This window comes from Triturus cristatus, chromosome 12, assembly GCF_964204655.1.
Source record: "Triturus cristatus chromosome 12, aTriCri1.1, whole genome shotgun sequence".
In the NCBI taxonomy this organism is placed as follows: domain Eukaryota; kingdom Metazoa; phylum Chordata; class Amphibia; order Caudata; family Salamandridae; genus Triturus; species Triturus cristatus.
In genome coordinates this window covers 353923654-353995742 of record NC_140595.1, presented here as the reverse complement: position 1 = coordinate 353995742, position 72089 = coordinate 353923654, and positions in this window count along the sequence as shown.

Genomic DNA, 72089 nt, shown 5'->3' with positions numbered 1-72089 from the left:
GAGCGTGCGTGTTGTCTGAAGGAATGAGAGTGAACATATATACAGACAGCCAGTACGCCTTTGGCGTGGCTCATAGTTTTGGGCGATTGTGGAAGGAACGTGGGTTCCTGACTTCGCATGGAGCTAAGCTTCAGAATGGCAAGTTGGTGAATGATCTCCTTGAGTCACTGACCCTACCGTTGCAAGTCGCGATTATGAAATGCAGTGCGCACAAGAAAATCACTGATGATGTTGGTCGTGGTAATGCGTTTGCTGATGAAGTCGCGAAAGAAACAGCAAAAGATGTGAGGACTCGAATGTATGTTGCAGGCCCTGCCAGATGGGTTGGTGATGTTGGAATGTGTGAAAACACAATAGAAAGTGTAAAGTCCCTTCAAGCTGAAGCCACAGAGAAAGAGTTAAGCAAGTGGAGAGAAAGTATGGGTAAGTTGGATGAGAATGGTTGTTGGATTGATTTGTCAGAACATAGGCGATGGTTGTTACCTGATGCATATGTGCTTCCAGTGGGTACTATGGCACATGGAATGGCACACATCAGTACGAAAGGAATCTGTAAGTTGTTGGCTCCAGTATGGCAGAATGCTGGAATTCCTAAGTGTGCAGAGAATGTGGTCAAGAATTGTATGGTATGCTTGAAGTACAACCCTGGTAGGGGAACCCCAACTCCAGCTGGTCATTTTGCGCCTCCATCATATCCATTTGAAGTTTTGCAGCTAGATTTTATCCACATGGAAAGATGCAACAACCTGAAATATGTATTGGTGGTTGTTTGCACTTTCTCAAAATGGATAGAGGCCTACCCTCTAAAAGATAACACTGCTCTATCCACAGCCAAAGCCCTTGTGAAGGAATTTTTCCCTAGGTTTGGAATGCCAAGAATGGTGTGGAGTGATAATGGAAGTGAGTTTGTGGGTAAAGTGATGAAGAATGTGTGTGAGGGACTAGGTATAAGGCAGAAGTTTCACGCTGCAAACCACCCCCAATCAGCAGGATTAGTAGAGCGCTACAATGGCGCTCTCAAACTTAAACTGGCCAAAATCCAAGCGAGCTCAGGTCTTAAATGGCCTGACGCTCTGCCTCTAGCACTCCTATCCACCAGAATGACCGTACACTCCCGAGTGGGACTTAGTCCCTACGAGGTCGTTTTTGGCCGCCCGGCCAATGTATGGGGTGTGCCAAGACCGATGAAATTCAGTGAAATCGAGCATCCAGTACTGTTTGATTACTTGCACGAATTGACAGCTAAACTGCGTGTTTTACACCAACAGGTGCATGATACTCTCCCCCCGGCTTCTGAAGCTCCTGGACACCCTATCGAACCAGGCACGTGGATCCTTGTGAAGAATTTTCAGAGGAAAACCAATGAGGGGCCCCGCTGGATTGGCCCTCACCTCGTGCTGCTGTCGACAAGATCAGCTGTTCGAGTGAAGGGGAAGAAAAATTGGATCCACGGCGCCCACCCAGGGGATCCCTTTGCCTCTGCCGTATGACCGGTGGGTCCAGGAGGGTATCGCGGACTCTGAAACAGACACTGTACCTCGTTTTGTGCCGTTCAGTGATGCACGCATAAAAGGCACGACTTCAGTGCAGGAAAGTGAGAGATATTTTGCAAGAAGCTGTGCCACCGTCAATTCGATTGGACACTACAGAGCCTGAACTCTTGTTTCAAGATCAAACAGTGCCTGGCCGTTTTCGTTACAATTTGAGGCCAAGGCCCATGGACAAATAAATATTCTTTTCCTTTACCCTTCTATTTTTTGATAACCAGAGCTCTCCCATCTGAAGGACATTCTTGATTTTTGTTTTTCGAACCACCATCCGGGTTCAGCCGCAGGGTCACGGTGCCAAGACTTTGGGGTACAGGCCGAAGACGTTAGGTCGACGGTTCTGGTTGGTCTAGGGCGTTCCCTGGACTGACAGGCGTACTCCTTAGCAGAAGATACTCACCCGCCGCGAGCGGCACGATTAGAGGATGGAGTTTTGTAAGATGGAGAGACTCACTGAGGAAATGAACTTTAAAACAAGAATGTGTAAAATCATGACACGCAAACGTTTTGTATTATTATGCCTGTTTGTATTATGTAGTATGGTAGTGTTTACTGTAGGATTTGTATTCTTCTCCTCTCAAGAGCCCATTGCACCCACTGTACAGCCTGCACCTCCTCCTACTGTCCCCTCACACTCTTTTCACCCTCTGCCTGAACATGAACAAGCTAGACGATCAGAGTTTGTGAATAACTTGTGTATTCAGCTCCTGCACCAGCACCAACTAGTCATGAATACAACAAATTGTTGGGTGTGTGGTTTAAAGCCACATACCATTAATAAGGGTATTCCCTATCTGGTGCTGCCGTATAGTTACAATGGATCGTCATGGGCATTCCAGACCATGTTTCTCTATGCACTAGACGCCTACTCCCCGCGACAACCGCGTTCCATCAGACCTAGCACCAATAACAAAGCTTTAGTGAAAGGAGTTGCCGACATGAGTAGAGATATCGATGCATACTCATCCATTCCCAAAGAAGAGTTGAGAGCTTATGTAGGGTGGAACGCGACGGGGTATAGTATTAGTCTGGGTGAAAGACAGCGGAAAATCTCATCCCCAATCTGGGTCGTACCCCACATAGGTCGGTTGTGTTTGCAAGGTAATGGTCAGAATCCTAGAGCTCAACTGGGAAGAAGTGACTGTACTGAAACGTACACTTTTCCGTCACAGTTTTCCCCTGCGTTTTTGGCTGCCAAGGGTACATATTTCATCTGCAATGATCGAGCATATACATGGTTGCCCCCTGATTTCTCGGGCACATGTTATATTGCAAATCTGCTACCGCCAACCTTTACTGCCGCCTCTGACTATCACAAGACCAGAATTGTGAGAGGCGTGATTAGTAAGGAGGATACTGCCGGTCAGGAAGCGGGAGACTTCTTTTTGGGTTTCCTGCCGTTTTGGGGACCTATGGTTAATAGTAGGAACCTGAGACAGCTGACTCGTGTGGTTGAATCCACTGTTAATGTTACGGCCGGTGCCCTTGGTAATTTGACAGCTGAGCTCCAAGCGGATCGCCTCATGACTTTGCAGAACCGCATGGTTCTAGACGTCATACTTGCAGACCGTGGTGGGGTATGTAAGGTTATCCAATCCAGTTGTTGCATTTTCATACCAGACAACGCTCCAACAGTTTATCAAGCCATCTCCAAACTGCATAAAATATCTGATTCCATACACGTGGATAAAGGAGATTGGTCACTGGTGGGGTGGTTCTGGGAACTGATATCTGCCTGGGGTTGGAAAGTTCTGATGGTCATTGGAATGATCTTAGCCATCCTTTTCCTGTTCTGTTTGTGCATACAGTGTGCTCCTGTGATATGTGGCCTTTGTGCTACATTATGTGTAAGGAAACCTGTATCGAGGGACGAGCTAAGTAATAGGATGATGCTACAGCAACATCTCCATGACTTCGTGAATATTGACCTAGACTCGGATTGAAATGAGTATAGTTATTGCCTATGTAAGGGCAAAAGGAGGGTCTGTCGTACTTTAGAATTTGGGACCGCGTAGGAGACAGGGCCCTACCCCTGTCTATCTCGGTAATAGTGAACCGCGAATGGTTAATGCGGTATGTACGAGTGCTTTCTGTAACGTTTTAGCTATGAATGCACTGTGTATACGCTATTTCACATCACTACGTGGGTTCCATTTTGTATCGGTGGCCATCTTATGGTTGCCCTCACATAGGCTATATAGCATGAAGCTAAAACGGGACTTTTAGAGCACATGTGCCTTTTCTTGACTTTTCTGTGACCTGGGCAGCTTGGCTCCGCTGCCCCAGGTCAAACTGGTCTCACGAGTTCCCCGTCCTCTGGCCACCTGTGATTAGCATCAGGGCTTGACACACCATAAAGTCTTTTCATCCTACACAAGCCTCCAGCTAATCTCTTTCACACCTGACTGTTCCTGCTTTATGGCTTGTTTCCCAAAACAGGAGATGCTCATGTTTATTGGGGCCTATCGATATCTGATGTGGGATCTGAGCTTTGCTGTGTAAATAATTGCGGGCTGGCTTCACTGGAATGTGGGATGGTCATCATGACTCTGCTTTTTCGTTTGTAATGTATACTTTGAATGACCATGCCATAAACTTAGGAATGTATGCCTGAGGCAGGAAAATCTGTATTTAAGGAGAAGCCCGTTACTGTGATTTGCAGCAGTCTCCTGAGAACATACACGCTGTTGTACTTCTAGGACGCCTGTAATTGGTCTGCAGCCAATAAACTGATCTTTGACTTCACCCAGAAGACTCTGTGTTTCTGTAGGTCTGAAACAGGAAGAACCCCGAAGTCATAGGGTGTGTTCCCCTGAACCGCTGGGCTTAAAATACCCAGTACTTCAAAGCTTGAGGGTTTGCAGATTATTGTTTTATGTATTCAAAGTATAGAATGTAAAGTGAAAAGAGAAAAATGTCACTAATAAAGAGAATTAAGAATTTCTTTCAGAAAGATAAGCCTGTATTGACTAGAGAGGGAATTCCTATACCTCCGCCAAAAACGTCTGCTTCATTTATGATGATGGAGAGAGGATATCATACGTGGGTATGGATGGAGAATTGGATAGAGTATACGAAAGGTGATGGTGTTTTGGCTTTTCCAGAACATGGTACGTTTAATGGGAAAATTCTTCAGAATTTGAGAATGCGGATGAATAATTTAGATCTGAGACCCAGGATGATGCAGTATGAGGCATTAGAAGAATGGGAGACTGAATCATATGAACAAGAGAAAAACAGGAGTGGAAGATACATGGGTCATTTCCCTAGGTATTTGCGTGAGTCACGTGAGGGTCAGATGAAGCAATGGAGAAAAGCAATAGTGTCAGAAGGATTATATCCAGTATTAATGGCTGAAGGACAGTCAGGGGGCAAGTGTAAGGAAAAAACTAAACACATGAAAGTGACAGGTTATGGTGAATCAGTTTATGAATTTATGGAGGACATTTTAACTAAAAACCCTCCTCCGTATCAGGAAGGACCTAGTAGAGTTACTCCGAGTGCACCAGTCCTGGGAACACCCTTAATTCCACCGATTTTACATGATCCATCAGTTAATAGAGTACTTCATGATAAAGAAAAGGAAGCGTTGAATAAAAACAGAAACAAATTAATACAGAAAATAAACCAATTAATTTTAAACCCTGAAGCATTGACAATACCCGTAACTATAGGTCCCGTTGTTCCATTATATGGAGACAAGGTAAATTGTCCAAAACCACAAGCTGTAACGACTCCTTTGAATAATCATAGAAAAGAAATTATAATAACTGATGACCAAGCCAGTGAATCCGATTCAGTAATTTCATTAATGCACGGGTACTCATAGTACGGCCCGGCAAGCCTTCCTTGGCAGCCAGCGGACCTTGCAGACATCATACCTGTGCTTTTTTTTTTTTTTTTAACTGCTTGCGTGCTCATGACGAGCCCAGCTCGTCATGAGGCACAGTGGAGCTGTGCTCATGATGAGCTGGGCTCGTCATAATGTTCGTGGCCCGCCCACGCGCGATTGATTCCCTGCCTGTGCAGAAAAATCAATCAGTGGGCGGGGTCGTGACGAGCTCAGCTCGTCATGAGCACAGCTCCACTGTGCCTCATGACAAGCTGGGCTCGTCACAAGCACCGCGGCGCCACACGCGCCCCCCACGGCGAAGGGTTTAAAGAGTGCCAGCACACACCGCTGGTTGCAGCAGCGCGGACTTGATAGAATCTGCTCTATGAGGCCCGGTGATTCCAGTGATAGTCAAAGTGGAGATGCAGGGGCGCTAATAGGTGAAATACAACAAAGCCTCATTAACAAGTAAATAGTCTTTTAAAAACCTGTGAAGTACTCGGGTGTGGCTGTGTGTTTGCCCCGGAAACTGCCACACATGTGGGGTGGGGTGTAAGAGGACAGCAGGGTGTGAGAGTAGGGTGCCAAAGGGGGGCTTTGATCTGACAGCTCGGGGGTGAGAGTCAGAATTAAATCCAGTGACAGATGTGACCCCAGGACCAGTGGTGGGACACAAACCCTGCAAAACAGCAAATTCGGAGAGAAAACGAGCTGGCTTTTACATTACATAGGGAGAGGGAGGAGTGGGGGGGCTGTCTCTGGGCTGGTGACAGGGACTTGTAGATACAGTATGAGTGCACTGCCCTAGACACAGTACGAGTGCACTGCCCGAGGCACAGAGACATATAGAGACAGAAAGAGACAGATAGAGATAGAGACAGAGAGACGGAGACAGGGACAGACTGACAGATAGAGAGAGAGACAGATAGAGACATATAGAGGCAGAGACAGATAGAGACAGGGGCAGATACAGCTAGATAGAGGCAGGGACAGACTGACTGAGGCAGAGACAGATAGAGGCAGAGACAGATAGAGGTAGAGACAGACAGCGATAGAGACAGAGAGAGAGAGCTAGAGAAAGAGATAGAGGAAGGGATACATAGAGGCAAGGACAGACAGAGACAGATAGAGGCAGGGGCAGACAGACAGAAGCAGAGACAGAGAGATGGAGAGGGAGACAGAGAGAGGGTGACAGAGGGAGAGAGAGGGAGAGATAGAGAAAGAGGGAGACAGAGAGAGAGGGAGACAGAGGGAGGGAGTCAAGAGAGACAGAGGGAGGGAGACAGAGAGAGGGAGACAGAGAGAGGGAGACAGAGGAAGGGAGTCAGGGGAGACAGAGAGAGGGAGACAGACAGAGGGAGACAGAGGGAGGGAAACGGAGGGAGGGAGACAGAGGGAGGGAGACAGAGGGAGGGAGACAGAGAGAGGGAGACAGAGGGAGACAGAGGGAGACAGAGAGAGAGGGAGACAGAGGGAGGGAGTCAGGGGGAGACATACAGATGGAGACAGACAGAGGGAGACAGAGGGAGACAGACAGAGGGAGACAGAGGGCGACAGACAGAGAGAGCGAGACAGGGGGAGACAAACAGAGGGACGGAGACAGAGGGAGGCAGAGGTAGGGAGACAGAGGGAGTCAGATAGAGGGAGGGAGACAGAGAGAAGGAGACATAGGGAGGGAGACATAGGGAGACAGAGACAGACAGAGAGAGAGGGAGAGGGAGACAGGGAGAGAGGGAGACAGAGGGAGGGAGACAGAGGGAGGAAAACAGAGGGAGAGGGACAGAGGGAGACAGAGAGAGGAAGACAGAGGGCGACAGACAGAGAGAGACAGAGGGAGACGAACAGAGGGAGGGAGGGAGACAGAGGGAGACAGACAGAGGGAGGAGGGTGACAGACAGAGGGAGGGAGACAGAGGCAGGGAGACAGATGGAGGGAGACAGAGAGAGCGAGGGAGGGAGACAGAGAGGGGGAGAGAGGGGGATAGAGGGAGAGAGAGAGAGAGAGAGAGAGAGAGGGAGAGAGAGAGAGAGAGAGAGGGAGGGAGAGAGAGAGAGAGAGAGGGGGAGGGAGACAGGGAGAGATAGAGAGAGGGAGAGATAGAGGGAGGGAGGGAGGGAGGGAGGGAGGGAGGGAGGGAGAGAGAGAGAGAGAGAGAGAGAGAGAGAGAGAGAGAGAGAGAGAGAGAGAGAGAGAGAGAGAGAGAGAGAGAGAGAGAGAGAGAGAGAGAGAGAGAGAGATGGAGAGAGAGAGATGGAGAGAGAGAGATGGAGAGAGAGATGTGTGTATGCCGGGTCTGGTGGCTCAGTGGACGAAGGCGTCTGCTGCAGGGGCCTGGGTTCAACCTCATGGTCACAGTTTTTTTTGGTTGCTCTAGCCATGCCCCCTCCCCCACTGACCCCGCCTCCACCAGTGCAGCACTCAGCCACAAACCGCACTGTATATTTGCCCCCGAGAGAAAGTTTGTGAGTACCCATACATTAATGGATCTGCCGATAATGGAATCGGTAAATAAAACCCTGAAAAGAGTTACACCCAGTAGTTCAAAAGAAGGAAGGTCAGTGACATCCTCAGGAGTCAGAAGTGCAACAGCGGTAACTCCAGAAGATCTGGAGAGATGAGCACATGGAATAGAAAAACAAAGCTCACCCCCAAAGATTTTAGATATTTACAAACTGAAAGTGGAATTGGAAGAGATGATAGCTGGAAATGTGGGACTAGATAGAATAAACACCTACAATGAGGAATAGTTGTTGTTTATATGTAGAAGTATAACTAGAAATGCAAGATTATTTCATGAAAAATTGACAGAACTTGCCTCTGAAATGGGGATAGACATAGGGTGATCAAAAGTGCTACAGAAACTATATCGAGTGGAGTTTACTGACAAAGATTTAGAAAATATGAATGTGTCTGGAAAGAAGTTACAGGTAAAGGAGTTGATGAATATTTTGCAAAAATGGGAAGACGTTGACAAGTGGAGAATAAGGTAAACAAAGAAAAAGGAGGAAGCACAGGCAAAAGAAGCGTCTATGGCATATATGTTGAAAGAGGCAGGGAAAGTAGAAAGATTGTGTCCCATGAGAGAGCTACCTGGTGGTAGATATGTACATGTTCCATGGAGTCGACAAGATATTTTGTCATTTACAAATGATTTCCCTAAACTGAGAGAGAAACCAGTTGAATGGTACAAACAGGTTGAAAGGTTTGTGAAAGTTTTGAAGTTTTTGTTGAAAGATTTGGATGGTCTGTTTGACATAGTGGTACCTGCTGATGTATGGACATAATGTAAGATCACAGTTGATTGGCCTAGTGACGAGTATCCAAGAGACTCGAAAACAGGAGCACCCTCAGATGATGTGATGAAGAAATATCACCAAGTAATTACTTTCTTGAAAGGGAAAATTCCTCCTAAAGAAACAGATTGGGTAAACATAGATAGAACAACCAAGGAGCCGAATGAATCTGTTCATGCGTATTATGAACGACTGTTGCAGGTGTTTAAACAGTATAGTGGCTTTGAGAACATTGGAGATAAGGATATGGGTCATTTTGTGTATCTGTTTCTGTACGGTCTAAAACCAGAAATTAGTCAGATGATTCAACAGCATTATGTTGTGATGGCAGGGAAAGCCCATTGATGACATTCTAAAATACGCGAAGCATTGTGGGGACGATATTGAGGCAAGGCATAAAAAGCTAAAAGAGAAAATGATGTGGGCACAAGTGAAATTGGCAGAACAATATGAACTTAAATTGAACAGTCAGATAGACGGTCAGATGAAACAGCAGGGTCAGAGTGATAATGCAGTGAGTGGTGGAAAATCTAGAGGACGAATGAATAGAGAGGATGCAAAGAAAAAGTTTCCTTGTCATGGGGCGGTGTAAGAATATTCAGAATAATAATGGCCCAAACTAAAATTTAAATCCACAGATGAAGAATGCGGTGCTTATGAATCATCCGCCGCAGGTAGTAAATCAACAGTAATTCAAAAAAGAAGCTCAAGAGGGAAGGAATGCCAGAACACCCTCGACTCAATAATTATTTTAACAACAAAGAACTGGCACACATAGGCACCCTTCACTTTGGTCAGGATTGGGAAGAGGAAAGATAATTTTATCAAAAAACCTCCACCACCTATGTAATGTCTTGGTGTAACCCACTCCAGCGTGCCTCATACTCCAAAAAATCAAGAAAACAGATAGAATCAAAGAGTTGACATCAGTAAATTGTTGATATTAGAGATGCGGTGCCAGCAAAAAAGTTGCGTATGCATTTATGTGGGATTAATTTTCCCTGCAGACACTTTTGGTCAGTACATTAGGTTGTGTTGAAGACCAGTTGGGTGCTCGGATGTACGATATGAACACTATAGGAATGAGTGGCGATTAAGTTACATTAGCGCTTGGACGGAACCGATCTGTAGCGTTTTTATTCTGATGCATTTATGTGTTTGGGGAAGGAGGAGATCTCCTGTGACACTGCATTACTTGGGCAGTAGTTAGGACACTAAAGAGGGGTCCGTTTGTAGATCCACCTTGTGATGTGAAAATGAATATATCAGGAAGTCTGATAAATACGGGGCGGGCTGCTGATTATATTTTATGTTTTTTTTCCACAGACGCAAGCATTAGCAACAACAGTGCTTTTGTAAGGGACGAAAATTGTATATGATACACGTCCCTCTGACTTGGTGGGAGCTGGTATGTGGGCCCATAGCTCCCATTAGGTAAATATTGTATGATGAAATCATAGGATTAATGATTAGTTCTTTTCTAAGGAATTGAATTCTAATTATACTGAAGAGAGCCTGTGTGTGGACATTTCCTTTCTGAACTAAACTTCCTTGTTTTCTTTATGTCTGTCAGTCTCTTCTTGATGTTGTTTGTCCAGGGAGGTGATTGTTGACCTCGTTAGCCCTGATGAATTTGCCACAAATAAATTGGCAATGAAACATGTTGGCCGTCATTAAAATGGTATACAACATGCTATGTTTTTAAACGTGGGATAGACTCCCAATCTGGAGGATAGTACCTGCGAGTCTATTCCTTTTTACTTTTATTCTTTGATTTTGAGACCTCTTGGGTACTTTGTTTTTCACGGGGGACACAAGTTTTCTTTTTTAACTTTACTTTCTTCTTCACTGGACACATCACTCTGTTGTGAGAAAGTTATCAATGATGAAACAAACGTGGGCAAGCTGGTGAGAACCTGCCAGTAGCTCCTCTGGTGGTACGCACGTGAGATACTTTCTCTTTTTCTACACATTTTTTACACATATACATTGAAAGTTGGTGGTATGTGTAAAGTAAATTAAGCAAACTTTCTTGAAGTACTCACTGTTCACTCTTTGATTCTATCTATTTTCATGATTTTTTAGAGTATGAGGCATGCTGGAGTGAGTTACACCAAGGTATTACATAGGTGATGGAGGTTTTTTGATAAAATTATCTTTCCTCTTCCCAATCCTGACCAAAGTGAAGGGTGCCTATGTGTGCCAGTTCTTTGTTGTTAAAATAGTAAATCAACAGTGTCAGGTGCCACCTGCCCCTATGCCAAACTTTGTGAACCATTCAAAGCACAGTACAGACGCCGGATTTCCAGGAGTAAGTGGTAAGAAACATTCTGTGATTTCACAATATCTTTTGCAAAATAACAGTATCAGTGAAAATGAACAATGACGGTGCCTGAGGGGGTAGGAAGAGGAGTGCGTACTTGGCGCATCCTTGCTGGTAGATCAGTCAGGTCCATTTATTGATGGGAAAGTGTAAGGTAATGATATCACTTTTATATTGGACACTGGTGCTACCCAGTCTACTGTGAGATCAGCAGACATCCCAAACCTACCCCCTCGGGAGAAGCAAGCCAAGTAGTCGGAGTCTTGAATCAGCAGATTAGAACCACAATTACAGAGCCTATGAAGGTGCACATCAGAAATTTTACAGACATGCACAGATTTGTGGTGTGCGATTCTAGTCCAGTGAATTTACTAGGAAGAGATTTGCTGTGCAAAATGAACTGCACAATTTATTGCACACCGGATGGTGTTGGTCTTCAAATCCCGATGAGGATATTGTATACAAGATAATGCTTGCAAAACAAGGCACATAGTAGATGAAATGTATTCATTAATGTCAAAAGATGACTTACAAGAAGATCTGAAAACAACTGTGAATCCAGAAGTATGGAATTTCACTGGGAAAGAAATAGGGCTAATGGCAAATGTAGACCCAGTGAAAGTGACTGTGAAAGAAGGGGCAGTTTACCCCAACACCGACAAAATAAAATGAGTCCAGAAGTCAAAGCAGGAGTAGCTTCCGCGATTGACCAAATGATTAAACAAGGCATCTTAAAAGAAATAATGAGCATTCCTTGTAATTTACCAATAATAGGTCTTAAAAAGCCTAGTGGAAAGTACCGGATAGTACAGGATTTAAGAAATATTAACAAAATTGTAGTGCCTTGTTGTCCTGTAGTGCCAAATCCAGAAGTGATTCTGTATCAGATACCCTGGAATGCAGGATGGTTTACAGTAATTGATTTGTGTCAAACATTTTTCTCCATTTCTTTACATCCAGACAGCCAGTATCTTTTTTCTTTTAAATTTGAGTATCGTATTTTGGCTTGGAACCGAGTTCCTCAAGGGTATACAGAAAGTCCTTCAATTTTTAATCAGATTTTGAAAAAGTGTCTAAAGAAGTTAGTTATGCCTAGAAATTCAGGCTTAGTGCAGTATATTGATGACTGTGTTACTGATTCAATAGCATTGCTGAATCATTTGGCTGACGGAGGACACAAAGTATCTCCAGAGAAGTTGCAATTTTGCCGGTCAGGAGTTAAATATTTGGGTTACCAGATAGAAAGGGGAGTGAGGAAAGTGACCCCTGAAATAATTAAAACAATAAAGCAAATGCCATTACCACAGACACAAATAGAGATCAGAATATTTCTTGGAGTGGTGGGATTCTGTAGACAGTGGATTGTCGGGTTTTCCTTACTAGCAAAACCATTGATCCAGACGACCTGGAAAAGAGTGAAAGATCCAATAGTTTGGAATGGTGACAGTGTGGAAGCATTTGTAAAGTTGCGAAATTGTTTATGTGAGGCCCCTGCTCTAGATATGCCTGATTATACAAAATAATTTGCACTGTTCTGTTGTGAGAGAGAGGGTTGTTCAGTCTTAACCCAGAGACATGGATTAAGCCGACATCCAGTAGCATATTTCTCTACCCTGGATCCTATGGCTTCAGCATTACCTGGCTGCTTAAAAGCAGTAGCTGCTACCTGTAGGAGTCTGGAGCAAAGTGAGTCAATTGTGATGGGACATCCAGTAAAAGTCTATGTTCCACATTCAGTTGAGATACTGCTAACAAGAACTCGAATGCAGCATCTTACCCCTAGTCGGATGACTAAGTACGAAAGAATAATTTTGGGAGCAGAGAATGTGACAGTGATTAGTTGCACAATGATGAATCCAGCTACCTTATTACCAGATTCACGTTGTGAGGAAGTGAAAAATGAAGTAGATCATGATTGCCTGGATGTGACTGAAATATGTACTAAGCCCCGCCCTGATATACAGGAAGAGCCTCTGAAAGAGTCCGACCATGAACTATTTGTCAATGGCTCTTGTTTAAGGCTTGAGGAAGGAGGACTTAGTGCAGCTCATGCTGTTTTCAAAATATCTGGGGTCATTGAAGCATCCGGTTTACCGGGAGTCAAGTCTGCACAAGTAGCCAAATTGATAGCTTTAATAAAAGCATGCAAAATTGGGAAAAATTGGAAAGTGATAATATTCACTGATAGCCAATATGGTTACGGGATTGTGCATGACTTTGGCCAGCTTTGGATGCAGAGGGGATTTCTGACTTCTTCAGGCTCTCCTATAAGAAATTGGAAATTTGTGAAAGAAATGTTGGAAGCAGTACAATTGCCCAAGGAACTAGCAGTGGTCAAGTGTGCTGCTCACCAGTCAGGAAATGACTATGTAGGGGCTGGTAATCGATACGCTGACCAGATTGCTCAATACTGTGCAAGAAATAATATGGCACTAAACAAAAAGGTTGAAACATGTGGAATAAGCTGCCAACTTATGCTATTCTCAGCTTTTGAAACATGGGATGAAATGAGACAATTGCAGGATGAAGTGGAAGCTAGTGAAAAGGAGAACTGGATAAAGTCAGGTTGTGACAGGAGGGCAGAAGATGATGTGTGGGTATATCCTGATGGTAGACCAGTCATGCCAGATTGCTTGCTCTCACAAATGCCAAAATTTACCATGGAGACACTCATGTAGGCAGGGACGCTATGATCCGAATATTTAGACAACATTGTTATAATCCAAGGTTTAGGGTAGTCGCAGAAAGTCTTTGCCACAGATGTTTGGTTTGTCAACAAATAAATCCAGACAGGAAGACAGTGGTCAGTTGGGGAAAAATCGGAAAGGCAGAAGGACCATAAGATTACAACTTGACTTTATAGCACTACCACCACGCAGGGGAATGAAGTACGTCCTTGTCATAGTGTGTTTATTTTCACGATGGGTGGAGGCATACCCCACTAGCAGAAATGACAGTATAACAGTTGCCAAATTGTTGCTGAGAGAGTTAATTCCACGCTTTGGTTTTCCAGTACACTTTGGAATCAGATAGAGGACCTCATTTTAATAATTAAATAATTTGATTAATCTGTGAAGCATTTAAAATTGAACAGAAACTGCACTGTGCATACTGCCCAGAGGCTTCTGGAGTGGTGGAGCAATTGAATGGCACAATCAAGTCAAGACTGGCAAAGGTGTGTGCATCCACATCACTGAGTTGGCCAGATGCATTGCCTCTTGTATTGATGGGAGTCAGAAGTATTTTTGACAGAAACACAGGACTGAGTCCCCTTGAGATCCTCATGGGAAGAGCAATGAGACAAGCATTTATACCAGGACATAAATTGCTGAATATATCTGATGATTTGATATTAGACTACTGCAAAGGATTTGCTGACCTATTGCGTTCTTTCTCTCACAAGGTTGGATAAGACGCAGTTGCCAGACAGCCGGATCAAGCGCATGATTTGAATCCTGGAGACTGGGTGGTAGTTAAGAAGAACACCAGAGAGTCATGCCTAGCACCCAGGTGGGATAATCCATGGCAGGTCATACTGGTCACTACCACAGCAGTGAAGTGTGCAGGTTTGCCAAATTGGATTAGTGCAAGCCACACAAAGAGGGTTTCAGCCCCTGTTGAAGAGAGACCGCAACTGACCCAAACAGTTGAGGCTGCTGAAGGTTGTGCAGTCGAAGAATCTAGAGTAACAGATTCTGAAGAGGCTGACAAAGAACAACCGAGCACAAGTCAGGAGGACTGGATACCAGTGGTTGACATACCTGAGGTGATTATTCAAACAAGAAGCAGAACCAGATTAGAAAGACAAAAAACTAGAGAGGACCAGATAGGTGAAGAAGAACATGCTCAGGAAAAGGTGAATAAAGCTACTGGAGACCCTGAGCAGGACCGGACAAGGAAAGAAAAACGTACTCAGGCAAGCAAACATACAAAAGAGCCTGAGCAGGGACAGACAGGTATAGAAGAACACGTTCAGGCTGCAGAAGAACAAATTGTAGTAAGACCTGAACAGGACCAGTTAGGAGATGAAGAAAAAGTTCAGGTGGAAGAACAACAATTTGAAATAAGGCCAGAACAGGAACAGATAGAGGAAGAAGAACAAGTTCAGGCAGATGAAGCCACAATAAAAAGACCTGAACAGGGACAGATAGAGAGTGACTCTGAAAGAGAGGAAAATCAGATTGTGCCACAACATAACGAGAATACAAGAGTTCTTGAAAGAGACCAAGAAGGTGAAAGTGGGTGCCGCTCGTAGGCTGTGGTCACTGGTGAATCCCTGGTCCGAACTGTTTTTGCTGCTGTGAACGACACCTGGAGCTGCGGACAACACTCGACCCCACCGGCTGTGCCCTCGCTGCTGTGCTGAATGCAGTGTGGGTGCGGGTGACGCTCTACTCACAAGGGGTGTTTTCATTTCCAGAACTGACTCCCGGGACTGCGAGGTCCAGGCTGCTTTGTGCTCAAGCTATCGCCCGCACCTGGCTCCTCTTCCCGGCCTCGCCCCATCAACTATACAACGCCTCGCGGCCCCCGCTACGCGGGAGCCGCTCGTAGGCTGTGGTCACTGGTGAATCCCTGGTCCGAACTGTTTTTGCTGCTGTGAACGACACCTGGAGCTGCGGACAGCACTCGACCCCACCGGCTGTGCCCTCGCTGCTGTGTTGAATGCAGTGTGGGTGCGGGTGACGCTCTACTCACAAGGGGTGTTTTCATTTCCAGAACTGACTCCCGGGACTGCGAGGTCCAGGCTGCTTTGTGCTCAAGCTATCGTCCGCACCTGGCTTCTCTTCTCGGCCCCGCCCCTTTTGCCGATTTAACACCCCCCCCCCCCCACGCGTTAGCGGGACGCGTGCGGGGCGTTACCCGGGGCGAAGACCGGGCAAAGAGCGGGCCGTTTGAGGCCGTTCGAGACTGTACGAGGCTGGCCTGGACACCCCCCTTGGCAAGTGTGCTCCGTCAAAGGTAACAAGTAATGGCTACTGGTCTATTGAGGCTGGCCCCTAAGGGTTGTAATGTCATAGGGACTCTTGACAATTTTATAACATGGGCTAGTAATGTCCTTGCCTATGAGATCGCTGCTACAGAACGTAGACTATCCCTAGATCCATCGTTAGGGAAGCGATCCTCCTTGGGAGCTATTATGACCATTCCCTCCCCCGATAACTCTGCACTTTCCTTACAAGGTGGCTCTCCAGCTGAGGTTTTGCTAGATGATCCTTCCCCCCCTAACTGTTCCCATTCAACCTAATCCAACTGTTCTTGGGCACAATCAGGATGATCACTCTTTTCCAGCTCCTATATTCACTTGTGCTACAAGATCCATGACGGATCGGTCTGTTAGAAGCAAATGTTCCGGGGTGAACCTCCCAGTTACAAAAGGGAAAAAACGTGAAGGGGGTCCTGTGAGTTGCCCCACTAAAAAGAAACAAAAAAAATTGCCTGTCCCCAACCAAGACAATATTACACCCCTAACAGAAAACGACTTAATTAATATCCCGACTCAACACCCTGTCGCATCGCCCACATCCATTGTTCCATGTTTGGAAGTTCTGGAGGGATTGAGTTCTAGTGCCTTTTGGGATAGAATGGCTGCACTAATCGATGGAAGGCTGTCCCCCTTAGTTGAACGCCTTGCTGCTCTGGAAGGGAAACTAGCATTATTACCAAACCAAACACAGCCAAATACAGTGGCATCAGCCCATCCAGCTCCGAACCCATCCTGCCACCAATCGACTATTTTACCCTGTATTTCGCTCACTGAACAGGTGGCTGTCCATTCTTCCGCTTCTAATTCAGCCCAAACTGGAGGGGAACTAATCTACAATAAGGACTGTAGGCATGTTCGTTCTGCCACATCACGACAGGTTGGTGCACCCTGTGAATCAGGTAGCCTAGTGGGTCCTCCACCCCAAATCCCCCCTCTCCTCTGACCAACTCTGGAACTAATCCCCCCCCGACCTCCAAGATTCTCCCAAGACTCGATCTACTACCAGAATGCAGTCCATATGTTGTGGTCTTAACAGGCGTACCCGAACTTCCACAAGGCAGAGTTGAACCCTATTTGTCTTTGAAGAACAAGACAATACATTGGCTGAATGTAAACAGACCTCTGCCTCCAAATTTGAATGGGGAAATTCTGATGGTCCGAAGAGTATCTTGGGTAGGCCGGGGTGTGAAGAACATCAGGGGTGATTGTATAATTGTGAATTTTAAAGATCCTAGGGTGGTAAAATATGTCGGTGAGGGTGGTTGGAATAATATGGCTGATGGAATCCATTCCCCCCTCCTTTCACATTTCTATCCGCTGGGAGCACCCAAACATAGGAGGAACACACTTATTGCACAACCGACTATAGAGAGACCGTGTATAGGCCACAGTGGAATTCAAGAGACTGACTCACATCTTGCCTATTTTAACATATCTTGCCATAATAGGTTCAGTTCCTTGGATTGCATTGACTGACTGGAGCTAGTCTATGACCCCAGGCCCATAGCCATATTCCAGATAGAGCCAATTGAGAGCTTGGTTCCATTATCACAGTCTCAGGCACTCACGGGCTCAGACATTTCGAAACACCTGGATGTTGGCTACGATCCTAGAACACGGGGAAAATCTACAAATTGGTCTGTAGCGCCCCTCGAATGTCTAAAATCCTTAGACGATAGGAACCCTCTACCACTAGGTATTGACCAGGGCATTCCACCCGCCTTGATTTTGACTCCGTATCCGGGTGGATGCCCCAACACGGGGCTAATGTATCAAATACAATTGAAGACAACGGATACACCATCTCCTGAGCTAATAGAGTCCCGTTCTGACATCCCTTCTGTTAACACTCCCCTTCTTGACCCTCTCACAGAGCTAGGCCTAACACCTACTACTATTAATGGCAACCCAAGTACACCCCCGGTTATAACACCCCTAGGTCTTACTCCGTTTACCCCCCACCTATAAGGCTACGGGGTTGAAAATTTTGTCCTGGAATGTGGCAGGTCTATCACGGCTGTTAGAACTCCCTGATTGGGGGGAATACATTGATGGTCACGATATCTGCCTCTTTCAGGAGACTTGGGCATTGAAGCCCTACCATCGTGTAGGGTTTGCTACTTTCTGGGAATCTGCAGTAAGGCCAAATGGGGGAAGGCCCTCCGGAGGGTTGTCTATTTGGGTAGGGACTCATTTGGAATGTGCACTCAAGAGAATTAATACCGACTCATCGGATATTATGTGTGTAGTTATGTCCGCTTGGGAAAACCAGGTATTGACCCTCATAAACATATATTCTCGTCCTGTGAGGTATGGCCAGGAGTCCACCACTCTGAGTAGTTTGGATGCTTTTTTGAGTTCCACTATTAACACTGATTTTCTTGCAATTGGCGGGGATTTTAACTGTCACTACGAACCTTTGAATGGGCTGATCTCCTCTGTATCCCAGGAAGAGGACCAAGAGTGGGCTATACCACCTTCCAATACTTATCCTACGAAGGCCTGGACGCCATTGGTTCTCCAACTTACTCAATTGACACTTACTTACTCGTTAAGGGCATGCAATGGTAGGTTCCCTGCAGATAATCCAGGTAATCCAACATTTGAAAGAAATGATCAAACGTCCATCATTGATTATATGATGCTTAGTATGGGACTGTGGCCAAGGATCCTGGACTTCCGAGTTATTAAACGCTGTGAAAGCGATCATAATCCCATCACTGTCACCCTGGAGGGTTTTACAAACCATCACTCTCCTTCCATTGATCCACCTAGTGCTGTTCCCTTGATTACATCTGATGGTTCCCGAAGAGTTAGATGGGAGAAGATCGCCCTATCTGATAGGAATCTCGGTGCAATGTACTCTGAGATCTATCCTCTCTTGGAGAAATTAATGGGAGCCCCAACCACACCAGAGGCTCATCTAGATTTCGAGCTGATTAGAGCCACACACATAGAACTATGTGGCACCCTTGAGACCCACTTTAGCCGGGCTATTAAGAGAAATTTACCATCCACAAGGGAGAATCCAACTTGGTTTAATAAATCGTGCAGGGAAGCAAAGCTATTGCTCCTGACAACGCTTAAAAATGGAATTAAGCCAAAAATAAAGGAAGCAAGGTCCCTTTTTAAGAAAATCATCAATGAAGCTAAAAAAGAGTGGGAAATCAGCAGATGGGAGGAAATCTCCCATGCATTAAAAAACAGGGACCAAAGATCATTCTGGAATTTAGTTAAAACTGGAATGTCACGCCCAACCCAAGCGCTCCAACCTAATCTTGGGCAAGAAATATGGAGTACTTATTTTAAAGAACTTTACGCTATTCAGACCTCACTATTGTCCACTTCCCTCTCCCACACTAGTCCTTGCCTACCCCCAACTCAGGCCTTGACCCCGATGTGTACCCTCAGTGAGGTTAGAGTTGCTCTCAGAAAAGTCCAACCCAATAAAGCCCCAGGCTTAGATAGGATCCCAGGTGATCTCTTTAAAATTGAGCCCGACATCTGGGTTCCATATCTATTTGGTCTCTTTAACGCAATTCTAGCAGGAATGCCGTTACCACCTACTTGGGCTGGAGCCGAGATCATACCAATACATAAAAAGGGCTCGCCACTTGATCCAGCCAATTATAGGCCTATTAGCCTAATAGATGTTGCCCAGAAGATTTTTGCTCGCATTCTCATAGGGAGACTACAAACCTGGATGGAGGAAACCAACATTCTGACCCCTCTCCAGGTGGGTTTTAGAGCTAGAATGTCAACTGTGGACCAATTGTTTAGGCTGCAAATGATCCACTGGAAAAGTATAATTTTAGAAGGGGGCAGTCTTTACCTCACGTTTGTTGACTTAAAGTCTGCCTTCGATATGGTGGACCGCAGCCAACTCTGGGAGCTACTAAAGGGGATGGGCTTACCTCTCTACCTCTGTGATCTATTAGAACGTCTCCATAAAGATACCTTTGCTAGAGTCAGGTTCGGACTCCATGGAGAACTCACAGAACCATTCCGGGTAGAAAAGGGAGTTAGACAGGGCTGTGTTTTAGCCCCAACACTCTTTGCCCTCTTTTTGAATGTACTGGTTGAAGACATTCTGGCCCTAAGTGATATAGATTCCCCTAAGTTGGCAGGCAGGAAAATTCCCGTACTTATGTTTGCGGATGATACTCTGCTTCTGTCCAGATCACCTATGGGTATGGTCAGAGTCCTGGATGGCTTTGCCACCTTTTGTAGGAAAAGGAACCTAATTATTAACGTGAACACGACTAAATACATGGTGTTTCACGCAGATACCACCAACCCTCCCATACCGAAACTGGATGGCCTGCCTCTAGAACGGGTGAACACTTTTGATTATCTTGGCTTGACCCTCAATAACAAAATGACCTGGGCCCCCCAGATCTCAAAAGTAAACTTAAAACTCGTCCAGATATCAGGGGGGATTCTAAAGATGCTCAAAAATAGCCACTTAAAACTAATCAGCCCATTGGTAGAGATTTATAAAACCCAGGCAAGGGGGGTGGCAGCCTACGGCGCGGAACTATGGGGCCATAACCCATCCTTGATTCTTACCAAGTCAGAAAACAAATTTTTTAGACAATTATTTGCACTCCCGATGAGCACCCCTATACAGCCGCTCAGGATGGACCTGGGTATTCAATCAATTGCGGACATGGTCGCCTCCAGACCAGTAATGTATTGGCGACGACTATGGAGCACTCCTGAACTTGCCATCTTTCAGGAGGAACTGAAGTCCATTTTATTGCTACCAAAGGCAGGCGCTATCCCTTGGTTAGCCCACGTTAAAAAATCACTCAGAGATATAGGGAGAGAAGACCGCTGGCTCTCACCTGAGGATTCTTGCCCCTCTCAACCAAAAAGATCATTGGCAAAAATTTTGCAGGAACACAAGTTGACTCAGATCATTCGATCTGCTAACACTGCAAATTTGACCTCGGCTTTTCTCGAGGTCAAAATCAGCTACAGATTCGAGTCTGCAATAGATTTGATTCGCCCGGTAATGGCCAAAAAATTATACCTACAATTTAGGCATGGGTCTCTCCCCCTTTTTTCGAGAACAAATAAATGGGCTGGCTTACCCAGACAATCTTGTCCTGGGTGTGGTGCCACTGATGAAACTGAGGTTCACGCTATAATCTTCTGCCCGGCATATAAAATCTCCCGTAGAAAATGGATAATTCAACTCGCTAAGAATATAGGGGTCACGAACCACAGAGATCTCTTCAGGTTGCTGAAATATGATTCTTCCCCCTATACGTTATTGTGATAGCCAAATTTCTCTTTTCTATGTGGCTAACCAGAAGACAACTACTACCTCACTAAGGAAATTATATTGGTACTATTTATTGTTATTATTTTGTTTTAATGCATTAATTGCCGAATTGTATCTGCACTCAGAATCATGTTTTAAATCTTTTTATTCTTCTTGTTAATACTATACTATGCTATTTTATGACTTTTATGGCTTTTAGCCGAAATAAAGTTTTTCTGACTGACTGACTGATACCAGTGGTTGACATACCTGAGGTGATTATTCAAACAAGAAGCAGAACCAGATTAGAAAGACAAGAAACTAGAGAGGACCAGATAGGTGAAGAAGAACATGCTCAGGAAAAGGTGAATAAAGCTACTGGAGACCCTGAGCAGGACCAGACAAGGAAAGAAAAACGTACTCAGGCAAGCAAACAAACAAAAGAGCCTGAGCAGGGACAGACAGGTATAGAAGAACACGTTCAGGCTGCAGAAGAACAAATTGTAGTAAGACCTGAACAGGACCAGTTAGGAGATGAAGAACAAGTTCAGGTGGAAGAACAACAATTTGAAATAAGGCCAGAACAGGAACAGATAGAGTAAGAAGAACAAGTTCAGGCAGATGAAGCCACAATAAAAAGACCTGAACAGGGACAGATAGAGAGTGACTCTGAAAGAGAGGAAAATCAGATTGTGCCACAACATAACGAGAATACAAGAGTTCTTGAAAGAGACCAAGAAGGTGAAAGTGCAGTGCAAGCTAAAAGGGTCAGAAAAGGTGATAACTGACCAGGTGGAGTCACAAGTTTAAAATGTAATTTGAGGAAAACAAGTGAAAATCCAAAACAAGCGAATGAGGTTACTAGTCAGTCTGGGCAGTCGACTGTGAAAAGCAGTCGAAGAAGCCAAAGACTGAGAATCTTGAACAATAAGTTCAAGGGTCCTGAATGGACCTACGTGATTCTTGAAGAGTTCGAGAATCTAGATTTACATGAAGAGACCGATGAAGATGTAAATGCAGAACAGATTGACGAAGGGGAAGTGAGGCCTCCTTGAAGTAACCAAGAAATAACATTCGTAAAGTAAAGAAAAGAAGAGGAATCTTCTTAGACTAAAATGGTTGAACACAGGGTTGCTGAAAGACCAAAACGAAATTGTGTAAAGAGATACTGTAGGGCTTGCATATGTAGCATTATATTAGTGGTCATAGTATGGCTATTTCTAACAATAGCAGTTCTTTATCTTATTATAACAGACAAGAAGTATGACACAGATGCTAATGAAAAGATAGCTAACATGAAAGGATATAGAGTAGAATTAGAAGCAGCAGATGAGACAGATTTACATCACACAGTTACAGATAATGACACATCTTTAAACATATTCACAAAGTTATTGTTTCAATATGTAGACACTATGGAGATTAGTAATTGTTACATTTGTATGAAATTACCAGCTTCAGTCTATTCTATAGAACCGGAAAACTTCAATATTATTATTCGAACTTAGATGTAGTATTTTCAGAAATTCCTATTCGAAAGAATATGAATCTAGTGCTTAGTAGTCTAGATGCACAGTTTATGGGTGAATTTTTCTTAACTATGAAGTCAATAGATATAGCAAAGGCACACAAGAATAACCTAACATGCTCAGTACATGAAGAAGAGAAAGTGTTTTTGAATCTAATTGAAGAAAGGAGACAGGATTTACAAAGAAAGCCTACTGAACAGAAAACCGATATTCCACCATGGGCTGAGAAAGAGGGAATTTATACAGCTGGCAAGACTCATGCTGCGATGTCCCTAGACTTTGTTAAGACAGGGAAGACCTTCATCCATAGGTTAAAGACAGACTTTAACAATGTGTTTATTGGTTCCAGTGAGAGTGAACATAACTTTCTCATTCTGGGAGGTTGGGGACTAAAAGGGGGAACAGATCTAATATTTCTTGGTGTTTACTATGTGTGTGGGAATAATGCCTATTATAAGCTACCTGCAGGGTGGTACGGGAGTTGCTACTTCGGAATAGTAATTTCCAAAGATATCATGTAAAAAGAATCACTGGAAGCAATTAAAACACTAATGAACTAACACGAAGAAAGAGAGCTAGTTTTTCAGACAGAATAATAGGTGACATATTTGGTGCATTGATACCTTCAGTGGGAGTCATTCTGAATTTGCATAGAATCTGCCAATTGTCAACAGAAGTTGATCGTCTATCGACTGATACTGCTGGAGGTTTATTAATGATTAACACAGAAATGGTTGCAAATTAGGTCCATGGTTTTACAAAATCGACTTGCGCTTGATATATTATTAACAAAAGAAGGTGGAGTCTTTAAAATGTTGAAAGAGCAACATTGTTGCACTTACATACCAGATAAAAGCACAGAAATTAAAGAATATATTAAGAATATTACGAAACTTCAAGAAGAATTGAAACCACTAGAGGTTGACAGTATATGGGAAAGACTAACAAAAGGTGTTTCTTCAACAGGGACTTGGTTTACTAATCTTGAGAAAGGTATTATAGGTCAATTAGTATTTCCATTAGTTGGTATAACAATAATAGTCTTAACAATAATGATATGGTGCAAATGTTGCAAAAAGGGAAGGAAATATGAAGTAAATGAAAAAGGAAAGAAAAGAAAATATGAAGAGATACAGCTAGAAGAGATGAAGGGAGAATTATATAAAAAGATGAACGATTTGAAATTTAAAGATGAGGATAAGAACGAAAAGAATGGAAATGGAATTGAGATGTGCTAAAGTTGGCATCTGGTTGGGATGGGTGATTTTGTGATGGCTCAAAAGTGCCATCAAAGAGGGGATTGATGGAGCAAGGACTCGTAGAAAAGACACTTGCTCGGAAGCAATCCTCTCATTTAACTTCTAACCTTATATTAACTATGTATTGTGTAAATTAATGCGCACCACATTTGACATAAAAGAAAGAGAAGATTGCCTACATGTCTTACTAATAAGTAACTCGATCGAAATTCTAAAATGGCCGCTAATGGGAAATCTTTATTGCGCATGCGTCAACTGCATCTATGCAGTATGAAGAGCTGTCGCTTGGATGGAATTTCTTGCGCAAGCGCAGACGCTATTAAAATGGCTGCTAGGAAGCTCACCTGCTTGGCATCTGCTCTGCTGAAACTAAACCAAGCTGTTTTACTAATGCTAATGCGGGGAAAGCATTTATAAGTAAAGTAGAGATAGGTGGTATACGGTGAAGCGATTTTATTTTGAAATTAATATTTGTCTTGTTGACTTTCTTATTAGTATGTATTTGGGCCTCTCGTATGAATCCAGAGTCCGTAACCCACCTGACCTCCGCACATGCGTGGTGTGATAGAGCTGGAAGAAGTGATGTGGCTCTTGAACACAGTCCAAGGACGCAAAAAAAACATACCCGGGGTACAGGCCCCTAAGTCCTCTGAAATGAATAGGAACACATGAAAATTATACTTTTGTGTCTAATAAGATGTGACTACGGGTGGGAATAAAGATTTATGAATACAAATTAAGGGCTGGGATCTTTGAACAATGGACTGAAAGACTAAATTGAAAAATAAGCATGGTGTGATGATCATCCCCCCTTGCCTGTCCAATCAGAGTTAGTAATTTTGCGATATTGAAGTATTAATGGGTGGTACCTGAATACCAAAGAGTTAGTCAGACAGGGATTTGCGGAATGATGCAGAGCTCGGGATGCTGTCGGAGTGATGAAGAATCGAATGAAGAACAATCAATCCTAAAATTAATTTAGAAGAAGATCTCAGAAGAATCTCGAGGAGGAAGAGAGTGTCAGAGAGGGGTGCTACGCAAGCGTCGGTGTTAGAGAGGCTATCTATCCTGTCCTGATTCCTGTCCCGAAGCCTTTGTCGCCTGATCTTTCCCGGGGGACCCTTTCCAGCTCCTTGGCCAGGAGGTTGGTTTTCACACCATGCTAGGTAAATATATTTTCATGAATGTGCAGATGTGCTTTTCTCTCTATCCTCTCCTTTCTGAGCAACGTAATTGCTGATTATGATATATCTGTTTAATTGATTGATAACTGGATCTTCCTTCCTATGAGTGACGGAGACTGTACTGTACTCTGAAAGTGGTTCACATATAATTAATTTAGATGAAGCCTTTTAAAATGTTCCCGAGTCTGTGGTCATTTCATCGCAAAGAGAAATAATTCATGTAATTTCACCATCAACTAGCTCAAGTAATGGTCCATTGACCAGAGGAAATAACTTTTTGATCAGTGAAAGATTAGTTAGGAATGATAGGTAACTAATCGTGAAGCAAGAAATAACACAAACTTTGACTCCAGCGGTTTTACTGACCTGTGCGTGTGTAGTGTGTTTATGGGCTTAGGTGAGTATATGGTATTGGAGTATCTGTTGCTGGTTCACCGCTGGATCAACTGAATTTCTCTGTGCCTAAAAATGAGGACCTCATCTGGTTCTCTTTTAAAACACTCTAATGCCCTTTGGTCAAATTCACCCTATATAAAACTGAATATATAGAGACTTCAATATTTATTTACTATGAGAATCAGTAAAGTAAGGCATACTGGGAGGAAATGTGGCAGCCTTTTGAACTGGGAACCAGGTTTGGGACCTCATGTGATTCTGGGCAAATCATTTAATCTCCTCTATGCCTAATAAAATATAACATTGGCATGTTTGTGATGTAATCTGGTGCCGATACCGTCGTGCCAAGTTAGCGCCATATAAAACTGCAAAATAAATAAATATGTATCCCCATTCGCCAGTAGTAATAGAACCTCGACAGTTAGCCTGGAACAGGCCACAATGCCACCTTCTCCAGCAACTAGGCTGAACACTAGTAGCTCAGACCTCAAACTTGTATTTTTGTGTAAGGTGGTAGGTAAGAGCAAGATGCATTCGTTTCTATCACAATTTCAATCAAATTTGTTATAAACAACAAACATACAGAACCATATTCAAATCATAATTCATGAATGTCGTACATAAATACGCATTTAACCGTATATCTTCAGCAAAGCTAATTTATTTTCCTTTTACTGCTGGCCTGGAACCTAAAGTGGGTTTGGGCTTAAGGGTGAGCTGTTTTAAGTGTGTTTCTTTTCTCCCACGTGCACATATTGAGGCTTTTCTTTACAACACTGGTTGCAAGGGAGAACTGAAAGTCTAAAACATGAACATGTGACGTGGTTTAAAGTTTCCAGAGTGAGTCTTGCATTTTAACAGTTCTTTTATTTCAGCGTGGTTGCTATGGCGAGGAAAACAAATGCTGGCAAAGAGCCGACAAGTGGAAATGCTGTGGGTAGTGAGCGAGCTGATAAACCCAAGCAACATCATCTGTCAAGAAGATTAATTGATGGTATGCTCCACGGACTTTTTTGCAATTAATTACTTCAAATATTAACCTTATCAGAGCTGCAATAGCAGCAGAGTTAACAGTCAATGTGCTTTTCAGTCGCAACCAACTCGCATTACTATGTACTTTTTTCAAGGATGGCTGCAAAACATTCATGACATACAGCTGCGTTATGGACCAGTCATCTGTGCCTCAAACGGCCCGTCTGGAAGAGGATGACTGCCATGTGGTTTGTTAGGGCATTAATTGCTGCGAAGCATCAACCCTCTCCTTTTGCCCTCCTTATAAGTGCATTAATCAGACTACTCGTAAATACATGAGCTCTAAAACAGCTAACAAGACCTTCCTTTTATGTCAGCCACTGACTGGAACATCCAGACATTGATCAATAAACAAATGACCACAAACCAAAACTCCTATGACTTAAGAATCTAATTTTTTTTTAAATAGTGGCAGAGATCGAGCAAAATACCAATATTTTGCTCCTGTTCCTGGTAGTACTTTGGCACTGAGTTATTATAGGCTTTGGTGTTATCTGCACCTTCTCCTTAAAGTTTGTCGGGGCCTGATCACAAAACATTTTTGACTGGCTCTATTTCATAGCCGAGGTGGTAAATGAAGGCAATGCTTGCTCCAAACACCACTTATCATCGTATTATGAAAGTTGGGTTCCCGAGGTGGTAATGTGTGGCGAGAATATCAGCGAACATTTGTTGTGTGGCATTTCATGGTGGTGGTCTTACGGTCGGTTGCTTTTGTGCTGCTGTGACTTTCAGCTGAATTGTTTACTTGTGATGCTGTTGATTTGTACTGTGGTTGTTGAGTTGTGTTATGCATTGAAAGTTTGATGTATTGTGTTGTTATGTTACCTTTTCTATGTTATTACTTACATTGCGTTTGTTTACTTTAAATATGTGACAAATGCTTCTTCAGTTCCAGGCAAAAACGGTCCTGTGAAAAACAACATTTACCACTGTATAAATTGTGAAGAAAAGTTTCCACAGTTCACATACTTAAGACACCAGTCAACCAAAACTGGTGGCACACACCGTAGGCCATGTCACTTAAAGTGAGCACTGCAAGAACTATTTTAGGACTTTGGGACTGATCACAAACATTTTTGAGTGCAACTAATTTGTGTCCCTGGTGCAATGTTTTGTGCAAAATCATTTCACTACTATGTTACGAATGCGTGGTTCTTGAGGTGGTAATGTGTGACAAGACTGTTTGCGCCTATTTGTTGTGTGCCAGTTTGTTGTAGCAGTGATGCGTTCTGTTGTCTTTTGTGCTTCTGTGTTTTTGTGCTGTATTGATGCAATGTAATGATGTGTTGTAATGTAATTATTGTGTCTGATTCTGTTTTGACAAATTTGTAGTATGCACTATCATGCTTTAAGTATGTTCCTGTATTGCGTTGCGTATGTTATTGTGTTACATTCTGTTGTTTACTTTAGATATGTGAACAAACGCTGCCACATTGCCAGCCAAAAGCTGCACCCATAATGCAGTAATACTGCCACGAATCGTGCCATAGTATGCCGCATCATTTTTTTTCATCGCATACTGTAGCTAAACCTTCCCCATAATTTGGCCCTACGCTGCTGAATAATTCCAGTGGCCCTGTCCACAACTTTCTAAGTTTATGAAGGCAGACCTTTCATTCTTAAGAACTAGTCCTTTGTCAGAATGAAGAACAAACCTAAGTTTCTCAGTAGACCCTCTTAGCCCACCCAATGTTATAAATGTCTTTCTTATTTAGGCAACAACTCACATGATTTCCAGTTGCTTTCGGTGCACAATAAACATTTAAACGTTGTTGAAGTTCAGGCATAGCTGTGGCTTAAACGAGACTCCTTGAAACATTGAAGAAGCAAAAAAGGGAGCAACTCCATCTGCAAACAATGTCTTCACCAATATTACCTCAGGCTCAGAAGGAGATCCTGCCACGTTAATCACTCCATACTTAATGTTATGTTAATCTTTCATATAGAAGTTGAAGCATGAATGCAACCCCTTTGTTAGATAAGTTTATCAGTGTTTTAAGAAGAAGCACGAAACTGGGAACCTTGGTCACAAGGAAATAGAAGTTCCAGATTTTTAGAAGCCTTGGTCATGGGGAAACAGAAGTGTCAGATTTTTAGAAGCCTTGGTCACAGGGAAATAGAAGTTCCAGATTTTTAGAAGCCTTGATCACGGGGAAATAGAAATTCCAGATTTTTAGAAGCCTTGGTCACGGGGAAATAGAAGTTCCAGATTTTTAGAAGCCTTGATCACGGGGAAATAGAAGTTCCAGATTTTTAGAAGCCTTGGTCACGGGGAAATAGAAGTTCCAGATGTTTTAAAGAGCACAAGTAATTTTAGTGGGTTGTATATCAGAATATCAAGGAGATAAATATCATTGTCTAAATATCGAGAACCAAAGTATTGTGAATATAGGTCAATAAAGATTGTTGAACTCCACATCTATGTGCCTTGGAAATGTACATGTCCTGCAGTTGCATGCAGAGTTGATTATCATAATCCTATACTTACATATAGATAACGGGGGTATGATTCACAATGGTAAAAAGTATATTTTTGTGTCAGTTTACTATTTTTCTGGTATTTGCAAACTACAGCTTAATTTTAGTAATAATAATTTTATGACTACAGAGACTCCACAGTTGGGGCTGAAAACTCCACACAAAAAATAATAGGATAGGCCTATTCTATTTATGTGTAGTTTCTACAGTCCTAAAATTACTATTTAATTAATTAAACAACAGTTTCAGTGCTCATCTGAAAATTAGACAGACAGTGCCACCATGTGGCGGATTGTCATAAGTGCCAGTGTTAACATTTAAGTGCTGGTGCCGAGCACTGGATACCACAATCTCAAATTAACCACTCTGTGTTGGTAGTCGAAAACAAAGACCTTTACTTGGAGTTCTCTCACCTGATGAGGTGCACCTTAGTTTTAGGTAGGTCCTCAAGGACTCTACTTCAAATTCTTGATGAGGCTCTGTATTGTTTCTTGTGTGTCCGTTTACACAGTGCAACACTATTTTATACAGAAGCAATAGGGATGTAAGAGGAAAAGGATTCCCCATGTTGAAACGTTGTGGACATGTCAACATGCTCATAAGTCACGTCATCCAGTTGTGTTAGTAAAAGTGCTTTTACTACTTTTTCTAGTAGGGGCCTGTAGAATGGAAGCCCCTGGAGTACAATCCTGTAGATTCCCAGACCCTGGTGCTAGCATGTAGTACCAAACTCCTTAGTACTACAGAGTTAGGGCCTGATTTAGAGTTTAGCAGATGAGTTACTCCATCACAAATGTGACATATCCATTCTACTTTATTAAAAGTGCATTATATATGTGGCACCTATAAGTACTAAAACAGTGGAAAATGGCGGCCTCCGCCGAGACGCTGATCCGGTAATGAAGGAGCTCCCCCGGGGGTGCTGAAGATGCACAAAGCTGGGAAACGTCATTGAAGCAAATAATCGAGCCTCAACCTTAGGGGACCCAGCTCTGACACCCGAGTGAGTACCCTGAGCACTTTAAGCTCTAGCGTTGACGGCTGTCACCCCTGTCACTCCGATAGCTTCCTCCACCAGCAGCACAATACATGTTACCTCCTTAATGGGCACCACAGAGCGCCTGGCAGTCTGAGGGGTGTCTGAAGGGACTTTGTTGAGTACAGGGGGGCCCTTGGAAGATTTGAAGTCCCCTGAGGGAGCTGCCTGACTCTGCGCCTGACCTTAAGATAGTGCCTTGGCTCCGCCATCGCAGCACACGCTAGGGGATTTGTTTGAGTCTTTGCTTGGGCAGGAAGCTACAGACGTCTTGGGAATCAGGGAGTGTAACCAGAAGGAGGGGGAACATCTGTGAAACAAACTATGAAGAGGTGAGCCCTCCCTATTACTACCTGTTAAACCCTTGCCTGACCCCAAGATGGCTGCCACTGGGTTCCCTTCCACGTCGTGCTACTCCTCTGAAAAAAAGAAAAAAAACAGACTTCAACCAGACCTCGAACACATCCCCCAAACACATCCCCCATCCAGCCTACCCTTCAGGATACCGAATCTGTGAACCTACCCCTGACCATGATGACCTAGCTTTTTGGCCGATGCCTGGTGGAGCTACTTGATAGCTATAGAGGAGATGGGCTGTGGACTACCCCCTCGGCCGTCACCTACCCAGCCAGACATTGGGCAGATATTACTTTGTCTCTCCATTGTACTCTCCCTCCTACCCCTTTACTCCCCCCACTTTCCCCTTTATGCTCCATTTATCCCTCCTCTTTGATCTCTAATTGTTTTCTCATTGAGACCTAGCCGCTTGACCGATGCCCGGTGGAGCTACCTGATAGCTATAGAGGAGATGGGCTGTGGACTTCCCCCTCGGCCGTCACCTACTCAGCCAGACTTTGGGCAGACTCTCCTTTGTCTCTCCATCCATCCTATCTCCATCCTTTCTCCCGCCTATACCTTTACCGCACCCCCTTACCCTTCTAAGCTCAATTTATTCCGTCTTCCGACGCTCTTGAAATGTTTTCTTGTTTAACTGATGTAATTTTGTGGATCCGTATGTAAAGCGCTCTGATACCCCCGGGTCTAGCCAGCTTTATATAAAAGTCAAATAAATAAAACAGTATTTAGAAATTTAAGGCCACATGTCATTTCATTGGGACTGAGCAACCGCTAAATGAACTAGGTATACATCACGTCGGCATTATCTATTCTCTGTAGACCAGCGCTACGTGCTCCTGACCGTTTTTCAACGTTCCATTTTAAAGAAGCTTTCGATCATTTCTACTTTGTATAATCGGCTCAAAATCATCAGCCCCATTACGAGTCTGACGATTGCGAGCCCGTATTGCAGCAAATCCCTGCTGATTGCTTTACTCCAAACTTGATATTTAGTTTGGACGTGTTATAAATCAAGTGCTTTTCAATAGCTTTCTCTCTGGGATTAGAAACCAGGAAGATTTTACAAATTACTGACTTAGCCAGGATTTGATATTGCACATGGAATGCTCATTAGGGTAGTTCAACAATTTTTAACTCATCGTCCTGAAGATGGTCTAAAGGATGCTCTCAACAAAAAGACCAAAACGTCGACAACCTCATCTATTTCCTCAGTGATTGATTTTCCTTTAGGATGTTATTTCTGTATTGCTCAGACTCATTGTTCTCTTTATGTATTTTGTTTGGAATAGATGTTCACATTAATGACTCTGAGGTATTAGTAATTTGGAACCATTCGTAAACCTCGGTCATTTTTGTGTTGCTTTAGTCTTTTGTACCCTTTCTATTTTTCATTATTAAAATTTGATTTCTGAAGAATTCACACCCGTTTCAAGAGTATCTTTAATAGATCTATTGTGAAGCAATTAACAAATTGAATTATTGATTGTTCAACTGTAGGTTACTGATTGGAACCTATACACATTGCTGTATGTTATAATTGTTTTAACTAAGTGCATTGAAAGAAATCCCTTGTAGGCACATTACCCAAGCCTTCAAGGGTCAATTGGGCTCCCCACTTTTTCTTGCTATGATTACGTTAATGCAGAGGAGCTAATCAGCACATTGGCAACAAGATGGACACTAGATCAAGGTCTGCTTGAGTATGTAGCATTTATGTCTAGCGTGGATCATCTCCAGGCATCATTTGAGAGTTCATGAAAATCGGTTTGCATTTGCATATTATTGATCATATATGTAAAGCTGAATCCATAGGGACAGGAAAGAACAACGTTTATGACAACTCTTCAAATTAAATGTAAGTTATGGCTAAGAAGTCTAAACACATTATTGTGGTGCAGGAGGGAGTCTACATGAATTATGGCCTGTTTAGCACAACTCAATTTCAAACTTTGCAGTGATGTTCATGGACCTAACCATGATATAAAGGCAGAAAAGTACATGCATGCACCAGATTGGTATCACATTTGTGTCTTTCAATAAAGATCAAAAGCAGACTAATCAACCGGATAGCTTTACAGTTCAGATATAAATATATTATTTTTAGCAAGATTTTAATCATGGTTTGGGAATATTATCCTAAGCTATATAACATGGCAAAAGAGAGCAGGATGAAGGAATTTGTTCACATTTTTTTTGTATCTATTTATTTATTTGGAGCTTTTGCAAAGTGCTATTAATTGGCATTGAAGCACTATATGTATTTTACATGACAAGGAGGGGTGATTTGCATTATAGTTTGTTAGCTAGAACTTTTGTTGGTGATAGCCAGTTGCTTATTCGCAAGTAAAGGAGAAATCAATCAATCAAATAACTTTATTCACATTTGATATATGCATAAAAGTACAGAATAAAATTGTCCTAATGCCATTTGATCACTAAAGGGTTTAAAACAATTAATATTTTATATTGAACGTTATCCATTTAAAATAACGATGTTTACAAATAACCTCCTTGCTAAAAACTAACATAAGTTCATTATACAAGAAGGTTGTTACAACATACAGTTTGGAACGGCGCTTCCCTCATAACAAGTCCAAATAGCATATTTAAAACCAGACACCAATTCATTTTTAAAAAGTTACAGTTAGTATGGATGGTCAAGTAAAACAACTCCCCTTTCTGTTGAGCTTCTCCTAGTCCCAAGAACTGAATGTAAAAATGTTACAATTGTGAAGCAAATATAGGGTGTTTCCAGGGCGTTGATGACTGCAAAAGCCGAGGAGTATGAATGTAAGCTCAGTTTTGTTAACAAAGGGAGGATATACCTTTTCCTTTCCATTTTATAAAAATGACAGAAGAATAAAATATGGGACATAGTTTGAGAAGACAGACCATCACAGGGACATTTCGACAAGTTATTTAATGAGTGCTCATGTGCTGGGATCCTACCATCAAAGGAAAAAAATGTAGCCTCATCCTTGTTAGAAGGTATTGATGCATATGATTAGTAACGAAGGAGAGATAAGAGTGACGACCCTTGGGGACACTGGGCAAAGTATGGCAATGAGCAACAGTGACTTTATTTTGGTTGCGTTGCCATCTTTCTAGCTCACATTTATTGAGGAAGGCCTCTCTCAGCTTATTCTTGGGAAAAGCCAGACATTGATATGGTGTTAGATACAAGTCAGCTAAGCCCAGATCTGTGAGAGACTTTCTGACATATACTAGCCATGGGATACTGTCGACTTTGTCTAGATTAATTATATCTTTTATTATAGTTTGATTTAACCCAACCGTATACCTTTTCCAGAGGCACAAACATAAAAGAAGTGGGGCCAATTTAATTGCATCAGTGATGGAAGGGAGGGCGAGTTCTTTATAGGCAATCAAATTTGAACAAGCCAGTTTGACAGCAAGCAATTTTTTAGCAAATTTGTCCTCCACATTCTGCAAAGCACTCACATCGGCTGTACCCCATATTTCCACACCGTAAGTAGCTATAGCTGAATATATTTCTAGCATTTCACTAATTGTTTTTTCCCCAATTTTGAGGCAAAGTTCCATAGGGCAGCAATGCTTCTTTGGAACAAATTAATTCTGTTTGAGACCATGTGCGCCCAGTTAAGTTTGGAGTCAAAGAAGAGACCTAAATACATAAAGGACTCTATCTGTTCTAGCGGAACCCCGTCTAAATAGTATGAAATATACTTTTTCTTGCCCATTCCCACTATCATAATATAGGTTTTCGATCTATTTACTAGCAGACCCAATTCAGCCATAAAGGTTGAATAGGAGCCAATCAGGCGCTGTTAGGCCAGGGGTGTCCTTGCCATCAAGACCACATCATCTAAATAGAAGAGAGCGGGCAGCGGTAGGCCACCCGCTGATGGAACATCTACGCATTGTGAGGTCAGGACCTGCCACCTTGTGCATGGCAATGAAGGAGGGTACCATAGGTACCCCCCCAGTGCAGCCTCCCAACCCCCCGGGGGCCTGCAACGGGTCCCAGAGTCATTTCCCACATGCCTTTCCATGGCAGAGTCTCCGCCATGGAAAGGCATGCCCACCGCATACATCAAAATAAGCCACCATATTGTATGCTTTTTCTGCCCGGCCAGCAATCGCGATGATTGCCGACAGGCGGAAAAGCGGCGGACGGACTTTCCGTCCGCCGTGGGACCCCCGCCATAGTAATATGGCGGGGGTAAATTGTGATGTGATGGCGGGTGGATCGCCACCGCCGGCCAGGTGGTGGTGATCTGCCTGCCATCATAATGGCCCCCTTGGTGCCAACTATGATTATATTTTTGGTTATTGTATCCCGCTATGTTCCATGAGATAAACTTAACTTCGCTAGGAGGGTCTTGTGGGCAGTGCACCATTGGTACTGGGGGGAGAGATATAGTGGGTTTGATAGGGTGCGACGAACAAGTTACTTACCTTCGGTAACAATATATCTGTAAGAAACATTAGTTAGTTAGATTCCTCACCTTAGAATATCCCCAGGCGTCAGGCTGGATCTGGAAAGAATTTTCATCAGCAATACCCTTGCGCGTCGCTAGGCGTCGTCTGCGGCTCCACGTCCGTCGTCGGCGTCATGCGCCGGAATGACGTAGTCGGAGTACTTAGACGCCGCCCTCGCGCGCTGACGTCAGTTCTTGTACATAGCTTTCCGCGCCAGGAACGCAGAGCCATGCAAGAGACCGACACTGGTGCCAAAAAATTCTAGGGCCCTGAAAGGGATGGCCTCAACCCTAGATATCGGTTCGCAGAACGGGGAGGATGGGTGGGTCGGTGAGGAATCTAGCTAACTAATGTTTCTTACAGATATATCGTTACCGAAGGTAAGTAACTTGTTCATCTGAAAGGCCCATGTTGCCACCTGACAGATGTCCTGCAAGGGAACTCCCCGGCCCAGGGCAGTAGTCGCCGCTGTGGCCCGAGTGGAATGGGCCCTCAGCCCTACGGGAGGTTCCTTTTTAGCCAAGGAGGAACACGCTTTGATACACAAAACGACCCACCGAGAGATGGTCCGGTTGTGTACCGCCCGTCCCTTCTTAGCGCCCACGTAGGCAACAAAGAGTTGGTCGTCCACCCGGAACTGCTTGGTGCGGTCCAAATAAAAGGACAGCGCCCGTTTTGCGTCCAGACGGTGGAGCCTCTCTTCCTCTTTCGAAGGATGCGGAGGCAGAAAGAAGGTGGGCAACGTAACAGACTGCCCGATGTGAAAGGCAGTTACCACCTTAGGGAGAAAGGAAGGGCGAGTCCTGAGAACAACTTTGTCCGGATGGACAGAAAGAAAAGGAGGCTGAGAAGAAAGAGCCTGGAGCTCACTCACCCTTCTAGCAGAGGTGATGGCAACCAGGAAAGCAGTCTTAAGCGTCAAGAGACGAAGGGGACAATTATGAAGTGTCTCAAAGGGAGCGCACATCAGAAACGTCAAGACCAGATTCAATTCCCACTGAGGCCTTACGAAAGGGACAGGAGGAAACATGTGAGTAATGCCCTTCAAGAAGCGAGAAACAACAGGGGATTTGAAAAGAGAAGGCTGATCAGGAAGCCATAAGAAGGCAGAAATAGCAGAGAGATAACCTTTTAGGGTGCCCAGAGCAGAGCCCTGCTGGGCCAAAGAAAGAAGAAAGAGGAGAACCTCAGCAAGAGGGGCGGAAAGGGGATCCACAGCCTTTGCTGTGCACCATGCCACAAATTTGCTCCATCTGCAGGCGTATACTGTTTTTGTGGAGGGACGCCTGGCTGCCAGAATCACATCACAGACTTCAGGAGGCAAGTCAAATGGCATCAACTGTCGCCGCTCAATCTCCACGCATAGAGGTGGAGACTGGACAGGTTCGGGTGGAGGACCATCCCCTGCTGCTGAGACAGAAGGTCCTCCTGAAAAGGCAGTCGTATCGGGGGATCGATTGACAGACTGCGTAGCTCGGGATACCAGTACCTTCATGCCCAATCCGGAGCCACTAAGACGACTTGGGCTCAGTCGCGCCTGTTCTTCTTCAGCACTCGGGGCAGAAGTGGTATAGGCGGAAAGGTGTACAATAGACCACAACTCCACTTGCGACGAAAGGCGTCCCCGAGCGAGTGCTGCCTTGGAAAATCCAACGCGCAGAACTGCTGACATTGTGTGTTCTCTTCGGTGGCGAATAGATCTAATCAAGGCTCTCCCCACTGCCAAAGGAGGCCTTGTGCCACGTCCGAGTGTAGACGCCATTCGTGATCCATCATGCACCGGCGGCTGAGTTCGTCTGCTCTAGCGTTCAGAGAGCCCGCCAGATGCTGAACCACCAGGGTGATGCCCTGATGTTCCAGCCATGTCCAGAGGTGCAGAGCCTCCTGACAATGGGTCCATGAGCCCACCCCGCCCTGTTTGTTGCAGTACCACATGGCGGTGGTGTTGTCCGTGAACACCTGCACCACACTTCCCCGGACAGAGGGAAGGAATGCCTTCAGTGCAAGTCGGATCGCCCTCAGCTCCAGAAGGTTGATATGGAGCCGGGACTCCGCCGGAGACCAGAGGCCTCTGATCTCCGCCTCTCCCATGTGGCCCCCCCATCCCAGGAGGGACGCATCCGTCACCACTATGTGAGAGTAGGGAGAGAGATCTGCCGCTGACCCAGTCGCGGTCCGTGAGCCACCACTGCAACTGTTTTGCAGTGCCCTCCGAGATCAGGACGTGGCCGGACAGGTTGCCCCGATGCTGGGCCCACTGATACTTCAGGTCCCACTGCAGAGCCCGCATCCACCATCTGGAGTGATGCACCAACAGGATGCAGGAGGCCATCAGACCCAGAAGCCTCAGCACCAACCTGACAGAAACCCGGGATAGAGGCCGAAAGATGGGAATCAGAGCCTGAATATCCCTAACCCGCTGTTCCGGAGGATAGGCCCGGAACTGCGCTGAGTCCAGAACCGTTCTGATAAAGAGGAGCTTCTGGGAGGGACTCAGATGAGACTTCGGCACATTGATGGGGAACCCCAGCAAATGCAGGAGGTCGGCCGTAGTCTGGAGGTGGGAGACGACTGCTTGGGGCGAGCCTGCCTTCAACAACCAGTCGTCGAGATAGGGGAAGACTAGAACCCCCAATCTGCACAGATGAGCTGCGACCACCGCCATCACTTTCGTGAACACCCGAGGGGCACTGGTGAGGCGAAGGGGAGCACGGTAAACTGAAAATTCAGATAATGCCGGTGGGCCAGCAGGGCGGGGATGTGGAAATAGGCGTCCTGCAAGTCCAACGCTACCATCCAGTCTCCAGGGTCTAGGGCAGCCAGAACCTGAGCTAAGGTGAGCATCTTGAACTTCTCCTTCCGGAGGAAGGCGTTGACGCTCCTGAGGTCCAAGATAGGGCATAGGCCCCCTTTGTCTTTCTTGGGAAACCAGAAAGTTGTGGGAATAACAACCACGACCTACTTCTGGACCAGGAACAGGCTCGATGGCTCCCTTGGCCAAGAGGGCCGTAACTTCCTCCTGTAGAAGTTTCAAGTGATCCCCTGACATGCGGTGGTACTGCGGTGGCATGGCTGGAGGGGTCACCTCGAAGGGGAGGGAGTAGCCCCTTCAGACGATTTGCAATACCCACCTGTCCGATGTGATGGAACGCCAGTGGAGCAGGTGATGGCGAACCCTGCCTCCCACTGGCGTTGAATGGGCCTGAAAGCACGGACTAGGAGGGCTTTGAGGCGGATGCTGCTGGGGTAGATGTGGACTGACCGGCACGTTGTCCCCCTGTACCGCCTCGGCGGAAACCACGTCCGCGACTGCATGGAGGTTGAGTCTGCGGCCTGTGGCTAGGTGGACGTGAGGGGGCGCCCCTTCCTTGGCCACGAAAGGGGCGAAAAGCAGAAGTTTGCGGGCACGGGCTGCGAGTCGCAAGGACTTGGCCGTAGCCCGGGAGTCCTTAAAGTGCACCAGCGCACTATCCGCCTTGTCGCCAAAAAGGCGACTGCCATCGAAGGGCATGTCCATGAGGGTGCTCTGGACATCCCCAAAAAACTGGTGGACCGCAGCCAGGCGTGGCGGCGGAGCACCACTGTGGTCAACATCGCCCTTCCCAGCGAGTCCGTAGGGTCTAGTCCACATCTGATAGCGTGCCGCGCTGCATCTCGCCCCTCGGCAAGAGCCCGGGCGAGCTGTGTCCGAGCCTCCTCCGGACACAGGGGCAGCACGTCCTCCACCGTATCCCACAGGGAATGGGAGTAACGGTCCAAGAGACAAGCGTTGTGTAACAGACCGCAGTCCCAAACTCAGGGAGGAGAACAGCTTCTTACCAAACTGCTCAAGTCTCTTGGATTCCCGATCCGGGGGAGCGGACGGGAAGGAGGTCTGGGAAGTCGAGGCCTGGATAACAAAACTCAGTTCCGGTCCACAGGAGGTACTGTGGAGGGCTTGGACCAGGTGCCCTTGAGAACGTAAAGTAGTGCTTCATTAAACTGCAGCAGAGGCTCCGAGGAGCTTGCTGTCAGTATGAGCACCTCGGGGAGGAGGTTAGTCCTCACAGCCAGAACAGGCAGCTCTAGCCCAAGGGCTTCGGCTGCCTTGCGCAGCACCACAGAAAAAGCAGCATGTTCCTCAGAAGCCACGGTCGGAGGAGAGATGAAGCTAGTGCCAGGGGAGGTATCAAGACCACTGGCATCCCCCAACTCATCTGCCCAGTCCTGTGATAACTGGCCCTGCTGGACCAGAGGTGGTACCGGAGTCGGCACCAGCGGAGGGGCCGTGAGGTCGACCGGCGCCGACAGGGATCCAGGCCTGGGTCCCGCGGGGACCTGCTGCGTCGGGACCGGAGTCGGCGACAGCACCGGGCCGGACCCGCCGGCTCGCTAGGCCCCCCAGTCGAGCCCGCAGGGCCCAAAGGAGCGCTGACAGGCGTCGACGGTGGAGCCAGGCCCCTCATGGCCGAGAGGAAGACACTGACCTCCGCCGGAGTCGCGTCGGTCCCAGGGACCGGCGGGTATGGGGACGGACGTGACTCCTGCGGCTCAGATGGAGCCGTGCGGGTGGCACCACCCGAACCCTCAGCCGAGTCGCACGACCCGCGAGGGGACTCCTAAATAACCCCTACACTCAAAACCCTTAAAAAAAGGACTTACCTATTCTGATGAATAGCAGCACCTTAGCGCGACCTGTTTCCAGGAAAACAGATTAAAATAACACAAAAAGATTACAAAAGGAAGTGGGAAAAAGATGGCAGATAAATGAATCTCCCCATTGAGATTAATGGGAAAAAATTGTAAATGTGTTGAATAAATGTTTTAAAAAAATCTAAATTGTTCAACATGTACTTATCACACAATGTTATATAAAATTATGAAAAAATTGTGAAGTATAAATTGAATACTAGTATACAATATATACAATTGTTTATTATATTCTAATAAAACATGTTAAAATAATATTGAAAATATATATATGAAAAAGCTTAGAAATGTTAAACAAATGTAAAAAATAAGTAAACATAAAACATATTAAACAATGTTATAAAAATTGGGGAAACACTGTAAAGTATACATTAAATAATAGCATAAAATGTATATATTCATTGAATATATACCAATAAAACATATGTTCAAATAATGTTAAAAATATATATATATATATATAAACATGTTATGAAATGTTAAACAATTGTTAACAATGAGAAATAAAAAATATGGGTTGAAAACTTACAACATACAAATGTATATAAATTTGATTTACCTGATTTTTAATATTTTATTTTTACCTGAAGTATATATAATTCAAAATGTAAAACTATACAGTAATTAAAAATTGTAGACAAAAATTAAAAAAATGTGTCACATGTCTTTATTATAGAGAGTTTGAGTAAGGTGTTGGACAATAAAGGGGGGACAATTACTATTCCCACTCTAATCTAAATCAATTTGGGGAAGGAGTGGAAGACTAAAATCCAATTTGAGGAAGATTTTTGATACTAAAGGGGTGACATTTACTATTCCCACTCCAGTCTGAACCAATTTGGGGAAGGTGTTATTCTCTAAAGGGGCACCATTTACTATTCCCACTCCAATCTAAACCAATTTGCTACAGGTGTTGGATACTGAAGGGGTAACATTTAGCTTTCCCACTCAAATCTAGACCAATTTCTAGGAAGGTGTTGGACACTAAAGGGGTGGCATTTTCTATTCCCACTCCAATCTAAATGAATTTGGTAGAACGTGTTGGACAGTAGAGGGGTAACATATACTATTCCCACTCCAATCTAACCATATTGGGGGGAGGTGTTGGACAATATAGGGGTGACACATACAATTCTCACTGCAATCTAACCATTTGGGGGACAGTGAAGAGTTTAAATTTACAATATCCATTTCAAAATAATGAATTTTACATACCATATTACAAGATAAAAATATTACACAATCAATACTCTGTATTCTCACATAATTTGTGTAATACCAAGTTTACTCAAATGTTATGTAAAAGACACTAATCTAAATTACAAACCTTCAAATAAATATTTATATTTTAAATTATAAAATTACTATTTTATTTACATTTAAATAACAATACTTGTCCAAAATATTTACTACCATACATAAACTTAAAAACCTATTACACAAAATGACCAATCATAATTTAAAAACATATTTATATAAATGTTATATTTTAGATTTTTTATAGCTTTGTTTAAATTATGCAATTTTTAGTATTTTTTTGGAACTGAACATTTCTAAATATTCAATTTAATTAAAACATGTTTATGGATTTAATATTTTATAATATTTTTTTTCTTATTCAAAAATACTTTTTTTAATCTAATTATTGTATGTCTGAATTAACATCAAATGTAAATATATTAAAATATGAATATGATTAAATCAATTTAAATATTCTAAATTATTAATTTGCATATCTTTAAAATGATTTCATTACAATTTGAATTTTAAACATTATTTAATTTTTCATTGTTATGCATTACAGCTAAAAATACACATTTCCACATTTTCCTTAATAAAATATCTTAATTACAAATAAAGGAAATGATAAACACATACAACCAAACACACTACAATACATTACATACTAATTAACACGTACAAATGATATTACATACAACAATATTACATACAATGATATTTTCTACGTCGATATTTTTTACAACAATATTAAAAGCAACACTAAAAACAATATTTTTACCTGCAAAATTCCTATCCACACTATTTTTGATGTACTGATATTCTTGACACAATATTTTTGTATCACAATATTCTTTTTCCAATATTTTGTCCAAACACCTGACGTGGGTCACAGTCTGTCTGTTCCTTCTGCTCAAGCTGGTAAGATTGTCTATACTGCATTACCTATGGGAAAAGAAAGATGTATTAGCCATTGTTACAGCATAACTAGTAGAAACATATTACTGGAGCCCCCTCAGAACCACATTGGTTTATGATTGACCATTCAGTAACTTACCACTGTAACATTTCTATTACTATGATGTATTACACCAAACAGAAATACTTCTAATCAGCTGTTGATGGATGCAGAAGGGGTCTATTGGAAAGTCCTCCATATGAGTGGTCACAATTGTGGATGGCATATCTGACTATAATTGAACTCCTCACAAAGCAAAAGGTATCACTGCAGGTTTGGTAGAGAAGATCAACTAGGCGAACAAGTTGCTTACCTTCCGTAACAATGTATCTGCTGGAGACACAGTCTAGCCACAGATTTCTTAACTTCGAATATCCCCAGGCGTCAGGCTGGATCTGGAAAAGATTTTCCCCAGAAGTACCTCTGCACACCGGGAGCGCAGCGTCGCCCGGGTCCGTCCTGACGTCGTCCACGGAAGTGACGTCAATGGAGCCATATAAGACCCCCCGGCGTGCTGACATCAGTTTTCTACAGTGAAACTTTTCCGCGCCACAACGCAGAGCCACGACAAAAACTGGGAGAGTATAAGAACAGTGTGTCAAAAAAGAACAAAACCCTTGAAACAACAACAATAAGAAATCAAAGAATGAGAAACAACACCATGTTGAAGAAGAACTCAACACTGAAAGGGACTGTAGGGAGCAAACAGAGCACCTGTCCCAATAAAAATCCCATCAAATCGAAGAGCCGTGCCCCCTCCTAAAAGGCAACGGTTATGGAGACGAATGGCATGACAAATGAAGGACAGTATGCAGCCACAAGATGAAACTGTATGAAAAACAACCTGTAACCACAGGATATAGCTGTAAGGGACCACAAGACTAAACATGTCCAGAGGTGAACAACAACAAAGAATATGCACCACACTTCCCACAGTGACCTATGAACTGTAGAATAGTCAAGTAAAACCGCAACCCAATCAAGATAAATGAGAGAGGAGGGAGGGTAGAAGAACATGAGAATCTCCACGCCGGAAGAAACCGGTGGAAGAACGTTGAAAAAACACATAACTAAGCCACCCAAGAACGAGAATGGGTGGAGAGCTATCGTTTTAACAAGAATGACAATACCTGCCCCGGAGGTAGTTGGAACTAGAGCACCCCTCAGGGAGACCAAGGTCGCCTGTAGGGATGCAAGGTGATAAAACCCCACCTGTAAGGTCCTCGCAGACCAGGGAGGATGGGTGGGCGTTAAGGAATCTGCGGCTAGACTGTGTCTCTACCAGATACATCATTACCGAAGGTAAGTAACTCGTTCATCTGATAGAGACATCTAGCCACAGATTCCTTAACTTAGAATAGATACCAAAGCTATACCCCGTAGTAGGAGGGTCTGCGACCGAAAACCCACCAAGTGTCCAAAGGACATAGTCCATCAAGAAAGTGACTGAAACAAGGTGGGGGCCACAATGCCAGCGCGGCTGACACCAAACCCAGAAAGCTCAGCAGTTCCAGCGGAGCGGACACCAGACCATGAAGCTCAGGGCGGAGCATGAGCAGAGGAAGCTAAGTACCACAGCCCGACAGAGGACGGCACAAGGCCACTGTCGGTCAGACAGGGATGAACGAAGTCCCAGAACCAGAAAGGCAATGCACAATGCCATAGAGTCTACGAAAAGAGGCAGACTGAGGAGAGAATCCCAGGATCCGTAAGAGACAAAGGCCCAGTGAAGGGACTTAAACATGATGAGAGTTTCAGAACACAAAATGTGAGCGGCACAGCATCAGGTGCCAACAAACCACATGTCAGGGCAGAAGGTATCATGCCGAGACATACGAACCATGACTACCAGAGATACAGAGGTGCGAACTACAAGAATACACAGAACAGACATTGCGTACCATGAGAACCACACCACACAATGCATCACTCGAAGAAGTGGAGCATCAACAGAGAAGAGGTGCACAGCACCAGAGAGCTAATCAATCAACCAAACCCGCAGGTGCAAAGATCAAGGGCCACCAGCAAGTTGGACACCCCTAAAGCTATATCCCATGAGGGAGGAAGAGGAAAGATAGATAGAAAAACAGAGAGGAAATCTGGGACAATCCCCAGAAACCACAGCAGGGAAACCCTGCATGCTTGCCTACACAGGTGCGCACGCAACACATATAAACATATGAAAAGTCAAGAGATTGACCACCAATGGGAAAATGGAAGAGCACTCCTAAAGAAAAGAATATCGCCCAAGAGGTACCCACAGCACCAATGCGACGTATGTCAGGACTTTGAAGTCCAACCACATCAGGAAGCAATACCAACCCCCCGATCGGGAAGGGAAGAGCAATCCACCACGCCACAGGTGGAAATACTGACCACCACACCAACGAGAATCGGAAGAAGTCAGTAACACTCAAACATATAATGTCCAAAAAAGTATTGACTAATATACAGAATGATGCCAGAAAGTATCCGTAGAGAGAATACGTCTGTTGAAAAGGACAGCAGAGGCCAGGGGGAGAACACCACAAACAGAAAAACCCCGAGCCTAGGGCAGGGATTGGCCGAGATAAGAAAAGGCACAAAGCAAAACACAAGAGGGGTCCACTGTGGCAAAAACTCTACCACCCCTAGGCAAACCCTCGGTAGGGTGTGGCCAAGCCCTTCCCAATACCAGGGAAGAAGGCAACAGGAAGAGAACGCAGCTAACACACTGGCTCAAGGAACACCACTGATCCCCCGGGATAGCACACACCCCCAGCGTGGGCCACAGGTGGTGCCCACCCAAAACACAGAAGAACCGAGGCAGAGCGAAACAAAACAAACACCCACAGGGGCGTGTACCCATGCCTAAGACAGCCAACAGTGCAAGGGAGCAGAATGAAGGCAGAAAGATGAGCCAAATGCAGGGCCGGAGGACGGACACCTCCTGGGGTGAGACGGATACGACAAAACCCCAATAATACACCGGGCAGACTATGTCCACAGAAGCGTGAGACTGCGACTGAACAACCGTGGGCAGCACTACAGGAGCTTCAGGAATGGGCCACGTCAGTCCGTGGGTCTCAATTGAGGAGGCGTGCCACCACCACAGGAAGTATGGAACAAAGGGAGATGCACACAGCATAACCGACAGGAAAAATCCCCAGCGGGACAGACAGAACAAAGAGAACTCCACGGGAGCCTCTGAAACTTCCTGGGAAGGAAGAGCAGCTACACAATAGCGAACAAATACCCCATACAGGGTATATCATATCCCTATAAAAAGCAAGAGACACCTCTTGAGGCAAGGTCATAGGCAAAGGTCAAAAAGAGCCATATAACAGCTGGCCCTGCCAAAGGAGGGAAAGAACCACAGCTGAACAGCCATACAGTCTGTCTGGGGAAAAAACGTGTTGAACCCAGAGGAGGAAATCATGAAAGCAGTGACAAAACTGCAAACAAGGACGCAAGTCCACTATAGAGGACTAAAAACCTGGCAGTCATGGGAATCCAGATAGGAGGCGCCGGATTGCTGAGTTGGCATGCTCATCAAAAAGATGGACTCCATCAAAGGACAGATGTCAGAGTCGCTCCCGAACGTTCTCGGGGAAACTCTCATCGCGCAGCCACACATGGCGACGCAGAGTAACTGACCTAGCCATAGCCCGACTAACGGAGTCAGTGGTGTCCATGGCCGAATGAACAGAAAACTGCGCCATGTCATGGCCATCTCGAATAAGTCGGGCCAGGTCTGTGCGAGGGCCCTTCGGCAAAGAAGGAAGGAGTTGTCCAACTGAGTCCCAAAGGACAAAAGTAGCCCAAGCAAACACACAGGTCATGTTCAGGGACTGAAGGCCTGAGCTGGTGAAAGCCAAGACATCGCGGCCGCACGACTCCAACCACCGATACTCCCGAGTGGGAGGAAGCAATGGAGGAGGAGAGGAATGGAGCGCTGCCTGGACTACAAGTCCATGAACCCTAGGATGGAGGGACAAACAGGCAGGGTCATCTGGAGCCGGACAATGGCGATGTGCAACAGCATGACCCACGGGGTCACCCGATGAGGGTCTGGCCCATGTCCCCAGAAGGACATCATGTAATGACCCGCTAAAAGGCAACAAGGGCTCCACATCCACCGTGTCCTGGTGGAGAAGATCCAACAAAGGATCCAAAGTCTGGGAGACAGAGGGCAGCTGCATCTGCAAGGTATCTGCAGCCCTGCGTACCGTCCTGCAGAAGATTGAAACGGCCAATGCCTCATGGGTCCCTGCTCCGTGGAGCACTGGTAAAACCCCGGGGGTGGGGAACTCACTGGGGTCATGTCTTCCACCAGCAGGGGGACAGCTGGGGATGGAACCGGTGTCGACCGACGTTGAGATGGCACTGGAACGACGGCGATAATCTCCAAAGAGGACTCACCCGTCCGGCGTCTGACCGGCGTCGACTCTACTTCCACCAAGGCAGGCACCAGCAGGGAGGAACAAAGTCGACTGGGAGTAGAGCTCTGCACTGCAGCCACATCGAGCAATGACGCAGGGAGCCCCGCAGGACTGTGCGAAGATGCATCAGGACGTCTGAGTGAGATGCCCCTCCGGGCCGTGTCCCAACGTCGCAGAGACTCCGGTACCAGCGTCAAATAAACTTGATCAGCACCGAGGGCAAACCCGCCGGCAAATCCCCGACCGGAATGCCTACCCCGACTGTGGGGCCCGAAGGCACGCCAGGGATTGGGGGTGTCCCAAAGATGGCCTGCAGAGCCCTGGAATAGGCCTCCCTCTGGGTCCGAGTCGCCCCAGCACCAGGAAAAGGTGGGTAGGCGGAGGCTGAGTCCTGAGGGGTCGTGTCCGGTGAAACCCAGGAGCAGCGGGCCCCGACATCACGCTTGTGTGAGGCTGACGACCTCAGTGATTACCTGAGGCAGGTGAGCGACGTCCACGGGAACGACTCCGGGACCTGTCCTGACCAGGAACCTCAGCGTGGGAGGAAGAGCTATGCAGTTGGGAGCCTTATGCCGGAGACGGAGGCCGGCGCCGTGAGAATTCCGACCAGGACAACTGGGGGACATCAATTTCATCCGTCGTTCTCACAGGGACTTCGGCTTCAGCTGCCGGCAGGCATCACACTTAACGGAGTCGTGGTGCTCACCCAAGCACCACATACAGATCTCGTGTGGATCCGTCGCAACATCTGCCGCGAACAGGACGCACAAGACTTTAAGCCTGCAGGCCTCGACACACTGTTTCAGACGCGAAAAGGCTTCGTAAAGGCCTGAAATCAAAACAGGCCAGAGGAACCGCTTCTCCCGGATCCGCGTTGGGACGCGGAAAAGAAGAAAACTGATGTCAGGGGGGGGGTCTTATATGGCTCTATTGACGTCACTTCCGTGGACGACGTTAGGACGGAGCCGGGCGACGAAGCACCCCGGCATGCAGAGGTACTGCTGGAGAAAACGTTTTCCGGATCCAGTCTGACGCCTGGGGATATTCTAAGTTAAGGAATCTGCAGTTAGATGTCTCTATCAGATAGTTGAATACAAGGTAAACACCAATAAAAGTACATTATTGCAGCTCCAAGACAGACTGTAAAGGAGGAGGAGGCCTCAGTAACTCACGCTTATAAGCACTACACCAGTTTCATGGCGTGGGCGTGCCCGAGTGTGTGCCCAGGTCCTGCCCGGGCCAAGAGCGGGCCATCCAAGCCCCGATGTGGCTGAGTTGGTCCATTTCTCTCGACCTCCCCTTTTCCTCGCTCCACGGTGTTGTAATCTTTCAATAAACCACTGGTAACCCATTGCTATGAGAGGACTGGAGGAACGGATTGTTATGACAGCATGCCCAAAAGTTAACTGTGGCAGGACAGGTGGGATTGTGGTTTGTTTGGACCTGATAGAGTAGAGAGTGTTTAATTATACTCTGCTCACTGACTGCGACTCAGCCTTTGACTGTGGTAATATTTTATTGATTCCCTTTGATATGATATTGCATTGGTAAATTGTGTTCGAGTGATACAATGGGAAAACATAACATCACGAACCTGCAAGGGAGTTGCTACACAAAGTAAGATAACAAAGAAACTGAACGACTACACCCTTAAATAAATAAACCTCATGATGGAGGAAGTGGAATCCCTCTTAGGAAATAAAGTCCACAAAGAAAGACCCAGAGCAGACAAAAAACCGAATCCCGCACCACTTACGTTTCCTAGTTTGTTTAAAAAGAGTGACGCTAGTAAGACACTACAAAAAGATCCACCCACTGTTGAGCCTGCTCCAACAATTTCCCCAGATGATCCACTCTGTCTAGATTTACCATAGGAATCCCACATAGAGCCCACTATTTTTTGTAGCAATCACGTTTTGCCCCTTCAAAAAGCAGCAGAGCCTCTAGCACCTTTGGACCCTCCAGCTAAGTCGGCTGGACAAGGGGCATCTAGTGAAGAGCTTCTAATTTACCCCAATAATGTAGAGCTAATCAAAGAAAAAAGGAGTGATATAGGTGGCCTTAAGAGTGTGGTAATGCAACTTACCAGCATGGTGAGGCAAATGATCTAAACAGTGGGAGAAATTAATGACCCAAGAAAGAGCAATCAACAGAAAAATTTATTTGGGATCTCTGTGAGGTCTTACACAAGATTTACAATTCAGGAATAGGTGACGGATCATTGGGGAATCCAGCAAGTGTTCTCACACAGACTATGTATAAGAGTTCAGCTAGCCAAGAAAGCAGGCTCTTTGGCATGACAGCAGAACAGAAGCCAATCAAGCTATGTCACAATGTACTGGGAATCAAGCCGAGGGCTTTAGAGCCTGAGATCCAGTGCCCAACAATGGTAACGGAGTAATATGTGATCAACAGATTTCCCCCAATTTACATGATAAATGTCCCCAAACTTCAGATTTCTGCAAGTCACGAGTGTGAGGATTCCCTAAAAAACAAGGTCACACACTGGATCCAACACATTGCAGAGTGTAAATAGATCATTAGGGAAGACATTAGAAGTGTCAAAAGACAATATGTCCTTGATTCTAACTACGATTGTATTACAATAAACTTAAATAGTAGAAGTTTAGCAGACAGCTTGATGGCCCTTGATGCAAGAAATAGCTCCCCCAAAAGGTTCAAGTATCCAATTAAAATACAGAGGGACAAGTATGAATGTAGCTAACGCCAGCCAATGTTTGCATTGGCATCTAAAAGTAGCTCTACTTTGGAGGGAACCTGTCTTGACTGCATAGGGTGAACACTTCCTGCTTAATGGTATACCAAGGACTACTGGATGCCCCACAAAGTGACTCTGGGACCAATAATGCAGGTGATTTATCTTACTCTAATCTAATTAGCGATTGAGCAAAACCAGGATTTGAGGGAAGACCAACAGATCCAGACAGTAGGCTGCAAAGAGTTAAAAAATAATTCCTTCTACCATTAACTCACCAATTTTGTGCACATCAGTGAGATTCATGAAAAGTTAAGCAGTAATGAGATTGATAAGGTCGCTTTACGCTCCATCAATATGTCAGGGCTAAAATATGAATTGAACTTACCTGGGTGGAATGGATTTGTTGATAGGTTTGACATCTGTCTAATCCAGGAAGCTTGATGTAATGACCCAGTGTTTAGGGCTGGCAACATAAACCATCATATCCCAGCAAAAAAAAATCACTGCCGGCAGCCTTCAGAGGGGCGGATAATATGGTTGAAGGTGTCTCTTTACCGCAAAATCTCGAGATTGAAAATTGATTCCATAGATATACTGAGGTTATCATCTCACACTATTCTGCAGGGCATTTCAATACAAAGGGCCCAATTATGATATTGGGCGGTCAGGCTGCGGTCCGCTGTGGTATACGTCAGGAGACAGCCTGACAAGCAGTCAGCGGTCCGACCACCCAATTACGATATGACTGCCATGGTGGTGGTCGGAAAGTGCTCCTTTACACTATGGGTTTTGCTGCGGTCCGGCAAAAGGGCGGCAGCACAAGGTGCTGTGATAAGGAGCACTTAGTGCACATCCATGCACTGTGTGTCATGCACCATGTGGTGCGTGTCACAGGGTGCATGGATGTGAGTGGGCAGAACTACATGTGTCCCCAGGGCCATTTAGCAGTGGCTCATGAGGGACGAGCCCTGTTTGCCCCCCCAAGTCAGATCCTGACAGCCTTTTCATGGTGGTCAGACCGACATGAAAAGGCTGTCAGAAAGGGATATTGTAATCCCAAAGGCAGTGCCTGCCTCGGCACTGCCGCCATTCAAGGGATACAATTCTGACCACCGCCTGATGGGATGGTAGATCCTGTTGTACGTGGCGTTCTTCCCCCTCAAGGGTTTCTGGTTGAGCACCTGCATCATAATGTAGCGGTCGGACCAAAGGGCTGTCTGTTGGTGGGACCAAAGGGCTGTCTGTTGGTGGGACCAATGGACTGCTGGTGGCGGTCCCACCTACATTGTAAGAGGTCCTGTGTTTAAACTCCTGGACCGAGAAGATATTAACCTAACAAATGAAGGAGATGAGAAATGGGCTATCCACTGGTTCGACTTACCCCTTGTAAAAAAAGTGTGCCCAAGCTACCCTACATTAGAACATGAGCTTAGGGGAGCAAACTTTAGAACAAAATTGGACACGAGGGGGGCCGTATATATAATAAACCTAAGCATGAGAGCCGTATCGATTATGTATTGATCAATCTCAGGCTATGGAAATACATGGAGGATGTGGTTGTCAAAAAAAGAATTGAGAGAGCCCATACTCCGTTTTACCTCAATGTGTTACCATACTGTGGAAAATTGCCCCTTTCTCTATTCCCACGCTGTGTAACAAAGAACATTCAGATAGCCAACAGTAAGCATCAGCTTAAATGGTGACAGATAGTGACTCAAAGGGACACTTTGTCCTCTATAGGCTCTGATTTAGCCACTACTGTATCAATATTAGACGTAACAATGGATACAAATGACAGTACGGCAGAAGCAACAAGTATTCATGCATCCATTTTTGAGCACTTAATTTCTTACTTTTTAGTGCCAACCGTGCACAATATGACAAATGCTCCCAAAATTAGCTCATGGTTTATTAAGGAGCGCAGAAATACCAGAAGTAAATTAACACTAGCTATTAAGAAAAAGGAGCTAAGCAAAATAAGTGCCCTAAGGAAGGCATATAAACATGTCCAGCAGAAAGCTAAAAGGGCATGGGAAGAGAAAAGGTGTCACGATCTTCTAAAATCTTGTGCTGAGAAAGATCTCAAGAAATTCTGGTCCCTGGTAACCTGGGACGGGTAGGGTAACGGGGCAGCAACGCAACCATCAAATCACATCTAGCCTCTAGAATGGGAAAACCATTTTGAGGCACTGTATGGGGATAAAAACATATGGTCTAGATCACGATGCACAGTATAGCCCTAACAATCTGTCACAAAGAGAAATGGAGGTTGAGACAGGGGCCAGATGCCATACCAGGTGACATTTTTATTTATAACAAATAAAACTGGCCTAAATCTATTCTAGTGCTGAGCAATTCCATTGTAAAGGTGGGTGCCCACATCCAGCTTCTGGAAAGTAGCAGAAGTAGTTCCTGTCTATAAAAAGGGAGACCAAAAGCTGTCAATAAGTTACAGATCAATAAGCCAAATATCCATTCAGAAGGTCTTCCCCTTGGATGGTATTAGGAAAAATTGGAGGGTGAATTGAAGAAATAAACATACTTACCCCATATCAAACAGGGCTCAGGAAGAAGACAAGTACGACAGACTAGGTCTTTCACTTCCTGCTACTATACTGGAAAACAGTGCTAATTGGTATGGGCCACTTACATGTGGCCTTTGTCGATTTGAAATCAGCGTTTGATTTAGTCCCCCAGCAGAAATTGTGAGAAGCATTGTGGGATATGGGGATGCCTTTGCAACTTCTATCAATATTATTACACCTTCATGAGGGCAATTATGCTAGAATTCACTGGGAAGATCAGGGCCAGCGTATAGACCCAGTCCCTGTTAAAAAGTGTGTCCGTCAGAGGTGCATACTTGATCCCACTCAGTTCTCGCTGTACCTGAATGAAGTTGCAAACTTTCCTTCTCTCTTCCCTTCTGACGCTCAAACTTTGGCTAAGGCAAAAACATCTAGGCTCCTTTTTGCAGATGACACCTTATTAGTGTCACAAACACCGAGTGGGCTGCAATGCCAAGTGAACAGCTTTGAGGCACTTTCCCTTGAATGCAGGTTAGAGGTAAATGAAGCCAAGACACATTAAATGCTCAATAATCAGCACAAATTATACAGAGGGAGGATGACTTTGGGTGGAGTAAAACTGGAGAGAGTAGAGGCCTTTGACTACCTGTGAATCAAGCTAGCAACTGGCATAACATGGAAAAAACATGTCGATAAAGCGACTCTAAAGCATAAGCAAATTATAGGTGTCATTCTGAAGGAACGCCACCCATCTCAGAGGAGACCAGTCACCCAAGCATTGCAGGTATATGATTCAAAAGTCATCAGCACTGTAAAGTGCAAAATTCTGGGGCTTCCATAATCTAGCAAATATAGCAAAATCTGAACACAAGTCCCTGAGAACACACGTTTCCCTCCCTGTCACCACCATGGTGTAGCCACTTAACGTTGACAGGGAGGGAAAGTCTAGTTTAAATAAAGCAAGACTAAGACCGCTCCTCCTTTGGAGGAAAATAAGAACCACCTCTGAATTATTCACCAGTGCAGAAATGCTACAAGATGTGGTGAAGGTGGACAGGTTCAGAAAAATTAAGATCAGTAACATTAAAAAACAACTTAACTCCCTGGGTTTGAAAAGGTTTTGGGAGCCTACTGAGACAGAGCTGTTTCCTTTCAAAGATATCATAAAGAAGTTATGCACCATTGATGGTTCCCTTGTACATGTCACCGCTAATCAGCCATGTTTTGTTTTTTATTGTGGCCTATTCTAGTTTTAATTATATCGCATTCCTTGTGGACTATTGTCTTTATTATGATATCCGTACTCTATGAAATATCCACATCTCAAGATTAACAAAGTAACTTTTTACAATTTTCTAAACGGTTTTATGGATGATTGTTGTGATTTATATGTACTTTTATGGATATTTTTTATATCCGAATAAAGATCTTTGACTTGACTTGATAAAGAAGTTATATTGACAGAGAGAAGCACAGTTCGATGCTCACAATATTAATAGATTTAATTCAACGGATAATTCATTTCTCAACAAGTTTATCTCAAGGTAAGTGTAATCCTCGAGTGCTGGGTACCGGGTGGGTCAGATGGGTAAACAACATAGAAATACATTGGTAACCCGCACTCCAGTTCTGTTCAACATTCATCCAGTAATTAGTCATTGTCGGGGTGGTATCCTGGTGTGTGCTCTGGCCCCTTGGCACCCAGGATGCAACCACCGTTGTAATAGGATGAAACACTCATCGTACACCATAGGTTATCCAATTTCAATGTTCATATTACAACGTTGGTTGCATCCTGGGGCTGATGCACTGTTATGTTATTGTTAGAATCCGGGTTCTCTGGTTGGCACAGGTAGGTACTTGTGACAAGCAATGAACCTTTCCTCTAGTCAGGGTAAAGGGTTACACTACTAAAATAACCCCTGCTCACCCTCTAGGTAGCTTGGCGCGAGCAGCCAAGGCTTATCTCAGAGCATTATAGGTTAAGCATTTGTGAACACATACAGTAACCAAGTGACAACACTACAAATGGACACCACACAGGTATTTATATTAAAAATAAGGATTCTTTATATAGGGTTAGCATAAGACCCTTAAACGACAAAAATACACAATACGGTTACTTTAGTTGGTAGAAGATTGCTTAGTTCTCTTAAGTTCTTAAATGCGACACTTTAAGTCAATGTACCTTAGATGCGACACGCAGGGCAACGAAAGTGTTGCAGTGATGCAGATGCGTTGAAGTTCTTGGTGCAAAAGAAATAAAGACGGGATCTTCCAGATGTGCTACGCTTCTCCGATGTTGCGAGAAGACTCGACTCGATGCGTCAGCTACAGCGGCGTCACCTTTCACGAGATGCGACGACAGCGGCCTTGGCAGCGGCACTCTTCTCCGACGTTGCGAGACGCTTCCACTCGATGCGATGCTTACAGTGGAAACACCCCTTCTGCGAGATGCGACGACAGCGGCTCCGACGACGGCACGCTTCTCCGTGGATGCGAGGCGCTTTTCCGGATGCGGTGCAATGCGACAACTACGATGGCTGCGATGGCGACACGCTTCTTCGGCGTTGCGAGACACTTCCGGAATGATGCGAGAAGCTTCCGCTCGATGCGATGCTGCAGCGGCGACACTCTCTGCGAGATGCGACGGCAACAGCTCCTACGGCGGCACGCTTCTCCTCCTTGCGTCGCGCTCCCAGCTCCTTGCGACATGCAGTCCCTCAGAAGGCCCAACAACAGCAGCAGGCACTTCCAAAAGACTCTGGGGAGCTGGGGGTGAAGTCCACTGGTCCTGGGACTTCGTTCAGGGGGCAAGCTCAGTTCAAGCCCTTGGAGATCTTTTTAAAGCACAAGTTGAAGCAAAGTCTTTAGTAGTCTTTCTCCTCTCCTTCAGCAGCAAGGCAACCACTGCAGGCCAATCCCCAGGTCAGGGACAGTACTCCTCCTACAGCTTTCCCAGTTCCTTCTCCTCTGGCAGAGGTTCTTCTTGTTTCAGCAGGATCTAATTTCTTGGGAGCAGGGTCCCAATACTTATACCCCTAATTCCTTTGTTCCTCTGGGGTAGAGGGGCCTTTGCCCAGTCCAAACCAGTTCTTGAGCACTCTGTTGACATGACTCTGCCTTTCTATTCAGGGTGCAGGGCAGAGACATCAGCCGCTCCGCAGGAGGTGGAGCCAGCATTGTGGTAGCAGAGCACAACCCTATTCAGAGCCCAGGTGTACTCCTCCCACCCATCTGACTGCCAATCTTCCTATTCACCACCAGGCTGCCTAGCCCTGCCCCTCTGGGTTTCCTCAGCCCTGTCACTCACACAACCAGACAGGCAGATACACATCATAGCAGAGGCGGGCTGAAATGGTTAGGCAAGCAAATACCAACTTTCTAAAAGTGGTATTTGCAAACACAGAATATTAAAATAAACTTTACTAAAAGATGTATTTTATTATTCTGAGTTCAGGCATACTAAACTCGAATTTCTACCATGTTCCCTTGGTCTATTAGGATCATAGGATGTAACAATTCTAACAGCCCATTCTGGCCTATGGGAACAGGTAGCCTTGCAATAGTGAAAAACGAAAATGGCTGTAATTCACTATTAGAACATGCCACACACATCAGGGCTTGTCCTACTTTATGCTTACAATGCACCCTTGCCCTTGGGCCTACCATAGGGGTGACTAATATGAAGTTAAGGGAAGGTTTAGGGACTGGGAAGTGGGCGCACTTGCCCAGTCAGCATGACAGTACCAGACTGCATGCATGTTCTGCAATGGCAGACCTTAGACACATTTTACTAGGCCGCTTCTGTGGGTGGCACAACCAGTGCTGCTAGCCCACCAGCAGCATTTGTATTTACAAGCCCTGGGCACTCCTGGTGCACTTTACTGGGGTCTGACAGTAAACCAAATAAGCCAATCATGGAATCCAACCAACATATACATTTTACAGTAGGGAGAGCATATGCACTTTAGCACTGATCAGCAGTGGTAAAGTGCCCAGAGTCATAAAACAGCCAACAACAGGTCAGAAAAAATGCAGGAGGAAGGCAAAAAGTTTAGGGATGACCCTGCAAAAAGGGCCAAGTCCAACAATGAGGTTACAGGTGTGGTTGGTGGGGGTGAGAGAGGCCCCAAGTGCAGTGGGCCACCATGTTTCATCCCATGGGGAGGTGTTTCTTACAAAGACGAACACTTGCATCTTGTGTGTTCAGCTTCAGGCATTTGGATTTCATACAGTTAGTGACAATTGATCATGGCATTTTGGAATTTGACTGGTGGTGCCGGTGTCTTTTGTGAGAGAGAGAATGATTTGGGTGTCATCACAGTATGGGAGGATGTTGAATGTGTGGTGTCCCTGCAATGTGGTTGGCATAGATGAGCTAAAAGGGTAGGAGGCCATATCTGGATATGAATTAAGATAGGCTTTCTGCTCCAGCCCTTCACCTCCAAACACAAGAGTATCCTATATGGAGTCCCCCAAGGATCCTCCCTTCAGCCCCATTCTCTTCAACCCCTACATGACACGCACATTCAACATCCTCTCATACTCTGGTAATCAAACAGAATTTATTGAGATGATCATTGGGGGACTCCACAAAGGATACTCTTGGGTTTGGAGGTGAAGGGCGGTGGCCGATTTTCTGTGTGTGTCTTGTGAGGAAGGAGGTGATCCATTTGAGGGTATTTCCTTTGAAGCCGATGTGGTAGACCTGATGATGAGGGTGTATCTTAACTCATATTCAGATATGGCCCCCCTACCCTTTTAGCTCATCTATGCAAATCACATTGTGGGAACATCTTCAGATATCATCTCAATAAGTCCAGTTTGATTATCACAGGGGCACATGGCCCTCTCCCAGAAGAGAGAATGGAAAAGACTTCAAAAGATTAAAACCTGACGCAATGAAACATGTGAGTGTTAAATGATGGATTTGCATTTGCTTAATTACACATAATTTTGCGGAAATGTCAAAATTATTCAAAAGAAAATTACATGAATTTCACACACCCCTAATGTATATATGTCTTAAAAACAGCTATAGGTTTTACTACGAAGCGCAATCTTAATAAAAATAATTTTCCCTCATACAAGACTCAAAGGATTATAGGGGATTATGGCAGAGACAAATTTGAGTTTAGCATTTAGGGGCATATTTATGACTTTTGTGGTGCATTGCAGCGCAGCAAGTCACCTTGGCAGGAAATGACAGGAATGTGCCTCATTTATCTAATACAGCATATTCCCGTTCTTTTCCCTTGTGCTGGCACTGTTTTAGTAGCATAGCACCAACGCAGGCACACTTGAACCATGGTGCAAGGGTGCTTGTGTTGTAGACAGGCTTGTTACTGTGCAGGAAGGGGCACCTTCCTGCACAAAAACAATCCAGAGAAGCCATTTCCTCTTTCTATGTGTGGTGCTGAATGCAACACACGTAGAAAGAGGAAAATACGAGGAGAAATAAAGATATTTCTCTGCGTTACACCTCTCCTGGGAAGGCATAAACTTTTGGTGCATTCCCAGGTTTACAAGTCCTTGTAAATCTGGGAATGCGTCAGAATCCATGGGAATTGTGTGGGGACACGCAACGCAATGCCCATGGAATGCCTACCCAGGGCAGAGCTGTGATTTGCACTGCATTGCGGTACTCCAGCTTTATGAGGACACTCAGAGCCACGCAAACTGGCTTTGTGTGGCTTCATAAATGTGACTTAGAGGTTTGCATCGCACATGTACCACATTGCATGAGGCAAACGCAACGTAAGCCTCCCTTAAATATGCCCCTTACTTTGCAGGGTGGAGAGGCATCAACATTGTTGTACGAGTACCAATAATACAAGTGAACTTGGTTTTCTCTTAGTGAGTTAAAAGCCGCTGGTCATGTGCAATGTCTGATTGGTGCTGTCTACAACACAACCGGCCTCTAAAAGCACTATCTGGACTCCTACTCTCTTACATTCCAGGACAGCACTAGGAGCAACAGACTGAAGGCTGTGACTAACTGCAAGGATGTTAGATAGGATGAAGCAGTAGTAACCCCTCCCCCATCAGCAGTTCCACATTCATTTTCTGAAAAAATAAAACTGTGTAATATGGGCAAGAACTACATCTGATCTGCTTTGTAGGACACTGCCTCAGTAGGCGAAGGATCATGAGATTGACAGCAGGCGAGGGCAGTGGCAGGAAGGCGACAGAGGTCATGGTTTCATGTAGAGGCAATGTTGGGGATGTAAGCAAGGGTGAGAGCCCCTCCCCCACACTGGGTGGTAACAGACAGCCATAGTTCGAGAAGGGCCCGCACAATCGGGGCCTTTTAACCACTGCTTCTGCTGCACTGTAGCTGCGCCTCTGTTGGTAGTTACGGATTTAGTGCACATTCTGTAGAAAGGGTGATTTCTTCAAAAATGGATGCATAGGTGCTCTCTGCACCTTTATGCAGGAGCAGAATCGAATCACGGTGTGGCCCTTGGTCTTACTCCTTACTAGGTAGTATGTACTTCAAATTATTATTATTTTTTTTATTACAGTACGATATTTCTGATTTATTGTGGCCAGTTTCCAGCGCCTCCTCTATTTTTTCTTTCTTGTACTAATTTAGACAAATACGAGTTTTTTTCACTGAGTTCATGTTAGTAAATTGGTTCCCTCTCTCTGTCAAGCTGCTAAAACAAAAGCACACTTCAAGTGTTTCTTAGCCCGAGACTTGTGAAAACGACGACGTTATTGTTAGGCCATATATAGCAGGAGACATAACATTATTCCTTCACGGAGGTGTTAATTAACAGTTCCGCGGAGAGGTGAAATCCTGCCCTGTTCTCTCATTTCATAGTAGCCCACATATACAATAAAGTTATTAAATTCAGAAGAAAGGTTTATGGCTCAGTCGTAAAGAAGGCGTTTGAGGACCAGTTGCCTTGTAGATCTTACTACATCAAAATATGTCATGTTATTGAACTGAATAAAATATCTAATTCAGCAGCTTCTGCATTTTTCGGAATAAATACATTTTAAGTTTGCAATACATCTTGTGTACATTTTTATGTTGTTTGCTCAAAGTTTAGACCCAAACACCTATCTATATCAACTCCAAGGCTACCTTAGTTTTATTTCCTACACCGTGAACAATGCCGTAAGAGGTGTTCAGCACACCAACAATATGCAGCTATTTGAGACAGGTAGGGCACAGCCACGGCCCGTATAGGGCGTGTTAGCGGGGCGGTGATGTGGGGCAGGGGAGGGGCAGGGTGGGGGGTTGTAAAATGCGGCATACGGCCGATTTCAGGTAAGTTACGAAAACAATAAATAATAAGAATTTCATTGGGCGCGCTGCATCGCCAAATGCGATGCAGCGCGCGCAACAAAATCCGTTTTATAGATAGTTCAAGATAACTGTCAAAGATAATGTGCAGTTCTTGCAAGGTGCACACTGACTTTGATATCTGTATAACAGTCCGAAAGACCTCTCCAAAGTTTTGCATTGAATGAAATCTTGACCATTCGCAATTGTGGCATGTAGTCCACACAACAGCAGTTTCACTGAGGACACCTTTTCAAATCCAGATTCTTCAGGTCAAAGTTTTGTTTCAAGCTCTTGCATGAATTTGTGCTTCTCTGGTTTGGTTGCAGCATCATTCATCAAATAATGCATTTGTTGGAAGATGATCACGTGACAGAAAGTGCTTGATAAATTCCCCCTTTTCTTTTGCTACATCCATCTCTCTATGTGCTTGGAAAGGTTTTTTTTGTAACCTGTTTTGTAGTGGCTGGTTGGACGAAACTCTTACTATGGCAATTAAAGCAGGGAAGTTTAGCGATTATGTCTAACAGCATTTTCTCATGCAATACAAATCTCTCCTGCTTCAGATCCGTGTATAGTTTCGTTCTATGTTCCAGGACATCTAGTAGACATGTCTTTATATCGTTATCCACATTATGTTTGGTCACAAAGTTATGTAGTCACACAGGCGCTGGCGCAGTCATTTCAAAGGGGTTTCCTTGCTGCTGCATGAAATGAAGAAGGCTGACAACATGTTTATTAAAACATTCCCCTCTCTTTCCTCTCAAGTTCATGGTGAGGAATAGTTTCAGGGTGGTCCATTAAATTTGAATTAGTCATCTCTCTGAAAAAGTTGCAAATAGAAAGGACTTCATGATAAACTAGCTACCATTGAGAAACATATTCACTTTCATGTGCCTGACCAACAATTCCCTTGGAGCTTTTCTGTGATCTCTGGATTATCTGTTCCAATTTTATATCTCGAGCCGCAACATTGAACCTTCCCTCCCTGCCTTTGACCACAAAATGTCTTTGGATACATTTTCTGTAGAGGTATGTTTTATTCACCTCTAGCTTCTTCACTCTTTCCAAATACCAGGAACCATATCCGAGGTAGTTTATGCAATCAAATTTGCGAAACACACTAATCAGTGACTTCACAGTCTTCACGTGCAGCTCCCAATCACCTTCCAGATCAGCATGTGGCAAGTTGTTCACTAGACCTATCATGTGTAAAACATGTCCCCAGTACTTGCAAAGTTCTGATTTTTCTTCACATTCTTTGATAAACTCTACAGACTTGATTTTAATTTTTCTGATTTTGAACTGAGTGTATTTAACATTGCCTGGTGTTGCATTATCCTTTTTTAGTGAAGTGCTCCCTGTGCCCTGTTCACTTCTGAGATAAGATATGCAAAACCTAATTTGCAATTCTGTTTCCAGACAGCATTCCAACACAATATTTCTAAAGCCTCAGATCTGATGAGCATCCCTTGTAGTGAGCAAACATAATGAGTTCCGCTTAATACTGACTGGTAGAGTTTTGCTTCCAAAAATTTCAGCCTCTATAAGTGCATCGTCTATGCCACATCCGCTGAGATAACTTCATGCACTCTGCAGCGCAACTTTTGTCATGTAAAAACACCCATCATGGGATAAAGATCATCAAATACTACTGGATTGCTTACAAAAATGTCAGTTGCAGTACAGAAAACACCTTTATCACCGAAGAGTGGCAGACTGAGCACACACATTTTTTATTTTATTTAGAGCTGTGCATACTGTAGCGTAGTTTTTAACTGGAGATGGTATTACTGGTAAAAACCCAACCTTCATTAGTGGGATGGTAATCGGGGAGATCAGATGGGGAATTCCAGCTCACAAAGGAACAGGCTTTTCTTCATCCTTCAGTCCGCACCAAATAAACTATATGATAAATTCAGTTAAATCAGCTTTGATGATCACAGTATCAGGAAGAAGAAGATCCATGTCCTTAGTCACTTTGAAACTTTCTGGTATGCTGGGACGTGTTGATGGCTTGTAGTGATTATGCACACGTTGGCAATGCTGTTGCGTTATACATTTGCAGCTTCATTTGTTTATGCCTAAAGCTGACACACCTTGTTTTCTTGCAGCTACTTCAGTGGTACAGTCTTCAAAAAGCACCATGGGAGTATCATGTATGCTGTATGTTCCGTACGAAGAAGAGCTCTCTTCAAAATGATCAAGAGCAGCAATTGTAACCATTTCTTGGTAAAGTGACTTGCAAGTGGTGTGCTGCTGGATTCACAAGATTTCCTGTTCCATACTATGTCAATATAACTTGTTGATACACCAATCCTATTTGTTGAAGGGGTCCTCAGTTTTTGTAGTCAGGAACACTCTGTCAGGAGGTAAAGATCCTCTGCTACCACTTGCTTTGCTCATGTTTATGAATAATTTGAATCAACAGAAAACCTGAAACAAAAACAATATTAAAATAAATTACGAATATGATGGCTAAAACACATCATAGTAGTCCGCCGTTTTGAGAAATGGCAGAAGGGTTGCTCTGCATAGTTATTTTCCGTCCCTTTAAGACTACCTGAACCCCGAAATCTATGGTTTGACAACAAAATGAAGTATACAGGTCTCCTTGTTCCTGAAATATTACATCATCACTGCAACACATTCGCCGTTTTTCAAAATGTTGTCCAGAAAAATTCAGCCTGGATTAGCAAGGTCTAGCCAAGCTAAATTACTTCTCTAATGATATAAAAAAAAACAAATCTCTAGACAACAGGTATATCAAGGGGTCAGGACTAAATATTCTTTCAAGCATTATTGCACACTACTCAAGGCATTGACAGCTATTATGACAGCTATTATGCCAATCTATGGAGGGTTTTATACATTGTTAATTGCCCGGTCTGCACAATGCTCCCTGATGCATAATGAGGGAAAACAATATTTTAGGGCTGATAATGATTTAAAATATGTGAGCAAAAAAGGCTTTTATCAGCTCATACTAATCTCAAGCAACACAGTCAGGAAGCCAAGCTCACTACAGTGCTACCTCAATGGCACTGCCTCTCACTTTCACCATGCACAGAGTGCAGCCAAACAGCAAAGTTAATGTTAGCACTAGAAGCATTCTGAAGTGCTGTGGCAATCTCAGCTGTCCATGGAGGGTGCTACAGATAATTAATGCCACAGATATCAATGAAGTTGTAAGGACTACTTAAGTATGATTGTTTTTTTTAATGAATGTGATTGAAAGTTACATCATCAGTAACAAATGTTTTTCATGATTCAGCATCTAACCTAGAACTGGTGGAAGACAGTTTTAGATGCCTAAAGTCTGCTTCAGCTGTTTTTACGCCACATAATCCTGACTCAGTTGAATCTTCAGCCAGTCTTTACCTCCTTCTTTATAAGCACTCATTGAATACTCCTGCAGCTTATAGTACAACTCTAAGAGTTGTCAGTTATTATAGAGCTATTGTTCTATGCGTTTTCTTCTATGTATCTCATTCATGGTGCTCTGAGGCAATGGCAATTGGATCTGAAGAGCTTTAGAAAAATTCGAAATAAAATAAATATAAATGATCACCATGCATCAGGGTGGTGACCTTGGTGTCTCTACTCCTCAGCCTTGAGAAAGCCCTTATCAGTTGTGCGTCGTTCAGTGTCCGACAACTCCATAACATAACGTAGCATACCATAACAGCTTACATATTAACCATAGAACTAAAGAAACATATCTTTTGCTCCTACAAAAAAATTATAAAACTTGAGTGGCAGGTAACAAAAACAGCCATATTTTCTACATTTTTCCACTGTGAGAACGTTTGGCACAGAGAAAGTGATAATTTCACTGACATCTGAAGGTATGATGACCACTGAATTGTATAAACAACATGTGTAAATAAAAATCAGCTGTATTTCAAATCATTGTTCTAGGCACCATATATTTAATTGCTCTCTGGATGCAATTGGGAACTACTGTTAGTCCAGGCCATCTGCTAATTACAGACTTAACTCGCCATGATGACAAATGGCGGGTAGCTTAAGTAACAACAAGTGGTTTGCATCACCAAGCATATTGTAGTCAAAATCCAATCTGGATAGGATATTTTTGAAATAGTAGGCCTTGTTCTGACCTGTATTTCGACAGCTCAGAAGAATGACTGGACTGCGAGCCAGAGTAGCGAAGAAGGTAAACAAGACTTTGGAACACAGAAAATGAGCAGAAGATGACATTGCTTTTGTTGATTAATGGAGTTTGGTGACCTCATTAAACGAAGGTGTCCCATTTAGATCCAGGAGGTATGAATACATGCCTGATTTTTAATATAACCATAGAGAATATAAGCAAGTTCCATTAGGATGATTCATTATAGCTAAATTTGTCACACATGGTTATCCTAGAAATGTGGCATGGATCTGGATGTCTTGGACTGTTATTGGACAACACAACTATTGAGGAACTAAGCCTTTGGCTTTCTTACTCTGATTGTTGATGGAAGTCTTCACCTGCTTCACAGCCATAAAATAGACAAATGGTCAAAAACAAACTCTTGATATAGTATGTCGATGGGTCGGTATCAACAATATTTAAGAAACTACCAAAAAAAGTCAAAGGTGATTATCTACTGCTACATTGATTGTGCCAGGCTCAGACTTAACTTCCAGGAAAAGTACAAGTGATTCATACTTCAAGAACCCTGCCTAGAAATCGCTCCACCAAGATGTTTTAATGACAGGTAGAAATAGCTAGTCAACACCTGCAATGCTCAAAACACTCATGAAGAAATGCAAAACCAAATAAAGCAAGCTCACCATGCTAATAAGCAGCTGAAATTGAGATCAATTGAACATCTGAGAACCTGGTATGTCACTACAGAAGATAACAGAGCTAAGCAGGTGATGAGCACTGCAAATACTGAAGATGCCTTAGAAGGAATCCTAGTCAAAGAAGAAACTCTTAAGAGGGTTGAGGAAAAAAATGCAGAAAATACAGATACATATATGGATGTGGTTGATGCAACTTCGCCACAAGAGGCTACAAAAGCTTGGTGTGAATCAAGACCAACTATTTTGCAAATGTGTCTCATTCCAACCTGGCAAAAAAGTACACAAAAGGGAGTCCCAGAACTATGCTAAGAACATGTGGTGGTACAATCTATATCTCTACACAGAAAAAAAAGCAGAAAATTGGCAAGGCACAGCCCATTTGCAAGAGAAAGATAATGGGCCCAGCAGTAACCAGACATAAGCAGAATACTATTATGATTGGAGGCCAGTGGAAGTGATTATGTCCTCAGCTGCATCTGAGAATGAACAGCACATACGCATAAGGAGGCAGCAACTAGCCCTCCCAAAAGACACTTCAAGAACACCAACCAACATGGAAAGAAAATAATAGCCTAAGTCACTGTCACTGTTTTGTCACCGGGCATGATTAAGTTATGACAAACCTGAAGAATTAGAAGGAATCTGCTTTGCACGTTACATGAGCAGGTGCGAGGCCGAGGACATATCGGATAATCTGAGCTTAGTCTTCACTAATTGGACTGCCTCAAACGAGATGCTGTGAAGTTCCACATCAACCCAACAGAGCCTAACAGACCATCACACTGTACCGCCAGTGAATCCAATTTCACATGAGGTCATAAGTGGAGGGCAGAAGGAAGCAACTTGAGAATATGAGATATAAAGAGATATCTAGGGACCCATGCCAGGGATTTCTCCGACAAAAGTGACGAAGAAGTCTATTCATTCAGGTCATGTATGAATCTGTTTAGATTCAAACAGTCCCTCACTATGCCATCCAGAGAGAACACTATGTGACTTACACAGTGCTCAATGAGGTGACTACAAGATATCCACTAATGCAGGTCTACAAGAACTAATGAAATGACTTCATCAAAATAGATAGAAAAATATCCAAAGTAATTATATGGTGCTGGAAATAAAGAAAAGACTTTAATTTCTCATTAATGCAAACCAAGAACTGTTGATATTGGATCAAGGTGTGATACTTAAAAGAACAAGACTAATAATACATGAATCACTCAGTCATCTAGCAATCCATTGGCTCATATACTACGCCAAGGCATATTGAAAACCAAAACCTCAATAGAAGAAAAATACTGTCTCATGTCTAGCTGAAGAGAAATAAAATACACCTGCCCCCATCCTAACAGGACAATTGGGCTCTACCTCATTTGAAAGGGTGCAACCCTCAAGTATACCGACCTAAGCATGGAGACAATTATGCATGAATACAAAATTGAAAATAGCCCAATAGATTACTACTTTTCTATTGGGATAAAACGTATTTGTCACCAATCAATTCTAATACTTCAAACATACTCTATAACAGATTGTACTTCACTGAACACACTACTGCTATAGAGTTGCACTCTCTTATTTCTAAAAATAAATAGCGCCTGTAAGAAATTGGGTTGCTGGTTGAGGGAAGTAAAACCATACTCAAGCAGGAACTACAATACTTGTCAGGGTGACGTCACCAGCAACTTTTCCTGTGCTCAACCTGTGGTAGCTTGGCACAGAGCAGTCTTGATTAACGTAGAGGCAATGTGTAAAATGTTTGTCTAACATTTCAAACACTAACACAGTGAAAACACCCAACAAACAGATCCCACACTGGATTTAGAAAGATGGATTCATCTTTAATAAATAAAACATGACCAAGACGATAAAAATCCAATCAGTAGAACAGGAGATATGCAATTTTAAAGATTTAAGTGAGAATAGTGCCAAAAAGCACAAAGCGTCAACTGTGGCTGTCTGGTTGCACAGGACCAAGACAAAGTCACAAGTTCAGGTCAACCAGGATTGGGTGTGAGCTGGTTACTGGGACCAAGCATAGGCCGGCTGAATAGGCCTACCTTAAATCCCGGTTGCCTAGCGTTGTGAGGTTCTGCGTCAAATATGCGTCTTGCAGTCAAGGTGATGCGTCGGTTCCGAGGGGCTGCAAAGCTGTGATGCAATGTCCTGCATCATCGTCCAGGATCCCATTTGCCTAGGCTTGCGATGCAAAGTCTGGTGTCAGTAATGCGTTGCCTAGTTGAAGCGAGGCAGAGGTTCCGAAGAACTGTGAGGCTGCGAAGCGAGAACCTGAGTCGTCGTTGATGAGAGATTTGTGATGCAAGGGCTTCCTTTGAGGAAACTTTGCACAGTAAGGTCTGTGAGGTCGGTGTGAATACTTGCACTGAGAGAACCATTGCAGCAGAGGCAACCCATCTGTTCTGCTCAGGATTATGTTGCGTAGCAGAGTGGATGTGTTGATTCTGTTGAGACCACCGATGGGCAGGCAGAGCACCTTCAAGGGTCCAAGGATCCAGGCGGTACAGGACTGGGGTGGCACCACCTGGCAGTATAGGACTCACAGGCGGCATAGTCCAGGTGCTGGGTTCAAGGTTGTTATAGCCTTTTGTCCCTGAGGCTCTAGTCAGGAGGCCAGCCAACTAGTCCTTGGAGTCAATCTGGGGTCCTTGGTTTAACAGATGCAGGTCCAGTCCTTCTCATCCAGGCAAGAGGGCAGCAGGTCAGCACAGAAGTGCAGAAGTCCTACAGAGCAGCATTACAGCAGAGTAGCAGTCATTCAGCAGCACAGCAGTCCATCTTCCTGGTAGAGTATTCATAGGTCTAGAAGTGTACTCAAGGGTTAGTGTCTGAAGTCCAATATTTTTACCTGGACCTTCCTTTTTAAGTGGAAGAAGCTTCTAGAGGTTTCCCTTCAAGGTCCACAGGTTTCTTGCCTTCCTTGACCTGGCCCCAGACTAACTTTTGGGGGTGGTATGAGGCTCTTTGTGTGGAGACAGGACACAGCCTATTCAAGTGTAAGTAGAGCTGCGCTCAGCTCCACCCTCCCATCCTTCAAGTGATGGTGAATACAGGCCCATTGTGTGTGGCTGTCTAGGAGAAATATACAAAGCCCAACTGTCAGCTACACCCAGTCATGAGATCCAGAGACCAGCTGCATGCACTAACTGGCTAAGGCAGGTGTAGTAATGAAGATGTCACGTAGTCCATGTATTAAGCAGGTCATTTTATTAAAGTAAGATGTTAACAAGTAGAGCCCCACCAGGCGCAGCCTTCCTGCTGCTCAGACCATACTCCAACTGACACTCCACATCCAGGCATCCTCATATTCCAATCCATCACCATGCACACCAACATTCCACAGCACATTCACACTGGCTGAGCAGCAGGTATAACACATCTCCTTCTCTTTATACAAATGACAAAGAAGCCATAGAAAGAATAACATTAAAAATAGTGCATGCAAAGGATGACAATACAACTATTGCATGCAACACAATGACATCAGAACAAATGCAAGCAAATGATCATTGTAGCAGCGTGCCGATGCGAAAACATGCAGATAAAAGATGGAAACATTTCATCCATGTGTACAACAATTGATAAATGATACAGGTAAAGAAAACCATAAGGATAATAAAAGGAATATACACACAACATCTCCCTTTTTAACCAAACCAAGGAAACGCACACACTACCACATCACAAAACACAAACCAAACCCAAATACCAAAAACAAGCTGGCTGGCCAGACCAACAAGAAAGTGGTACGAAGGGTACTGACTGCGAGGTGCTGTAGGGAACCAACCAAACAAGAGCAATTAAAAAAAAAAAACTTAGAAAATGTGGAAAATCATTCCATATCAAACAAACGGCATAAACACTGCCCTACACCCTTACCCGTAGTAAGGGTGGTACGTGTGGAACACGACTCCACACAAAACATATGGCATGAAAATTGCCCTACACCCAAACCCAAAGTTAGGGTGGTAAGTGTGGGAAGACGCTCCACACGGAACATGTAAAAGTGCACAACTCTACAGCCAATCAAGAAGTAAGAGAAAACAGCAATCACTAACAAAAACACTCACTCATCAACAATTTGGCCCCAAAGTAAGGGCGGTGAGTGTGGAACACAGCTCCACACCAAGCATAAAAAAAACTCTTCAAGGAAACATCAAGTGCTAACACAACCCATCACCCTGTACACAGTGAGGGAGAAACAAGACCTCACAAACATCATTTGGCTAAAACCCTACCCTTCACCCTCACCCCATAGGTAGGGTGGAAAAAAGAATAACAAACTCCAAACACCAGTAAAAAGGCAAAAATTCTACCCTTACCCAGGAGATAGGGTGTAACAAGACACAAAACGAACAGTATGTAGAATCAAAACAATGGTGTATCTCAAAAACATAGGGCCCATAGTGGAAGAACCTACCTACTTGGACCAAACACTCAATACCATATGCGTAGTAAAGACACTCTCAATGACAAAAGCTACCATACATAAAAGAGATGGCTCACAACCATCCATTCACCCAACTGCATCCATGCAGTGAACACTCAAGGTGCAGCAACTAGTACCCAAGCACGGCATAAGTATATGGAAATAACACAGCACAATGTCCCAGCAAGTAAGAAGAAAAACAACATACAAAGCACTAGACAGACCAAGTGAGGAGGAATCAATGCAAAACAGAAAACAAAAAGTTAAACAACAGATATTTCACTCAAAGTATCAAGTAGTAAGGCATTGAACATCAGATCATAGAACACATAGAAGAGGTGGGTGTTTCCCTCCGGTGAGCGACTTCTTACCCGAAGTCCCTCACAACTGCCAAAAGGTGTTTTGCAGTTCTTAAAGTGCTGGCCTCTCCATCGCATCATAGAGTGCGTGTAAAAACCATCATTTCCCAATTCACGCCCGGCACAGACATCAAGAGCAGAAAATGAAAAGCAAAATTGTGTCCTTAAGTGTGGAATGTCATGTGTCTCACCAGAAACTGGGGTAGATGACGAGATGTTCAACGAAATGGCATAGATTTGCCGATTCCTCAGTCCCCCCAAAAAAACTGCTTCCACACGGAGGTGGAAGACCGGAACATCTGGCACTGGGTCAGGGAACTGCGCTTCGTAAGCGCAATGCATATTCGGTGCATGCTTGCGGCATCCTCCAACCTCAAAATGGTGGCAGGCAGTGTACGCTTTGCCATGAGCCTCCAGGCACAAGAGTGCACCAAACATTGCAGTGCAGCTGTACAAGGACAGAGAAGGATCGTCACAATGGAAAAGCAAAGCTGAAGGAAGTCCACGCAACTGAAGAATGAGGGTAAGAAGAAGCCTTGCGGCGTTTTCAAATGGCGTAAGACAATAACAGACACTTTAATGCCAAACCAAGATACCGGTAAAGGCTTGATTGCATGAAGATGTGAGCGAATAATAATTTTTTAAAAAACGTATCCAACCTCCAGTAGATGAGAGCAGCTTGCCATACAAATTGCTGCCAGCACAGCTCATCTGAACCCCTAATTGTTGTTTCTTTCCAGAAAATGTGAAATGACAATGTGAGCTAGAATGAAGAAAACTCTGTCCAACCTCCGATAGATGACAGTAACTAGACACACACACTGCCGTCAGCACAGCACAGAGCCTTACTCCAGACCAGTGTTGATATTGGCAAGGACTTTCACGAAAAGCAACTGTGACGCATTACATCACCAGGACACAGGCTGCAAACGTGCAGCCTGTGTCCTGGTGATGTCTTAAAATCTTTTACACGATCCATAAGTGAAAGTGAAGTGAAAGGCACATAAGCGCAGCTCACTGGCGATGCCGCAGGGCCATGAAATGACCATGCTAGTAGGCAGTTGAAACACGCAATTTACTAGCGTTTGTCCTTATTACAAATTGGGATCCAGAGTCTCCCAGGGCCACACACAATGGGTGCAGCAGACCAATGCCAAGGTCACATGTTCAACAGTATTTCCTCTAAGAAAATCCAGGGAGACACAGCACAGAGTGAGGTCACTGGTGGGACTCAGGGTTGCCAGATTGCTGTTACACACTCCGCGCTTAGTTTCAATAGGAGGTCCTTCATCAAGAAGTTGCTTCAGGCTTAATATTTCAGTAGGTTAAGTTTCCATTAGTCTTAGCTTCCCCCATCCAGTTCCCAGACTAGGTTCTTTTAAAATTTGTCGCCAAAATATGTAGTAATGAAGATGTCACCTAGTCCATGTATTAAGCAGGTAGTTTTATTCAAGTAAGATGTTAACAAGTAGAGCCCCACCAGGAGCAGCCTTCCTACTGATCAGCCCATACTCCAACTGAAACTCCACATCCAGGCATCCTCACATTTCATTACATTACCATGCACTCTACCATTCCACAGCACATTTACACTGGCTGAGCAGCAGGTATGACAGCAGGAAAATGCTAACTTTCTAAAAGTACAATTTAGAAAATTGAGCTATAAAATCCGTCTTCACCATAAGATAAGATATTTCCTTACAATTCTAAATATACCACCACACATGAACTAGTCACCTGTTACCAATTGGAAGTTCCAGTTTATTGAATATAATAATAAGGTAACTCCTATGTTATCCCATGGAAGAGGTAGGCCTTGCAGCAATGACAAACACATGTAAGAGTTTTTCACTTCCAGGATATGCAAAACTTAAAATAGAATGTCCAAATTTTTTAATACATTGCAGTCTGCCCTGTGGGATGTTTAGGACCTATCCTAGGGGTAACCTTATATGCATTAAAAGGGAAGGTTTGGGCCTGGCAGAAGGTTTATTGCTTTATGGCAAACCTGAGATATGTTTAAAGGGCTATGTAAGTGGGTGGCACAGTCAGTGTTGCAGGCCCACTAATCACTTTTAATTTACAGGCCCTGGGCACATATAGTACCAATTTACTAAAGACTTGCATGTAATTAAATATGCCAATTGGGGATATGCTAATGTTACCATGGTTTAAGGAGTAAGCAAATGCATGTTAGCACTAATTAGCAAGTGATAAAGTGCATACCGTCCGAAGGCCATCAAAAACAAGATCAGCAGAAATTGTTGGGGTGTAGGCAAAATGTTTGGGGAAGACCTCCCTAAGGCTGACCGGTCTAACAGCCCCACTCTACATTTCTTGAATTGTAGCTTCCTTAAAATTAAAATTAAAAAGGCCTGTGAGAGATGGCTACAAATGGTTCAGAAAAAAAGTTGAATACAAGTAGAGGTCTGATGACACGGGCCACATTGTATAGCTTCTGAGCAAACCAGTTTCCATCAGTTGGACCCTAGAAGAAATCATGAGGAAGCAATCTATCCTACAAGTGTGTAACCCATTCCAGGTAGGGCTCCATCGCAAATGTTTTCTATACCAGAAAATAATCTTCATAAGTGGATTTTGCTGACAGCAATTGCCGATCCCTTGACCTATCAGCCAGGAATGTGGTAATGAGCCAATTTTTATCTTCTTTCTATAGCTCGTGTGGTGTCAGAAAAATAGATGGTCTTTCGATAAGATCATAACATGCATACACTTCCTTTTATACATTTCTAATAGCTAGCAAATTGTTTTGTTTCCCCAATTTAGAAGAGAAACTAAAAATAGACGCAATCACTTCTGTAAAACATAGCCTCCTGCTTGTAATGGAAAGGGCCCAGAAATTGCAATGGTCACAAATAAACCATAAATAGGGGAACTGATTTACACTCTGTAAACTTAGAAGAATCAATTAAAATCTTAAGCTCATTAGATGTTCTATCTAAAATAACCACATCATCAGTGTAAAGAGGAGCAGGTAGGGCCTATTTCTCACTACTGATAAGTCCTTCTCTTCATTTAGAAGAGCAGTTTCAAGACCATTAATATATAATAAAAACAAAACTTGGGCCAACACACAACCTTGCCATAATTCATGATTTACTTTAAAAGATTGAGTACATTCTCCCATGTCCCCATATTTAATGGAGGCTGAGGGAGCAAAGTGGAGGGTTCACTAGACCTCCTTAAAAGCCCCATGGATGTCAAGAGCTCCCAAAGTTTCGACCTATTCACATTGTAGAAAGCACAAGACAAATCTATGAACACAAGATGGAGGGAACCTTGTTTAGCCACTCTGTATTTACTTATTACCAGGTGTAGGTTAAGGCGTGGTTCTATGGCAGCCAGCCCAGAGCGAAAACCATACTGCAGTTCAGACAAGATGACATGCTCCATTGTCCTGTCTAGTTGTCTATCAAGAATAATTCAGTCAACTATTTTAACCAAAGAGTCTAGCAAAGCAATTGGATGGTAGCATTTGGGAGCCTGGCAGTTTACCTTTATAAAAACCAGGACTATTATTGCTGTCCGCCAGAATTTAGGCAGACCTATTGGGCAGGCTGAATTGAAGCAATGGTTTTGAAGAGGTGTCCATAAATCAACATTCTGCTTA